The sequence below is a fragment of the Balaenoptera physalus genome, assembly GCF_965194825.1.
Source record: "Balaenoptera physalus genome assembly, chromosome: 4".
NCBI lineage: Eukaryota > Metazoa > Chordata > Mammalia > Artiodactyla > Balaenopteridae > Balaenoptera > Balaenoptera physalus.
In genome coordinates, this window is record NC_138891.1 from 146,179,564 (window position 1) to 146,250,308 (window position 70,745).

The 70,745-nt window shown below is 53.5% G+C and overlaps 1 protein-coding gene and 1 long non-coding RNA gene across 2 annotated transcripts; both read left to right on the plus strand.

The window, feature by feature from the left end:
- Positions 1-11,722: 11,722 nt before the first annotated feature.
- COL6A1 (collagen type VI alpha 1 chain) lies at positions 11,723-32,346 on the plus strand. Its single transcript, XM_082459163.1, is given in 36 exon segments — positions 11,723-11,952; positions 12,467-12,596; positions 14,058-14,258; positions 14,795-14,954; positions 15,115-15,243; positions 15,339-15,359; positions 15,497-15,517; positions 15,594-15,638; positions 16,464-16,517; positions 17,070-17,114; positions 17,216-17,242; positions 17,434-17,460; positions 17,557-17,601; positions 17,901-17,954; positions 18,152-18,214; positions 19,004-19,066; positions 19,164-19,217; positions 19,305-19,340; positions 19,597-19,659; positions 21,183-21,245; positions 25,016-25,078; positions 25,781-25,843; positions 25,962-26,012; positions 26,135-26,170; positions 26,502-26,564; positions 26,761-26,826; positions 27,342-27,377; positions 28,381-28,417; positions 28,606-28,636; positions 28,638-28,736; positions 28,738-29,008; positions 29,300-29,409; positions 29,562-29,745; positions 29,842-30,022; positions 30,804-30,833; positions 30,963-32,346. Coding segments are annotated over 36 exon segments (3,342 nt in total). The 5' UTR covers positions 11,723-11,855; the 3' UTR covers positions 31,586-32,346.
- A 2,070-nt stretch (positions 32,347-34,416) lies between these two features.
- LOC309659554 lies at positions 34,417-36,059 on the plus strand. The gene is made up of 3 exons (XR_014262890.1): positions 34,417-34,720; positions 34,843-35,075; positions 35,580-36,059. It is a non-coding gene; the product is annotated as an uncharacterized lncRNA (long non-coding RNA).
- Positions 36,060-70,745: the final 34,686 nt, after the last annotated feature.

Genomic DNA, 70,745 nt, shown 5'->3' on the forward strand with positions numbered 1-70,745 from the left:
AGAAGGCTTCTTTCCTCCTGGTGCCAGGAGGGTGTCTTTTCCACGGCTTCGCCTCCTGCCTTCAGAAAAAGGGGGGGTCAGCAGGCCCTTCTTGTACCTGCTGCTATTTAAGAGCCTTTGACTCAAAATAATCCTTACGCCAGAGGACTTGTTCCGGGGGCGTGTTCTGCTGCCCTTTGTCACCCAGCAAAGAGCAGAATAATGACCACAGAATTGTTTAAATCCTCTGAAAGATAAATGGGGGAATTATAGCCATGAAACAAGAACAGGAGGTTATGAAGCAAATGTTAGTGGATGAGAAAAAATGACTGTAAATAAAAACAAAACTAATAATGAGAGTAATTCTCATTTGTAAACTGTAAATAATACTTATTTAAAAATTCCACTTGGAGCCAAAATTCTTGACAAAATAATGTGGAAAGTCTGGACACGGGCTCTAGTGTAAGTTAAAACACGCTAGATTCTTCTCTTATTGCAAGGAAGTAAAGACACACAAAATAAGTTCAGAACCTTAGAAAATACAAAGTTAAGTATGCATGTTAAACATTTTAAAAGTCAATACTAAAAGAAAGAAATAGAATGTGTAAATTACAAACTGGTTGAGAAAAAGAAGAAAATAAATTTGCTCAATCTAATAAAAGGTAGGAAAGGCAAAAAAAAGAAAAACAAGGTTGTTTTAAATTATGCTGTACGATGGAAGAAATTCCTTCAAACGTATCACAGTCACTCAGAAGGAAGGCAGGTGAAATGCATTAACTCATGACACTTATGAAATGTATTAATCCATTAATTCTCAAAGATATAGAAACTCTCATATTGGGTAAATATACAGATTGCAGCCATGTGCTGCTTCCAAGTGACATTGAAAATAAAACAGCACAGAAAAGTAAAAAATAAAAGGATAGGAAAACCTATACCAGGTGTTGTGGTTTGAACTGTGTCCCCAGAAGACGCATCCACGTCCTCGTCCCAGAACCTGAGAACTTGGCCTCGTTTGGAAGCAGGGTCTTTGCAGATGCGATCAAGTCAAGATGAACCATGCTGGCCCTGGTGGCCCTCGTAAGAAGAGGGAAATTTAGACACAGAGATACAGAGAAGACAGGCGGGTGGAGACGGAGGGGCGGCTGGTGAGCTGCGGCCACGGCCCCCAGGAGATGGCGAGGCCGGAGGACCCTCCCCCGGAGCCCCAGAGGGCGCTCAGCCTCCAGACTGCGAGAAAATAAATTTCTACGGCTTTGAGCTGCCCCGTCTGTGTAACTCATTACAGCAACCCTAGGAAATGTAATCAAACAGGAAAGAATGGGGCAGAGTTTACAGCAAAAAGCCCTGATGGACTCAAACCAGGCCCCTACCCCCCCAGGGAAGGAGCTGCCGCCCTCGGGCCGAGGTAGAAGGACACCCGGGTGGCATCGCTGGTGACCTGGGGACATGGCTGCTGGCCCTGGTTGGGCGCGGGCACCTGAGCAAGCAGGACACACGTCCGTCCTGGCCTTGGTTTCTAAAAACCATCTCTGCTGTTTCAGAAGGAATCAGGGCTCCTTGGAGACATTGCTGGTCTTGGGTGGAGCAGAGAGGGGGTAAGCGGGAAGCTGGCGCTCGGAGAAGGTCAGCCGTGGGCCCACGTGAGCATGTAAATGAGCAGTCACGACGCTTACAGGTCACAAGCTGCAGAATAAGATGAGAATCCACAAGTTCCCACTGAAATAAACACATGAAAAAATCCAGGGGTAAAGGAGAAAGCTCTTCCTTGGAGCAGAAAGCAAATAACTAGAAGGAAAGAGGAAATTACAAAATCACCGTAACAGAAGTCAGATTAGTAACTGTTTCAGTCAAGGATCATCGAATAATGTTAAAACTCGTGGGTTAAAGTTTAATGAGAAATAGGAAATTTAACACAGTCCCCAAGAATATCCCCAGAAGATGGTAACCTCTCAGTGGAAAACTTGGTAGACATCAAGTTTGCTGGGTGCTGAACAACCGTGACGTTCCCAGTGGTGGGACAAACGAGCCTCAGGAAACTGCTGACTCCACACCCTAAGAAGGGCTCAGAGACAAGGGTGCAGAATTCCTGCCAGGAACGCGTAACTTGAATCTGATCACGGGGAAACATTGGACAAACCCAAACTGAGATGCATTTTACAAACTAAGTGGCCTGTACTCCTCAAAAATGTCAAGTCAGGAAAGGCAAGAAATAGGTTAAAGAGGCATAACAACCAAATATAAGATGTGATCCTGAGCTGAATCCTGGGCCATACGTGCATATATATATGTATTTTTTTTTTTTTTTTTTGCTATGAAGGATGTCATTGGGACAATTGATGACATTTGAATATGTTCTGTAGATTAGACAGTGTTATCCAGTCAGTGTTAATTTCCTGATGTTAATTATGATACTTGGTTAAGTAGAAGCAGGCCCTTGATTACCAGAAATACACAGTGAAGCCTGACCCTGGTCCCACAGAGCTCTGGGGTCTGAATGTACCTTGGAAACGAGAGCATCTGCCTTTGTGACCCCCTACTAGTCCCTCCGTGGTGGTTGCAGCTGCCCCACGGCGTGGGCCTCGCCTCCCAGGCATGCGTGGAGGCCACGCCCATCGGTCAGGGCAGTTCTCAAAGCAGGTGCAAACGTGAGCCTCCAGCGCTGGGGACGCCGTGCTGGCCCATGAAGGGGTCTGAGCCATCAGCCCTGCACCTGTAGCAGGCCAGGCACCGTCAGGCCTGCTACAGCTACCATGTCTACGACGTAGCATGGGCGGATGACCAATGCGATCAATAGGAAAAGCCATAGAGACACAAGACCTGGGGAAGAAGGCACGGCATACAACTGGAACACGCATCTGTAAAACCCAGAAGAATTCAGGATAGTTTCATAAAGTGTCACGTTGTGAAATCAGCATACAGAAACTACTAGGGTGTGTGGAAGGGATAATCCGATTTGCAGTGGTAAAATAACATAAGGCAGAGTAGAATGAAGTAAAATAACAAGACGCGCAGACATAGACTTAACAAGACCTGCCCAGAACACGTGAGGAAAACCATGAAACGCTCCTGAGGGGTCCCTCACCCGGGACGCTCCTGGTTGCTCGGCCCTCTCCTCCTCCCGTGGGGGCGTGAGCCCGGCTCTGGTGTCTGTGGGTCCTTTCGAGGCCTCTGTGTCCAAGTTTCTTGTCTGAAAAGAGAGGTGACGCGGTGGTGCCGAGTCCCGGGGCCTCTGTGCAGACGGGCGAGCTCACAGGCCGGCGTCTGCGCTGTGAGGCGGTGACTGGCCCTGCGGGTGGGCGGCAGGTCCACCCAGCCCTCGCCGCCGCTCTCCCGCCCTCTTCCGCGCCTCCTCTTGGTGGGGTGGGTGGGCTGCCCCGAGAGAAGCCCGGGGTCACTGCCCTTTCAGGCCTCCCGGGGCCAGAGGGGCCGGTCTGGCTCCACCTGCTGACCTGTCCCCCAGGGGCTGGGAGCCCAGGCGAGGAGACGGGGGGTTGGCCCCTGGGGCGCCCACCTCGGCCCGGAGGTGTCTCCGAGCTCCTCGGATCCCAGGTGGGAAGGGGAGAGAAGGGCTCCCCTGGGGCAACCGTGACATGGCTCTGAGGACACGTGCACCCATGTGAGGTCAGTGAAGAGCCCGGGACTGGGTGGCGTCAGAAGGCCCCACTGCCTGAGGCCTGGGTGGGCCTCTGGGGCCACACCGCCCCGGCCGTGCTGCGTCTCTGGCAGGACTGGGACCTGGGGACGGTCAGGGGTCAGCCACACAAGTCCCCTGTCCCCAAAGGAACCCTCGACCTGCTTCCAGATCTCCGGGGCCTGGGTAGACCAGGCAACATGCTCCCTCCGGGCCTGTCCCTCCCGAGCCGGACTGCCCTGCATGAGGCCCCGACGGGCAGCAGAGGGCGCCCCAGGCCCTGCGCACTCACGCGTCCCAAGCGACCACCTACTGTTTCTGCAGTCATTTCCTGTCATTTCCCGTCCTGGGATGTCGGGGGTTTGGTTGGAGGGAGGGGGCTGTGGGGGCCCTGGGACAGGGCCTGGGCCTGGTGGGGTTAGCGGCCCACAGACAGAGCCCCGCTGCTCTGGGCCAGCGGCCCCCCTGGGTGCCTGGTCCTGCGCGTGGGGTGGACACTGGCCCAGCCCAGGGCCCACAGAGACCCCTCGGTCCCAGTGCCGAAGCCCGGGGTCTCCGCCTCCTGGCGGGGGGGTCTGAGGCCGGGGCTGGGGGCCTTACTTCCCATCACCTTTGGGAGGGGCTTCCCTCTGGGGCTCCCCGACGGTGGGGCTCCGGACCCTGAACCCCGCAGCCCAGGAGGGGCTGCACCATGTCCCCCCCACTTGGCCCAGGCCCACGGGCGCATAGTGGGGAGGGGAGGCTTCAACGGTGCTTCTTCAGAATGATTTTAAACCGCAGGCCCCTGGAGGCCCTTTTCCCTGGAACATTCGTGTCTGTTCGCCCACACACTCTGGGGTTTGACTGGGTGGCTCAAGGCCCAGCAGCCTCGGCGTGTTTCCGAGGACTCAGATGTTCTCCCCGAGCACTCCACGCCTCTCATGACGTGAAGCAAACGTGGGGCAAGTGGAAGCAAATGTGGAGTCGTGCTCAGGAGGGCGGGTCCACCTGGACCCGCGTCCATGGCACCCTCGGCCTCACGCCCTCGACGCTGCTGTCATTCCCCTCCTCCAGCTGCCAACGCTGAGCATGTCGGGCTTTCTCTGGACAGTTTTCGGAGCTGGAGTGCCAGGCCCCAGGTCACTCGGCCAGCAGGGGACAGAGCTGGGCCTCTCCCGGTCTGACCACCCCTGCTCTCCTGGGGTCCTGGGTCTCAGGGTACACCGGCCGGATGCCAGCAGCTTCCCAGAGCCTTGGTACAGTCAGGCCGAGGGGCAGAGGGTCTCAGTGGCCCCCGCAGATGCCGGGGTCCTGGGTCTCAGGGGAGGAAGCGAGGGGCGGGGCTTGCCAGGCCGGGCCCTCAGTGACCCGGGACTGAGGTCACCCTGTGCCCGGCCAATTGGGGGGAGCACTCCCTCTTTCTCTGGGGTCCAGCGGTCTGGTGGGCTGTCAGCGGCGGGGCAGGGCCCACCCTCTCCCTCTGCCCTCCGACAGGCCTCACTAACCCGCTGTGTGACTTGGGGTGTAGGGGCACAGGCCCCTGGCCAGGACCCCTAGTCCTGTGCCCACCGGTGTGGGGTTAACTCACGTCATCCAGGACCAGCCCGGCCCCGCAGCCAGACACCAGCGTCCACATCAGGCCCCAGCGCTCCCCCCTCGAGGACGCAGCGGGGAGGGGACGAGGCCCTGCAGGGACTGCCTGGCCCCCAGCCCACTGCCGGGGGCAGCCCTGCGGGTGGGAGCCCCAGCCCCCGCTTAAGAGAGGGAGCCCCACCCTGAGGCTGGGGGAAGTGGGTGCAGGGAGTCTGGCGGGGGGTAGGCAGGGCTGCGGCCCCCAGACCAGGGGTCCCACACAAGATCCTCACCCTTTTGGAGCCTCACTGCACCTCAGAGGGGCCAGAACAGGGCTGGCCGTGCCCATGGGGCCCCTGCCCCTGGGGCCCCTGCCCCTGGGATCCCTGCCCCAAAGTTCAGCGGAGCAGGACTTGACTTTTGTTTGCGGGAATGCTCTGACGGCAGGGGCCCTGCTGGGTGGGCAGTGGTAGGCGCCCGGGGCTGTCATTTCCTGAGAAGTCCCTCCCCCGGGCTCCCCAATTTCATCTAAATCTTCTGTTTCCAAGGAAGGCCAAGCTTCTCCCACAGCCTCAGATGCCATTAAAGACGTTTTACTGCCAGATGTTTTGCTTTTTCCACAGAACCGGAGGCCAGAATGAGGTAGCTGGGAAAACATTAACCCCTCCAGACCCACAGCCGGGTCACCGTGTCTCAGCCTGTCCTCCAGGGGCCCTGTGCCCATCCCTCCCCAGCCCACTCAGGGCAAAGAAATGCCTTCTCTTTACAAAGCTTGGGGGGGGCACCTCCCTAAAGACAAGATGCGTCCCCTGCTGAGGTCCCTGGGAACTTGGTGAAACAAAGAGTTCCCGGGGCCTGGCCAGCCTCGGATGGGGTGTGGGAAGCCCTGCCACCCTCCAGCCCTGCTCCTGCGCTGTCACAGTGGGACCTGCGGGGACGACCCTCGGGCCTCACGTCTCACCAGTTATTAGACGGGCAGTGGCCACAGCTCCACCACCCCGGACACTGGGACGGCCCCCGCACGGCGTCCATCACGGACGGTCTGTCCAGAGGGTCCTTCCCCCACCCCTTCCTCTCTCCCCCTTACCCCCCCCCCCCCCACCGCCGCTTTCCTTCCTTTCTCAGTGTTTCTTTCAAACGACAACCACAGCCTCTAGGTCTGATTCCAACCGACCAGGGAATACAACTCTTGGCTCTTCAGCAACAGGACAGAGTAAATCAGGCCAAAGCGCGTGGCCCCGGGACGCAGGCCAGACAGACGCATCGAGTTCCTCAGGGCAGCTGGGATGCGGAGGGGTGGGACCCACCACACTCCCTGGTGGGTGCGCCGCAGCTACTCCTCAGGCGAGAGCGCGGGTGCCCTCCCGTCCCCTGGAGCGGCCGGCACGCGTGGACGTCTGTGGGCACTGCCTTTCCCATCCCGGCCTCTTTCTCTGTTGGTTCTTTGCCTTCCTGCTGCCAGCTGGTGCAAGCTCCCTGTCGCTTAGGACATGAGTCACCACCTGAGGGGTCCCGCCTGCAGGTCACTGTGACTCAGACGCCCCACATGCCAGCGCTTCCACCTGGGCGGCCAGCCTGGCCGTGACCGGTCCACACCTCTCGGCCCCTGGGGGAGGCACCCCGGCTCCCCCGACCCCAGCACCTTCTCTGACCGCTGGCTGCTTCCCATCCAGCTGACTCATTTTGCAGTCAGAGCTGGGAGACAGGACCTCCCTGTGCTCGGTGCCTGGGGCCAGACCACCGGACCCGACAGTCAAGCTGGCCGGGAGAGGGGAGAGGAGGGAGAGGGGAGAGGAGGGAGAGGGGAGAGGACGGAGAGGGGAGAGGAGGGAGAGGCTGGTCCACGCTGAGGGCAGGAACAGGACCCTGGCCAGTCTGGCACCCCCGTCAACTCCGACGTCCTCACGGTCGCACTGCCATGGAAACCACATGTGTAACCATGGAAAACATTTTCCTTGATGAATCATGCTCTAAGTTGGGAGGAAAATTCACTCAATAGTTGAGGCATTAAAAAGAAATCAAAAGGGTTTTGTTCAACAGATGCTAAGAGGGTTTGGGTCTTTGGTGTTTATAAGTGAAGGCGGCTTTCTGTCACCCACACCCGGAAGAAGCAGGGCATCCCGGAAACACCCGCCGCCATCGCTTGGGAGGCCAGGTTCCTGGGACACTCCCCATGTCGCCCTGTCCTCGGGGCCCCCATGTCACCCCATCCTCTGGGCCCTTCTGGTCTAGGAAGTTCTATCAAGAGGAGTCTGAGTTTTCAGAGTCTGCCGTGGGTCCCAGTGGCCCTGGTGGGTCAGGAGGTGTCCATTCAGCGGCGAGGGCTCAGCCGTGGGCGGCGGCCTGGGTCTGTCTCCATGGGTCTCTCACCCACCGTGTGGCTCTGGGCACGATAACCCACCTTGGTTTCCCCACCTGGACAATGGGGGTAAGCTCTGCCTGCCTACCCCTGAGTCGGAGGAAGCATCGAACCAGGAAACACAGGGAAAAGCCCTTTGTGCCCTGAAAATCCATGTTTGCAATTATAAATGTACAGTTTTTCCCAGAAAGTGCCATCTCAGACCGCAGAATCAGCACTCGGCAAAGTGGACCTTGCTCCGAAGGGCAGCGCCGTCCAACCGGCCCGCCGACCTCGGCCGTGGGGGTACTCGCTACAGGACGGGGACGGCGCGGCCCTCTGGGGTGCCACCCCTGCGGTCACTTCCAACCAGAAGGCCTCCTTGCAGCGTGGCCTCGCCAACAGAGGGGGCCGCGCTTGGGCCCTGGGGCTGCACAGCCGGCAGGTGGACCGTCAGAGGGGGACGAAGCGTGTGGTCAGGCGGGGGCCCTGGAGCTGCCCGGAGCCAGCCAGGGAGGACCAGCTCCCCCGACATTCCCGGGACCATGGGTGCAGCGCCAGGCCTGGAATGGTTGGCTCCGTGTGTTCTTGGCATTGCACCAGGGGGCTGCCTGGGGCGCTGCCACCTGATTGGCTGCGTGGGGTGCAGCGTGGGGTCACCTGCTGGCCACGTTCACTGTGTGGACACAGTGCTGTGAGCAAGTGGAGAGGAGATGACGAGGGATACGCTGCCCACGGCAAGGCACACACTCACCCTCGTCCTCTGCAGGGGTGGACTTGTGCTAAGGGCCGGGGGGCAAAGATCCTGGGGCCTGGCATGTGTCCTCACCGTCCTCAGGGCATGTCCATGTTCCCCACGTGCCCAGACCAGATGGTGCATCACCCATGGGGAGCATGACCACCTGGGGGGCATCACCATCGGGGGGCATCACCATCGGGGGGGCATCACCCATCGGGGGGCATCACCCATCGGGGGCATCACCATCGGGGGGCATCACCCATCGGGGGGCATCACCCATCGGGGGGCATCACCATCGGGGGGCATCACCCATCGAGGGGACTCACCATCGGGGGCATCACCCATCGGGGGGCATCACCATCGGGGGCATCACCATCGGGGGGCATCACCCATCGGGGGGCATCACCCATCGGGGGGCATCACCATCGGGGGGCATCACCCATCGAGGGGACTCACCATCGGGGGCATCACCCATCGGGGGGCATCACCATCGGGGGCATCACCATCGGGGGGCATCACCCATGGGGGGCATCACCATCCAGGCGCCTGGCCTGGAGACCAGAGCGGGAGGGGGGTGAGCTCTGCTCTCACCTCCTCGCCCCTGCGCCTCCTCTCATCCCCCCTCCATAAAGGTCCTGGGCCGCAGCCCTGCTGTCCTTCCTGGAGTGCGCCCTGTGTCTGAGGGGCCCTGACCGCTGGCAGGGGCAGGCTGGCAGCAACCCCTCAAGCCCCTGGAGAGGGTCTCCCAGGCTGGGGGCAGTGGGGGAGACGTGCCCCGGGGGTCCGGGCACAACCAGACACTGGTTGTGGCTGGAGGGGCTGCAGGAGGCCGCTCCCCCCTCCCCCCTCCCCTCTTAGGGCCTCACACTTGCTGCCTGAAAAGGGTGGGCGGAGGCTGGAGGGTGAGGAGGAAAGAGGGCTGTTTAGCAGGAGGAAGGCCCTGCCTGGCGCGGAGGTTCGGGCGTCTGCAGGGCAGAGGGGGCGCTGTTGCTCCACGGGGGGAGGGCGCTGCCCCGCCCCCATCAGCACGCGGGCGGCCAGCCCCTCCTGCCCCTGCGGTGAGGCGAGGCCGAGGCGAGGCGTTTCCGGAGGAGCCGCTTTCCTCCCAGCTTCCACCCACGCCTCGGTTTTTAACCCCAAGGACAATCCTGGTGGATAACTTCCCCTTTCCCTGCACTTACTTTTGGAGGCACCTGGTATCACAGGGGCCTGGGAGGTGCAGCAGTCCGTTCGGGGGGCGCCCCTGGAGGGCTCCTGTCAGGGGCCCAGGGGTCCAGAGCCCCAGCTCCTAGGAGGCCGAAGCCCAGGGAGTGACCTGCAGGGCCTCCGGACACTGTAGGCCGCACCCCGGGGGGCAGGTGACCCGTGCTTCCCTGAAACAGCCTCCTAGCATGGGCGAGAGGCCCAGAGATGGGGGGCTTCTCCCCATCACCACCCAGCCCTTCCCGCGGGGCCTGGGGACAGCCCTGTCCCCCAAGCCTCCTGGACCCCCCAGCCCATGTCCTCCCCCACCTCTCCAGGGCCTTGACTCTTCCCACCTGGAGACCTCAGCTGCCTGGACAGTGTCACCTGGGGGTCTGTTCAAACCTGCAGCAGCCCTGCTACCCACCCTCCCCCCAGACACCCACACCCTCCCAGTCTGGTCCCCGAGGACCTCGGCCCACATCTCACCCCTCACGGATGCTGGATACCATGAGAGGGGCAGGGCGGGGGGGCTTGCAGCCTCGGGCCAAGTACCTCCCTGGGGCCCCTCCCCTCTCATGCCCTCCCCCCAGAGGGCTCCGGGGCTCCAGGCCAGGCAGGCGCCCTCATGGTCCCTGCAGTGCTGTGGGGAAAGGCTCGCTCCCTGAAGGCCGATCTGGGACATCAGGTGAGTGACACCCCCGCCCCCGGGGAGGGGCCAGCAAGGCCCACGGTGGGAGTGAGAGGAAGAGAAAGGGGCCCTTGGCTGCCCATCATGTCTCTTCTCCACAAGCAGAGGGGGTGCTGCAGAGCCCGGCACCCTAACTTGCTCCCTTGCACCCTGGCTGACGGCCCCGTAGGGCAGCTGTGCTGTCTGCCCGGCTCCCGGGAGCCCTGCAGGGAGGGGTCTGAGGCCTGGCCTGGGCCTGGGGGCTGTGGCGACGTTGACCCTGCCAAGGCCGGCTCACCCCTCGGGACCACCTCGCCCGGCGCGGCCGGCTGGGAAGTGTGGGTGTCCCTGTGCCCCCCTCACACCCGCATCCTCACTGCCCAGCGGTGTCCGCAAATGGACCCTCCCGTCCCACAATCGGCCAGAGGCCCGAGCACGACTGTCCCTGTTTCTTCCCATTTCACAGACAAGGTGAGTCCAGAACCACTCGGCAGCTGGGCCCCTGCTGTGGAGAGTCACGGCTCAGGGTTTCACACAACAGATTCCAACTTCATCTCCAAAACCTGCAAGAACATTAATGCTGCCGCCCCTGCAGCTAAAACAGCTCAGACCTGGAGAGACCACGTGAGCAGGTAACAGCCTTGCGCGAGGGGCCGAGCCCCCTTGTCTGACCCGGAAGCTGGGTGCCCTGCGCCCAACCCCGAAGCACAGAGAGAAGTGCCCACAGCACGGCCTGGGTGAGACCAGTGGCAAGTAAAACTACCCCCACGGTTAGCTCACAAAAGATTCAGAATGTACGTACGGGGAAAACACTGGAAGAAATCCCACAGCAATCACTGAGACGTATAATTCCCGAAGGGTTTCTCAAAACTTCTTTACTGTGGTTATACGACTTCGGCATGTCTTTAAACTATAAAACATTTCGGCCGATGTTAGACAAGTGGTAACAGCTCCGGCTCTGGGAAAGATCTTCTAGAATGTTCTCTGGGGCAGGGGTGGGCCTGGCCACATCCGGAGCTCACCCCTGCAGGGCGCCGGGGTCGGGGGTCTTCACACCTGTCCTCAGAAGCAGGGTCTCACCATCCTCTCTCTGTGTCTCCGTCTCTCTGTCTATGTATGTATTTATGTAAAACAAACGCACGTATAGTTATTGTGCTGACTGCGTTTTCCCAGAGTAAAAAACGAAATTATCTTTCGTCAATATGTATTTGACTAAACTGTGAAAAGATATTTCTATGAAGCCTCGGAAGTCAGACCGAACAATGGATTTGAAATGTTTACACAAACAGCACCGTGATTTGTAGGAACTGGTGAGCGAGCGGACAGGCAAACAGGCCGATCAAGCCAACATGAAGATGGGAAACAAAATGCCTCAGGGAAGTTCGTCTCAGGGCTCCTGTCCTTTTCAGACTTCTTCAAGCTGACTTAGCAGGAGAACCGTAGGCAAATAAAAAAGTCCCCACAAACCAGGGAGGTAAATCCTTTCACCGAGTGGCGTCCGGGGCCCATAGCAGCTCGGGCTCCAGCTCCGGGGAGCGTGAGCGACTCGCCCAGAGCTGGGAGAGACCCCCGCCCTCCCCGGCTGCTGGGCCCCCGCCCCGGCCCCTCCTCCCGCTCCTCCCTCCACCCCTCCCTCCCTCCTGGGCTGAAACTCTGGCCGAAGGAGAGCAGAGACAACTCTCTCTCTCTCTCTCTCCCCAGCCACCGTCGCCAGCCCACCCTGCCCGCGACCCCGCTCCATGGTGACCCGCAGGCTGGTGACATGAGTCTGCCCCGTGTTCTGCTCCCCCTGATGCTGCAGGCCTGCTGGGCCACCGCGCAGGACGATGCGGCAGTCTCGAGGGCCATCGCCTTCCAAGGTGAGTGGACTTGCCGCGTCTGGGACTCTGGCGTCGGCTGCCGGGCGAGGCCGGCCTGGACCAGGCGTATCAGCTGTGCTGCCCCAGTGGGACCCCAGCCCCTTCCCTTGCTGCCCGAGCGCTCAGAGGCTGCGCGGCTGGCGCAGGACCCCGGCAGGAGGAGGCTGAGCCCGCAAGCTCCCTGAGCGCCTGGCCTCGGCCGGTGCTGCCCCCTCTCTGCCTCTCAGCTCCCTTGGATTCCTTGCTGGTGGTCAGTCAAGAAACACGGTTACCTGTTCCCACCCACCCTTTTCTGAAGGTCATGCCCCTGGTAGTTTTACATTCAACTTGGAAACGCGGTGAGAAACCGGCCTCAGCTGTGGTGAAGGGCGGACTCCTCGCCCTTCCCGGAGGCTCGGAGTCTGAGCTGGTGCAGGGGTGGCCTGGCCGGGGAGGTGGCTGGCGGAGGACTCACCTGGGGAAGGTGGGCTCGGGGCGTGAGCTGCAGGCCCCGCTCCTCCCGTGCCCGGCCCAGACTGCCCCGTGGACCTGTTCTTCGTGCTGGACACCTCCGAGAGCGTGGCCTTGAGGCTGAAGCCCTACGGGGCCCTGGTGGACAAGGTCAAGGCCTTCACCAAGCGCTTCATCGACAACCTGAAGGACAGGTAGGACCTCCGTCCTCTCAGGGGGCGGCCGGCCCGGGGTCACCCCCGCCGTGGCCCAGCAGGCAGGGCTGAGCCTCAACCTGCTCGGCTGCGTCCCCATCTGAGAAGGGAGGTGTCGGCCGGGCCACTCGAGTCCCCTCCCCAAGTCTGAGTGGTGCAGATGGGCCAGGAGACAGCTGAGTTTGAGACGGAGCAGGCCGGTCAGCCGGGAGGGCGGAGGGGGCACTGCTGCTGCCTGGGCTCCGGGCCCCAAACTCCGAGGAGGAAACAGCTCCCCACCTCTACGGCTGAGCGGGCGTGGGGAGCTGACCGAGGCCCTGTGGGTCCGCCCGGTGTCTGGAGGGGGCGCTCCTCGCCAACCACCTGGACGCTGACCACTGCCCAAGGGGACGGTCAGAGCCCACACCCTGGGCCCGAGGTCCCAGGGTCCCCCGTGTCCAGTGGCCTGGTCGGAGGGGCCACCAGCCCAGCCCTGGGTTTGGGGGCACCACGCTCCATCCATCCATGCATCCGCTCACTCACCGGGGGAGCCCCGGGCAGTGGGTGTGGCCAAGCACAGGACACGCCTGCAGGGGGGCGGGTCAGGGCCACGGGGGTGGGGGAGGGCTCAGCTCAGACCAGGCTCCTCCCCCTCCCTCACCTGCACAGGCCCCTCCCCTCGTCCCGCCCTGTCCCTGCTGACCCACTCACCCACTGACCAGCTGACCCAGGCGCCGAGCCTCCCACCCACCAGAAGGGGCTGCAGGGACAGAGGACAGGTCTGCCCAATGCAGGGACTGTGGGACTGAAGCCCCAGACCTCCTGAAGTGCCCGGGTTTATGAGGCCCAGGGAGGGCGCCGGTGTGGATGTGCCTCGGGGAGGGGGCACCAGGGCAGCCCTGCAGCCCATCGTGCCGCTCCAGGGGGCTCTGGCCCTGCACCTCCGTTCTCCCGCCTGTGAACTGGGGGCTCTTCCTGCTGTCGGTGTTAGTTCTCCGCAGGGGGCCTCCGTCACCCGTCTGCTGATGGACTGGGGGCCTGGCCACCCCCGGAGACCATCGACTGAGGTGCCCGGGGCAGAAAGAGGAGACCACTCAGAGCCAGGGGTCCCCACCAGTGTCCTTCCCCTGCCACTGTCAACGGCCCCACTGCTGTCCATGGAGGGTCTGCCCCCCACCCCGTGGCCCTGGAGCAGGCTCTCGGCACACAGCTCCTCGTCTGAGGCCCTGGAGAGCAGGGGACACGGTGGTCACTAGCTGGCCCCCCCCGCCCCCGCCCCATGTGGCCCCTGGCGCCAGGACCCAGGGTCTTAGGGCCGCTCGGGAAGCCCAGCCCGAGGCCCACAGGCCCATCCCCCTCGGGGCGAGACGGGACCGGCCATCTGTCCACCTGTGACGTGGTGGCCGTCCTGCCCTCGGATGGACACAGCAGGGGAGCGGGCCTGGGTCTGGGGAGGGCCGCTCACCTCCGCGGGGCCCGCAGGTACTACCGCTGTGACCGCAACCTGGTGTGGAACGCGGGCGCACTGCACTACAGCGACGAGGTAGAGATCATCCGCGGGCTCACGCGCATGCCCAGCGGCCGTGACATGCTCAAGAGCAGCGTGGACGCGGTCAAGTACTTCGGCAAAGGCACCTACACGGACTGTGCCATCAAGAAGGGGCTGGAGGAGCTGCTCGTGGGGTGAGTGCCCGCTGCCCACCGGGCTCCCGTCTGCGGCCCCGCGGCCCTCAGAGGCTGCCTCACCTCCCTGGTCACAGCCTGGTCCACCAAACTCCAGGGCTGCCCGCTGGCAAGCCAGGCTCTGGTGCCCAAGGTCCCCAGGACCAGTCCCAGTGGCCGAGGGGGTCGTGCTGCTGACCACCGCCCAGCCTTCACCATGGCTGCCGAGGTCGCTCTCCACCCCTCTGTCCTTCCCTCCAGCGGTCCACCGTCTTCTCAACCACTGAAGGCAGAGGGGACCTGAAATGTGATCCCACAGAACTCTATTTTCTGTTTTAATGTCCTTTCCTATAATCCCACTTACGGCCGGATCAACACACAGAAACAGGAAACACTGCCTTGGGTCTGGGTCTCCCTCCAGGGTTTCTAGCCCCCTGCCCCTTACCTCCAGTCTAGGGGTCTCAGCTCTGCGGTTCCAATGGATCCCTGGGCTGACAGGGTCAGTGCTGGCCTGAGGGGGCCACGCTGGGTGGTCTCACCTCTCCTGCCCCCTGCAGGGGCTCCCACCTGAAGGAGAACAAGTACCTGATCGTGGTGACCGATGGGCACCCCCTGGAGGGCTACAAGGAGCCCTGCGGGGGCCTGGAAGACGCCGTGAATGAGGCCAAGCACCTGGGCATCAAAGTCTTCTCTGTGGCCATCACGCCCGACCACCTGGTAGGACCCCTGCCGGGCCTACGTTGGGCGGTGGGGGCGGGGGGCGCGGGTACAGGCACAGCCTGAGGGACGGGGGGCTCCAGGGGAGCAGAGGTGGGGAGGGGCCCGGCGCGCCCACCGTCCCCAACGTTCGCCCTCGTTCCGGTCGCCTCCACACCAGGAACCACGCCTGAGTATCATCGCCACGGACCACACGTACCGGCGCAACTTCACGGCGGCCGACTGGGGGCAGAGCCGTGACGCGGAGGAAGTCATCAGCCAGACCATCGACACCATCACGGACATGATCGTGAGCGCTGCCCGCCCTCCCCGCCGTGTCCAGGGTGCCGGAGATCCTGTGCCTGGGAATGAAAATTAATTTGACTTTTCTCTTTCACTTTTCAGAAAAACAACGTGGAGCAAGTGGTAAGGCCCCCCTCCCCCCCCCCGCCCCGCGCCATAGCAACACCGGCGCCCGTTTCTCCACCAGCAGGCTGAGCGCGGGCGGCCGGTGTGGCTGGGCCTGGGCTCTCTGACGTGTCCCCCTGTCCCTTCCTCCGCAGTGCTGTTCCTTCGAGTGCCAGGTGAGTGTGCCCCCCCCCCGCCCCGGGCCACCCCCCCTCTGCCGCCTCGCGCTCACCGTTCTCTTGTGTCTTGCAGCCCGCCAGAGGACCTCCCGGGCTGCGGGGCGACCCCGGGTATGAAGTGAGTGGCCGCGTCCTGTCCGTGCTTTCCTCCTTGGGGTGTGGGGGAAAGCCTGGGAGAAATGTCCCTGCAGCCTGGCACCCGGGTGCTAGGGACGCGCTGGACCCCAGGCAGCCGTTCCGAGCGCCCGCTGCCCGCCTGCTGCGCTGAGCATGTGCCCCAGCCGCAGGAGAGAGTCCGGGCACGGTGACCCCGCGCCGATGCGGCGGCCACGGGACTCCGTGGGGTGGGGCCCGCCGCTCCGGCCTCTGCCCCGTGGGGGAGGGAGTGGCCTTTCTGGAGTGACCACCCCTGTGGCTTCGCTCCTGGAGGTGGGCCCCCCGTGGGACGGGCGAACATGGGCCCAAGGCCGGGACTGCTTCGTGCGGAGGTTCTGGAGAACAAAATTAGTTCCCAGTATTCACAACCTGGGAGCTTGCTCGTGGAAGTCCAGATTTCTGGCTTTTCCTAGAAAGTGTCAGGTGCAGGGGCTGTGGAGCCACACGGCTACCTCCCCTGGGGGCCTTCTGTGCCCCATCCACCCCACCCGCCCCTGGGACCCCAGCACAGCAGCGAGAACGGGCGGAGAGAAAAGATTCAGGGGTCAGTCCAGCCGGCGCCAGGCAGCCCCAGGGCCCGGTGGGGTGTGTGGGAGGGGACCGTGGACCTGACCACGCAGATCCCAGGATGGGCCACGAGAAAGGTGCCTGAAAGCCACGTGAACACTAGGGACCGGATGGAATAGCTTTTTAGACCTTTTTTGTTAGCAAGTAGAGAGTCCTTCTCACCAGCTTTTTAGAAATAAACGGAATTTGTCCTCTAACCTTGATCTGCTCTGTATTCCAGGGAGAAAGAGGGAAGCCAGGGCTCCCGGGAGAGAAAGGAGACGCCGGAGACCCCGTGAGTGCCGAGCCCCTGACCAAGGGGGATGGGGGCGCTGAGAAGCCCGAGGCCAGGGAATCAGGCTGCGGAAACTTCCAGAAGGATGGCTGGTTTCTGAGCACCATCGCCATGTGGCCTGACCCTCAGAGGACACGGCCCCCGTGGGTGGCGAGGACCAGGGCGCACACGGCATAGCCATCCTTCCAGCACCCCCTGCCCAGGAAGACTCCCCATGCCCCTCAGGCCCCCCCACAGGCCCACCTGCTCTCAGAAGATGGGGGCAGGGGGCAGCCAGCAAAGTCCCAGGGCCTCTGCTTCAGCCACGGCCAGTCTCCCCCTTCCCCGTGGCCCCGGGAGGGCTCTGGACCTCTGCCTCCCTGGAGCTCCGCTGAGAGCCCCCAGGAGGGGGGGTGAGGCCTTCATAGCAGGGCGCTTCTCAGACGCAGGTCAGTGACCAGCCAGCCAGGTCTCTCCAGCTGACCGGGCCTGAGTAGGGTGGAGAGCAAGCGGGCTGGACGGGGGCTGCCCCTGCCCCCAGGGGTGTCTAACGCACCCCTGTCTCTGTTGCAGGGAAGGCCTGGGGACCTCGGACCTGTCGGCTACCAGGGCATGAAGGTGCGTCTCCCCCTGCTCTACCACAGCCTTTCCTGGGGCCTCAGGGCATCGGGCCTGGGGCGCCCCTCACAGCCCCCTTCCCTCCTCTGTTTGCTGTCTAGGGAGAAAAAGGGAGCCGAGGGGAGAAGGTGAGTGACATGAGACTTTGGGGGGCGTCCCTCGGGGCACAGAGCGGCCCCTACTCTGGGCAAGGACGATGCTGCCTGTCCCCGGCGTGGCTGGGCTGCGATGAGCTGGGTGGCGGGGAGGCGCCCTCCTTGGGGACCTCGCCCCCTGATGGTGAGACCAAGCCCCTCACCCTTCCTTTCTGTCTCCTCAGGGCTCCAGGGGACCCAAGGGCTACAAGGTGAGTGTGGCCGGAGGGGCGCGGCCGGTGAGGACACTTCCCTGTGGGGTGCGGTCTGACCTTGGTCTGACCTTCTTTGGTTTTTGCACTTTGCAGGGCGAGAAGGGGAAGCGTGGCGTGGACGGCGTGGACGGCATGAAGGTCACCCTCAGCTGGGGGAGGGCTGGAAGCGGGGCCCGTGTTTCAGGAAGGGACGGTGGGCAAGGCTGGCCACCCCAGGGAAGGTGGGTGGGTAGGGGTCTCATGTGTGGCCACCCCTGGGCAACTCTGAGGCAGCATGAAAGGCAGGAGACATTTCCTGCCAAGCCCCAGGTCCCAGTGGACCCCAAGCCACCTGGCCAAGCTCAGAGCGTCTTCTGCCGGGTGGGGCTTTCTTGGGAAGGGGGTGGATGAGCCAGAGCTGAAAGGCTTGACCACCAAACCCGCCTTCCTCCTTGCAGGGGGAGACGGGGTACCCTGGCCTGTCAGGCTGCAAGGGCTCGCCCGGATTCGATGTAAGTCGCTTTCTCTCACCGACATTTTAAGACTAAGTCCTCAAGAGTGAAAGTTGCCTCAACCCTCCTGCTGACACACTAAGAAGTCACACGGGCCATACCACGTGCAGACCTGCCCTTCTGGCTTGTCACTCACGTGTGTGCAGCCCAGTGGCTGCGGCTTCAGAGTGTGGTCTGACTCTGCGTCCTCTCCCCAGGGCATCCAAGGACCCTCTGGGCCCAAGGGCGACGCGGGTGCCTTCGGACTGAAAGGAGACAAGGTCAGTACCTCGAGCGCGCGGGGGGCCAGGCTGGGCTTTACGACCCACCAAGCACTGAGCAGAAGTTCCTCCTGGAAGCAGGTTCTCGCCCCTAGTCTGGGGGCCAGGCCCCGCCGCCCATGGGGGCTGAGGCCTCGCCACTGCCCTTCCCGGGGCCGTCAGGGCTGTGGGTGGGACCCTCCGCCCCGGGGAGTGCTGGTCCCTCAGCCTCGGGCACGTCCGGTGCCCATCACGCCACCGCCCCTGCTCGTCCATCTGCGGCCTCTCGGGTCACCTCAGGAACGTCCACGTAGCCCGCAGCCCGCGGGTCAGCCTGGAATCGATCTGCTCGCGGGAAATCTAAACTCAGGAATAAACAGGGTGATGTTGCAGTGGGCGGAGCAGTGAGGCGCGAGGACATCACGTTTTGGGTCTAATTCAAATCTGTTGCGGGTATTTTTTTCAGCAACAGGAAGTGCTGGGAAAGTTGGAGCAGTAACATGATCTCTGCCCCAAACGCGTCCTAGCAACGCACACGTCCTGGAGTGTGGGCCGAGGTCCCCAGCCTGGCAACGGCGGGCCTCCACTCCTGAGGGCCGGGCTGGCCCCTGTGGTGGGCGGCGTTTGAACCCAGGAGGCGGGTTTTGTGCGGAGATGTGGGTGTCTGGGGAGGGTCCTCTGCGTCTGAGGCGCCTGCAGTCAGTGAGGGACGGCGGCCTGAAGCCTGGGTGAACAGGGCCAGCGTGGGGTCACTGGCCCCCAGGACGGCTGGGCATGGCCTCCTGAAGGCTGACCCTTGGGTCTTTCCAGGGTGAGCCTGGAGCAGACGGGGAGCCTGGGAGGCCAGGGAACACGGGGCCCACCGGAGACGAGGTGAGCACGCACACAGCCCCCCGATACAGCGGGGTGGGCCCCGGCCCTGGGAGGGGCCTCAGGGTCAAGGACAGACAGTCTGCACTGTTGTCCCCAGGGTGAGCCCGGAGAGCCTGGTCCCCTGGGAGAGAAGGGAGAAGCCGGCGACGAGGTAGGAACCCTCCCCCTCCTGCTGCCCGAGCCTCAAGCAGAGTTCCCGACGCAAACTAACACTCGTGTTCATTCCTCTTAATCGCAGGGAAACGCGGGACCAGACGGACCCCCCGGAGAGAGGGTGAGTGGAGGTGCCTTGGGCCTCACCACTTAGTGGCAGACGTGGACGGTGTGACCAGCCCTGGGGTCCCAGGTGGACAGACCCCGGAGAGCGTGCTGGAGCCAGTGGGACCCCAGTCTCTGAAGGACGGGGCGTGAGATGGAGGGACTGCAAGTCCTGGTATCTGCTGGGGCGCCAGGCCCTGTGCCCAGGCCTCGAACCCCCAGCCCGCACCATCTGGGCTGCAGCCTCACCGCCCTCTGCTTTCTCCACACAGGGCGGCCCTGGGGAAAGCGGACCACGGGGGACCTCAGGCGCGCGGGGCCCGAGAGGAGACCCGGTGAGTGACTGTTCCTAAAGCTGGGACCCCATCCCCTGGGGGCAGAGACCGGGGCCAGGCCGGGGTCAGGCCATCAGAATTACAGGACACGCCACCGAGGCCCTCTGGCCCCTAGATGTGGGCGACCCACGTGCTCGCCTCCTATCTCCCAAATATACCCCCCGACACACACTCCTTGTATGGGAAATGCAGCAGCTCATGCCCTTGGGCCCCGCCCAGACCTCCAAGCTGCATGGCCCCGGGTCAGCTCCAGGGCCTGGGAGGCAAGGTGAGCTGGTGCGGCTTCTCCACTCACCACGGATGACCAGGGATCAGCCGCCTGAAAAGTCACCCAGACACGCCGTGTAAGCATGTTCTCTGCAGCGTGGGTACCACCTTCACGCCGGCTGGCCCGGTGTCTGGCTCCACAGGGCTTCCCCGAGCTGCGATTATTCTTTAGCTTGGCCTTTATTTAGCTGCCCAACTTCACACTTTCGCAGCTGACTCAGCGAGCCCCTCCCGCCGCACATCTGGGCTCTTCCCCCAGAACTCCGTAAACATTTTGCAGACGGAGCCTGCATTCTTCCGGGGACAGTTTTCCTTTGTTACAACTTCAAGAGCAGGAATGTTGGAAACGGCTCAGTGGCTGCTGTTCCCTCACCTCCAAGGCCCAGCGGCTTCACATCAGGGGCCACGCTGGGCTTTCTCTGCCACGCGGTTAAGCGGGAAAGGCTGGCGGGACCCAGAGCGTGGGCACCGAGTCAGACTCTGCCCAGTTGGAGGGGGGAGCAGGCCTTACCCTATGGCTCCAGGGTTAGGAGGCAAGGGTGCTGAGCCCCAAGCCTCAGAGGCGGCTGGCCCTCTACCTGCTGGCGGCGCAGGCGACGCCGCTCCCCGTCCCCAAGAACGGGACACTTCTCCAGGCTGTGCTCTCCCCCTGGGGTGACACTCGGCCGTAGGGGCAAATGCTTCTCCTCCAGATGCGTGTCCAAGGCGTCCCGATGGGGAGAGTGAGCTTAGCCAAGGCCAAGGTCAGGGGGAGAGAGGTTTGTCTTTCTGACCCCGCCCCACCCGGGCCCCCCCAGAACCCCACGCCCCGCCGGGCAGGGGTGGGGAAGGACAGCAAAGCAGGGACAATGTAGCTTTGACCCCCTTTCCGAGCCCAGTCCTTCAGGTCAGGAAACAGGACTGAAGGCCAGGCTGTGCCTCCAGGAAGTGCCCTGGACAAACGGCGGGGGAGGTACGGCCAGCCCCACACAGCTGCGGGCCCCGAGGCTGGGTGGACGATGAGATGCCTCCCGGCCTCGGGGGGGCTGCTGGCCCCTTGTCGTGGCCCCTTGAAAACACAAGTCACCTGATGGCCAGGCACGTGGCCACGTTGTGGGAAACACGTGGGCAAGTGTGAAAAGGAAGGACGAGGCCGGCCCACAGCAGACAGCGGCCCTCCTGGCTGTGTGGGAGCTGCCGGGCCCCCGGCCTCGCCTGGTGGCCACCCGGGGCGGCTGCCCTCTTCCATCTCCACCTCAGCAGCTTTTCCTCTCCAGGGCGAAGCTGGACCCCAAGGTGACCAGGGACGAGAAGGCCCCGTTGGCGTCCCCGGAGACCCGGTAGGAAGCCCGGCTGCTGGGGGGCAGGGGGGGGAGCTGCTGCCAGTTTGGATCAGCTCACAGATTTAGGGGGAGGTCTCTTTTCTCTTCCGACCTGGGGTGCTTCCTGCAGGGGCATGGCCTGGAGACCTTGGGATGTCTGGGGTCGGGTGGGGGGCCAGGGTGGCTGGTGCAGATTGGTGAGCTGGGCCCAGGGGAGCCCTGTCTCAGGGTGGGCGCCTGCCAGGACGCAGCCCTGAGTGCGCAGAGCCCCATGCTGCCCCCAGCTCTGCCCTCAGAGTGAGGAGGGGTGCCCTGGCTCGGCTGGTGCTGGGGGAGGGCAGTGGGCTTGGAGGCCGGGCTGGGGCATGCAGGGGCAGGGCAGGCAGCAGCAGGGGCATGCTGGAGTCGGGGGACCCTGGGGACCCCCTGGCCTGGCGGAGTGGGGTCACGGGGGACTCAGCCCAGACAGAGGCACCGCACATTGGAGACAGGGTGTGTGAGCCTCTCTCAGTGTTTGGAGCCCAGAGGTGAGATCCTGGCTGGAAATTGATTTGGGAGTGTCGGTGCACAGAAGGTTCTAGAATTCCTGGATGTGACCTTCCAGAGGCCATGCTGGGGATGAGGAGGAGAGTGGAGGCCTGAGGAAGCAGCGGGCTGGGTGGAAGGCGGGGGCGGGGGACAGGCAGGAGGCTGTGAGCGGCTGGGGGTGGGGCACAGGTGAGACCACCCTCCCCAGGGGGCATCATGCCCACCGCTGCTCTCAGCCCATCTTCTCCAGACCCCGGCCCGGGGCCAGCCCGGGGGTCCACGAGTGGAGGGCGGGGACAGGATGCACGCAGAGGCGAGGCAGTTTGGGATGCAGCCGCACTGGGCAGGCCTCGGGCAGAGGGACACCGCTGGTGGCCAGTGCGTCCTGGCAGAGGTCAGCAGGGCCTGCTCGAGCTCCAGCCGGCCCTGGGGGAGCACAGGAAGGGGGGCACACAGCCTGGTGCCACCCTTATTATGGGGGTGCCGGCCATCCAGCGGGGAGACAGAGCACACGTAGTGAACACGTAGCAAGCTGACCTACGTGCGTGCTGAGGACGCCTGGCTGCAGAGGTAGGTCCCGCAAGGCCCTCGACCCCGCCCGCCGCCTCCCGTGGGGTGAGGGCTGCCCCAGGGTCCACGAGCCCCTGGGGCCCTGCAATTCGGGGTGCTGCCGGGCTGGGCATCGGCCGGCTCTGCCGCTGAACTGCGATGCGGCCTCTTCCTTGGCGCCCTCGGAAGGGTCTGCTTCCTGCCCCTTCTCGCCCCGTTGACTGTAAGGAGATTGTCTGCAGTATTTTGCTTTACAGAAAAATACTGTAGAGTTCCCTGGTGGCCTAGCAGTTAGGATGCCGGGCTTTCACTGCCGTGGTCCGGGTTCAATCCCTGGTCGGGGAAATAAGACCCCGCAAGCTGCACGGCAGGACCGAAAAAAAAGAAAAACACTGTAATAAATATCAACATCCATCTGCCGTTCAGTCAGCTTATCTGTCCATCCGTCCATTCATCCATCCATCTCTATGCATCCATCCATCCATCATCTATGTACATATGTGCGCATCTATCCATCTATCCATCCACCCACCTGTCATCTGTCTGTTCCTCTATCACATATCTGTGGATGGATGTATCCATCCGTCCATCCATCCATCTACCCACCCAGCCGTTCATCCATCCATCCATCCTGAAGAACTTCCAAGGCTATGTCCAGAATGTAAGTTCTTAGCAGCAAAATTTCTTAGCCCCAGTGGTGTGTGTGTGAGTTGATATTTGCCAAATAATCCTACCTACTTCTCTATCTGGCCCCCACTCACACTCCCCCAAGAGTGTGAAATAGGACAGCTCCCACACTTTGCCAAGATGAGCTATGATCAGACTCCTGATGTGAGCTTTTTCTCCCCTCTTGCTTTGACTATTCGTGGGTTTACGGGCCAAGCGCGGTCTCTGCCAGGCTGTTGAGGCAGCTGTTCATTTCCCACCGGCATCTGTGTTTCCCACGTTGATGGCATGGGGCTCCATCCACAGGGCAGACATTTTGTCAGTTGTCATCTGCGTCCTGACCTTGTCTGTGGTACCTTGTGGTGAAGGATGTCCTGCTCGTTTACAAAGATTTGCAAATGCCCTCACCCCTTTTAGTGTATTTTTTGCTTACATCTTTGATTTGTCTGGAGTATAGACTGTGGGGCTGGAAGAGAGGTGAACTTGGCCAGCTTGACTTTTTCGGAGAACGGCCAGCCCGTTGTCGCAACACACATGACTGCAGTCTTTCCTGCTGATTAAAATGCACTTCCATCATGTTTAAACCCCCTCACCTACGTGTGCCTCTTTCTGGTCTGGCTGTCGCACACCCCTCCTCTTTCCATTTCCACCCAGTTCCCACGACTGTAGCTCATGTGGCCTCAGTCCAGGCTGGGGCGGCTTCCTGGGCCCCTGCCTGGGCCCCTGACTTTCCTGGACAGGAAGCAAGGAGCAGTAGCTGCTCCTGGCCGGTGCTGCCAGGACAAGCTGCCCGGGTGACCCGCGTCTTCCCTGTGGCACCTTCAGGAAGTCATTCAAGACTCTAAAGGCACGAAACTCTAAAAGCAGGAACCGACCCTGGGGTTCACGGGAGCATCCCAGCAGCATTAGTTTTCAGAACCATGATAGTCACCGCAAAGAAAAGGAAACGACCAAGAGTGTGGGGAGAGAGGGAGGCCCCACCCCAGGCGGTGGGGACCCTGGGCGCTGCCGGGGGCGGCTGCCCCCTTTGGGAGGGGGCCCTGTGTCCCCCCAGCCTGTGAGCGACCGGAGACGGTCCCCTCCTGACCCGTGGCTCCCGGCCAAGGAGGCGCTTGGTCACCTGGACATTCGACTTCCGGGCCTCCAGGCTCTGGCTTCTGTGCCCCGCGCTCCCAACCCCATCACGGACCCACGACCGACTCCAGGCCCAGCAGGAAGCCGGCTCCGACCCCAGGGTCCATGCAGAGAGTTCTGGGAAATATGTTTTCCCAAATCCCAGGAAAAGGCAGTGGAGAAACAGAGGACAGGGTCCCGTCGTCCCGTGGCGGGCCCAGCCGTCAGGCCTCGCCCGTCCCACGTCCCACCGCGGTGGGCGCCCCCTCCCACCCGCGAGGGTGCCAGCTGCCCGCAGGGACTCCGCCCAAGTTTAGTCTTTCTGTGTCTTAGACAGGCCCTTGAGTCCCAGTTTCCCAGGAGGTGCCACCCGGGACCAGGAGGTGCCGCTTTTCTTGCCCCGAGGCAGGTCTCGGGGCCCCAGGCTGACCCCCTGAGCCCCCGTGTCCCCGTGGCCAGCGTGCAGGGAGCGTGACGCTGGCGCTGGCCGAGGCGCACAACCGCGCCAGCCCCCGAGCCGTGGCCACGGCCGGACCCCTGCCCGGTGCGGGGCGGCAGCGCTGTAGCAGCCTCCTGGCCGGATAACGGGCGTCGTGCACATTTGTGATGGAAGGGCAGCCAGGAGAGAACCCACGAGAAGTGCCGCCTCATGACGGGGCCCAGGGGACGGGCCTCTGAGTCCAGGGTCCTGTTGGTGGGGCCCAGAGGGGCAGGCGGGCCAGCAGCCCTGAGTGACACACGCTTGCCCTCCTCGCTGGGGCCTGGCTGGGGGCGTCTGCGCAGTGCTCAGGGGACCGAGAGCCTGGACCCGGGAATGCAGGGGTCACCTCCAGAGAGGGACGGGGATGGAGCAGCCAGCAAGTGCGGGCTCTGGGGCCTGGGGGGCTGCTCTGGGGCAGAGGGAGACCGATGGCCGTGTCCTCTCTCTGCAGGGTGAGGCTGGCCCCGCTGGACCGAAAGGATACCGTGGCGACGAGGGGCCCCCAGGGACCGAGGTGAGGAGCCCTCCCCTCCCCCCATCCTAGGAGGGGCCAGCCCTGGACCCAGACCCCATCCCTACCCAGCGCTTCCTTAGGAGATTCCCCCCAGGCTCCTTACCTGTTAAAAATGTTTCATTTCACCTCACAGTATATGTGACTCTTAGGACATTTAGAAAATGAAGAAAACTGCAAAAAGAAATCTAAAACACCCACCCAGAGATAAACAACATGAACAGTTTGGCCTATTTCTTTCCAAATTTCTTTTTTGTTTCTTTGCATACTGTGCCTTATAAATTTGACTTGGTAAGGTTTTTTTGTTGTTTTTCTCATCATGAGCTCAAACCTTAACAATTTTTCACCACATTGTTGACGTGCTCCCGTTGGCCACGCCTGTAGCTGTATCTGCTGGTTCCTCCACCCCCGCCGGATGGGCTCTCGGGTTTGAATTTCCTGCAGTGACCTCGTGCGTTTCTGTCCCTGTTCTGGTCACCTCGTCCTCGGGTCACTCCCTGGGTGGACCACTGGGCAGTGCCTCTAAGGCCCGAAGGTTACACGGCCCCCCAGGATTATTGGTTTAAAAACCCTTCTTTTAGTCATTTCTGTGCTGCGTGAAGACATGTTATTTTATTTAATTGTCCCTCTTTCCTCCAAGAGGCCTTGTGCCTCTGAGCCTGTGTGGCTCGCTGCCTGGTATCCACTTCACTTTCCCCTCCTTAGGGCCCCGGAGGAGCCTCAGGGCCCCCAGGACCCCCCGGAGACCCCGGGCTGATGGGCGAAAGGGTGAGTGACGCAGCGCACAGGGCACAGCCCTGGTAGGGGGGCTGCCTGGGACCCCGGAGTCCAGAAGCGGCCGGCCTGGGCGAGGCCCACAGTGACCGGACGCGGTCTGCTCTCCCAGGGTGAAGACGGCCCTCCTGGAAACGGCACCGAGGGCTTCCCCGGCTTCCCTGTGAGTGCCCCCCGACACCCCCTTTGGCCAGTCGGGCGCACAGGGGCTCCGTGGCTGGGATTGCCCCTCGTGGCCCCCCCGCCATGCCAGAGCCTGGCGTGACTGTCCTGCCTTCCCTGCAGGGCTATCCGGGCAGCAGGGGTCTTCCCGGGATAAATGTGAGTACACGCCCGTCCGCTCTGTCGGCCCCTGGAGCACACGTGCATGCTCAAGCACATCGCTCCCACACCTGAGCAAACACACACGAGTGCAGAGGCACACACACGTGCAAACACTCACACACGTGCAGACGCACTGCCCCCGCAGCCCAGCTGTCGCCGAGGCCCCCCCGCCTGCGTCTCCGTCTCTGGGAGCCCCGCCCGGGGCCGGGCGGGGTGCCCCTGCTAACTGACACTCCCCCCAGAGCCCTGCCCTCCCCAGGGGCCCAGGGCCGCAGCACCCACCCCAGACCCTGGGCCCGGCTCCCCCTAACCACGTTCTCCCCTGCAGGGCACCAAAGGCTACCCTGGCCTCAAGGGAGACGAGGGAGAAGCCGGGGACCCCGGAGAGGACGTGAGTGCAGAGCCCACCGCATGCTGTGACATCCCGGGTCAGCCTCGGCCTCAAGGGCCCAGACCCGGAGGGCTGTGGTGGCTCCGAGGGCGGCTGGGCGCCCGGGGTCGAGGGTGCGGTGGGCAGACTCGCAGCAGGGGGTCCAGGGGCTCCGGCCACGTGTGACCGTGCCTGCAACACCGCGCTGTCCTTCCAGAACAATGACATTTCTCCCCGAGGCGCCAAAGGAGCAAAGGGCTACCGAGGCCCCGAAGGCCCCCAGGTGCGTCGGCGGGCGTGGGCAGGTGCCCCACCCGGAGGCTGCAGAGGCTGTGGGGGGGGGGCGGGAACCTGGGAGCCAGGCTCTGGGGAAGGGCTCGGGAGGCAGGATGAGGGGGAACGGGCAGTTTCGGGGTGGGGGGCTGAGCAGGCAGGAGTGGGCAGAGAAGGGGAGGGTGGGTCTCCAGGTGAGGCGTGATGGGCACGGCAGGGCCCAGGGCGGTGCCTGGGTGAGGCTGGGCACCCTGCCCCTCGAGGTGGCGCCATTAGACCCACAGGGACACTGTGCCCGGGCAGTGAGCACCCACAGACCACCAGGAAAGGGCACATTAGACCGCTGTCGCCCCCCGGACGGCGGTAGCAGGTCCCCCAGCCCTTAACGTGCAGAAGCCTCAGCTGCCCCTAGTGTTCGGGGGGCCCTAAATGGAGGTGGGGTCAGCCGAGGGCGCCCGTCAGACCTGCAGCCCAGGAATCGGACAGGGCCCCAGCGTCCACCCTCTCCTGTCCTTTCTCTGACAGGGACCCCCAGGACACATGGGACCACCAGGGCCAGACGTAAGTGGGGTGCCTGTGAACATCCTTGGGGGCCAACCGCTCTGGCCCAGGATCCTGTGAGGGCGGGGAGCCGTGAGAGCAGCAGGGAGCCATGATGGCCACGGGGGGGACACGTGATGGCCACAGGGGGACACATGGTGGCCATGGGGGTGGGATGGCCACAGGAGACATGTGATCGCCATAGGGGCACATGATGGCCATGGGAGGGCATGCGATGGCCACGGGGGGGACACGTGATGGCCACAGGGGGGCACATGGTGGCCATGGGGGTGGGATGGCCACAGGAGACATGTGATCGCCATAGGGGCACATGATGGCCATGGGAGGGCATGCGATGGTCACTGGGGGGACACGTGATGGCCACAGGGGGGCACATGGTGGCCATGGGGGTGGGATGGCCACAGGAGACATGTGATCGCCATAGGGGCACATGATGGCCATGGGAGGGCATGTGATGGCCACTGTGGGGACACGTGGTGGCCATAGGGGAACATATGAAGCCAGGGGGGACACGTGATGGCCACAGGGGGGCACATGGTGGCCATGGGGGTGGGATGGCCACAGGAGACATGTGATCGCCATAGGGGCACATGATGGCCATGGGAGGGCATGCGATGGCCACTGGGGGGACACGTGGTGGCCATAGGGGAACATATGAAGCCGGGGGGGGCACATGATGGCCACAGGGTGGACATCTTATGGCCACGGGGAGACATGTCTTTGCCCCCACAGGAACATGTGATGGCCACGGTGGGGGACACGTGGCCACATGTCAGGGACCACATCAGGTGCTCATGCCCTGCAGGCAGGGGCCTCACAGGCAGAGCAGGGCACACCATGGGAAGGGAGACACCCTGCCCAGCCCAGCCCCTCTGTGGTCCCAGCTGTGGTCCTGGGGATGGGGACCTGGACAGCTGGCCTCACCCCCAGAGCCTGGGGCAGCCCTGGAGGGGTCACAGGAGGGCCTGTTCTGTCTCATGGGAGTGTCTCACCCCCTCCCCAGGAATGCGAGATTCTGGACATCATCATGAAAATGTGCTGTGAGTATCTCCACCTTTGAGTAACTGTCCGAATTAGAAGGAACGTCCTGCCATGGTGCTAGCCGGGGTGAGGCAGGCAGGAGGGCAGGCGTGTGCCCACCCACGAGAAGGTCCTGGCGGAGCGGGCAGGGCTGGCTGGAGGGTTTAGGCTAAACTGCCACGTAACTTCCTCTTTCTCCCCTTCCCAGCTTGCTGTGGTGAGTGTCACTCTTCGCCTGGTGTTTTTAGCTTTCGAGGGGACTGACCCTGTGGGTGGTGGAGCCCCTCGCCCACACCCCCACAGCCCTGGGGTGCCGGCCCAACTCGTCCTCTCCCCGGTCACTCACACAACCAGGCACGGGGGGACGGGAGTTCTCCCCAGTGCCCCCGGGTCCTCGGGGCCCTGCCCCTCGGGGCGGCCCTGCTCTGGAAGGGGTCCCGGGAGGGGCCCCGAGGCTGAGCCCGCCGCCGCCCACAGAGTGCAAGTGCGGTCCCATCGACATCCTCTTCGTGCTGGACAGCTCCGAGAGCATCGGCCTGCAGAACTTCGAGATCTCCAAGGACTTCATCGTCAAGGTCATCGACCGGCTGAGCAGGGACGAGCTGGTCAAGGTGAGGTGCCCACCCTGGCCTCGCTCGAGGACGGAGCTTCCCAGGAGGGGTCCGTCCTGACACCAGAGTGGAAGGGCCGGGTGCTGGGGGCCGTGGGACGGACGCTCTGTTTCTCGAAAGCTGAAGCCCCCAGCCCACCAGAGCATGAGAGTCACCCCGGGGGCCCGGAGGCCCGGGGGCTGGTCCGGCCTGGGACAGGTGGTGGGTGGGAGAGTGGCCCAGGAGGGGCGTGGGTGCCTCGGGGGCCCGTGGTGGGGGCCGCTCGTGACCGCGGCTTCTGTCCCCGTGCAGTTTGAGCCTGGGCAGTCGCACGCGGGTGTGGTGCAGTACAGCCACAACCAGATGCAGGAGCACGTGGACCTGAGGGACCCCAACATCAGAAACGCCCAGGACCTCAAGGAGTGAGTGCGGCTGCTCGGAGCCGGCCCACGCATGGTCCCCAGCGGCCCGCCCAGCCCTGCCCTGGCCCCCTGCCCCGTGCCCTGCCCCCAGCCCTGCCCCCATGCCCCTGGCCCCCTGACCCCCCCCTGAGGGCAGCGCCGTGGCCCCACAGAGCCATCAAGAAGCTGCAGTGGATGGGCGGAGGCACCTTCACAGGCGAGGCCCTGCAGTACACCCGCAGGTGGCTGCTGCCACCCACCCAGAACAACCGCATCGCCCTGGTCATCACGGACGGCCGCTCGGACACCCAGAGGGACACCATCCCACTCAGCGTGCTCTGCGGCCCTGACATCCAGGTGGGGCGGCCTCCGTGTCTGCGCTGCCGCCCTTGCGCCCTGGGGCTCGGGGGACGGTCCCCACCAGGGCCACGCCAACACTGTCCCTCCCCCCAGGTGGTCTCCGTGGGCATCAAGGATGTGTTTGGCTTAGCCGCGGGCTCCGACCAACTCAACGTCATCTCCTGCCAAGGCCTGGCTCCCCAGGGACGGCCGGGCATCTCGCTGGTCAAGGAGAACTACGCGGAGCTGCTGGACGACGGCTTCCTGAAGAACATCACCGCCCAGATCTGCATAGGTGGGTGCGGGCAGGGCCCCCCTCCGCCCAGACGTGGTCCTGCTCTCCTCTCACTGCGACCTCCGGCCACGGGAACCACACACCCACGGCCAGCAGCACGCTTGCCGCTCCCCTCAAGCCGCTTCCCACTCTTACCCGAGGAGGCCACGGCCTGGCTCCTTCGGGGCCCAGCGTCCACACAGGCGCTCCCCCAAGTGTGGGCTGCACCGTATCTCCCGCCCTTTGTCCTGGAGCCATGGGCACACGTGTGTGCTGGGGTCTGAGGCTCGGTGCACCCACAGGTGCAGGCCGTGCTTGGCCTTGGTGCCTGAGACCCCTCAGAGGTGCCCACCTAAGAACATACTTGCCATGTCCATCCAGGCCTGGCCCAGGGTCAGAGCTGAGTCCACGGTGCAGACAGCTGGTCGGCAGCCAGAGAGAGCTGCGGGGTCCAACTCGGGGCCCTAGCCCTCCCGGTGGGCACGTACTCAGCCTCGTCCAGGGACAGCGTGGCCCGGGGTCTGAGCTGCGGACCACCCTTCCTCTTCTCTGAGCCTTGCTTTCCCCATTCTGGGAAGGGGGGGTGCCTCACTGGGCTGGTGCCCGGGGGACCGTTCTGTCCCCCAAAGGCCCCCTCTTGAATAAAGGACACCCCTCCTGGCGGGTGGAGGGGGGCCAGCCGTTCAGGAGCATCAGCTGTGCTTCCGTGGAGATGCCAAGTGTCCTCTTGTGGGGGGGTTACAGGTGGAACAGCGGTCTCTGAGATCGCTGCGTCCATGCTGTGCGGTTCTCTCTTTTACAGACAAGAAATGTCCAGATTACACCTGCCCAAGTGAGTGCCGGGGGAGGGGGAGGGGCTCTCGGGGGGGGCACCGGGCGAGGAGGGTCCGGAGGCCACAGGGTGGGTGGGGCCAGGCTCCCCAGGACCTCGGTGTGTGCTCACGGCCGCCCCTGCCCACAGTCACCTTCTCCTCCCCGACCGACATCACCATCCTGCTGGACGGCTCGGCCAGCGTGGGCAGTCACAACTTCGACACCTCCAAGCGCTTCGCCAAGCGGCTGGCCGAGCGCTTCCTGACGGCGGGCCAGACGGACCCGGACCAGGAGGTGCGCGTAGCGGTGGTGCAGTACAGCGGCACCGGGCAGCAGCGGCCGGAGCGTGCGGCACTGCAGTTCCTGCAGAACTACACCGTGCTGGCCGGCGCCCTGGACACCATGGACTTCTTCAATGATGCCACCGACGTCACCGACGCCCTGGGCTACGTGACCCGCTTCTACCGCGAGGCCTCGTCCGGCGCCGCCAAGAAGAGGCTGCTGCTCTTCTCGGACGGCAACTCGCAGGGCGCCACGGCGGCCACCATCGAGAAGGCCGTGCAGGAGGCCCAGCGCGCGGGCATCGAGATCTTCATGGTGGTGGTGGGCCCCCAGGTGAACGAGCCCCACGTGCGCGTCCTGGTCACCGGCAAGGCAGCCGAGTACGACGTGGCCTTTGGTGAGCGCCACCTGTTCCGCGTGCCCAGCTACCAGGCGCTGCTGCGTGGCGTCTTCTACCAGACGGTGTCCAGGAAGGTGGCGCTGGGCTAGCAGCCGGGCCACCGCCACTGAGACGGAAAGTGAGACGGGGACCCGGAGGTTCCTGACCCACCGATCAGCTAGGTTTTTTTAAAGGAAAAGCTTGAAAAGCCGTGATTCAGTGCTCTGTGTTTTGCCAGCCCCTCTGAGCGGGGAGTGGCCGCCCCTGGCCCTGGGCTCTGCCGGCCCCCTCCTGCCGCCCACCTGAACCCGCTCCTGAACCGTCCCGCCTCGTCCTGCCCAGCACGCTCCCCTAATCCCGAGTCAGAACCCCTAAGCCTGGTTTCTCTTTCCTTTCTGGGGTCAGCTGTCACCGCCTCCCCTGCCCCACTCCCTCGTAGCTTGACTTCCCCGCCGCGGGTCCTCCAGCATCCTTCACGAAACACTCACACCTGAAGTCAAGTCTCCCGGGAGCTCGCACGCGACGGTGAGCCTGAGCCCCGGTGAGCCAACACCTCTTCCCGAGGCTCCCGTCACTCACCCCGACCGGCAGAAAGCGCGACTCCTCGGCCCTGTGTCCCGAAAACCCCAGAGCAAAGGTGCTGTCCTGCCCCCATCCCCCCACCCAGGACGCAGAGGCCTCGCCCGCCACCAGGGGCAAAGTGATGCGTTTCATCAAAAACAAGCCAAAGCTCTTTTTCCTCAAGGAAGTGATTGGTTCTACATTTTACTGAAGGCCTTCCTGGTACTTTAGTTTTACTTTTACTCCTTCCTGTGTTTTTTCTCAACGGTGTCCATGTCGGCGACTTTTCCAAATAAAGGCTTTCACTCTCCTTTCCGCGGTCATCTGTCTGGGGAGTTAAACCCACTCGGCGTTTGCACTTTGCACCAACAGGACTCAGAGGTGCTTGGGGCGCCCCACTCAGAGCCAGTAGAGGTGCCTCCCCCGTCTTCCAGGTCTGGGGCAGGAGCCGGGAGGGGCGCTGACACCCTGGGCTGCAGAATCAGAAGCGGATTCGGGGGGGAGGGCAGCTGGAAGAGCCAGTCGGATCCGACAAGATAAACCCCCAAAAGGGCCAGCGTCCCGGCACCAAACACCAGCTCTGGCCTTCTGGAGGGGCTGGCAGATTTGGGCCTGGATTCAGAGCAGTGAGAGGGCCTCCCGCAGGAAGGGTGGGGGGCTGGGGGGGTGTGGGAGGGGCTGCAGCTGAAGAAGGAGGGCAGGAGTCCGATGCCCTTTGGCATCGGGGTCAGGAGAGGCGGGTGGGGCCTCCGCGCGGGGCCTAGTCGGGGGCACCTGGCTAGTGTCCTTGGGTGGGGCCGCCCTTGGGGCGACGGCACCCCACCCCGACCCCTCACGCAACGGGGCCATGAGAGCCGAGCGCCAGGCCGCGGGGGCCGCGTGACTCTGGGGGCAGCAGCACCCATGTAGAGGGAGGGGTCAGGAGTCTCCCTAGGGGCTCAGCCCCTGCCTGATGTCACACTCGTCTCCATGGGAACCCGACAGCTGCTGGCGGTAAGTGTCCACTGCCCCGGGGGCACCAGAAGGAGCCCCGGGCTGAGGGGTGACCGCCTCAGCGGCGTGACCCCCTCAGGGGCGTGACCTTGAGCCAGTCACCTTCACCTCAGTGGCCTCAGCCGCAAATTGGGCTCGTAACAGGGACGCACCCACCCGACTCCTCACCCCCTCACGTCACACGCTTCCCCGTTTGGGGCCAAGGCAGCTCGAGCCCCCGGACGTGGCCGCGGCGGGGAGGCCGAGGGCTGGCAGGGAAGGGCGGCTTTAGGGGAGCAAGCCCGGTCAGGGAGGGGGCGCCGGGGCTCCAGGAGCCTCTGCAGGACCCCCGCAGCCCCCACCAGGCTCAGGCTCCCTCCTGGGGACCCCGGGTCTGCACCCAGGTCAGGGGACAGAGGCATGGGTCTGGGGGCTCCCCCCACTCGCAGGCCTCCCCACCCCGCCTGGAGGCGGTCACCCCAGGGACCTCTTCCTGAAGGACAGTGAGAAATCAGAAACTTCCCCTTTCAGAGGGCCGCGCCTTTAATCCGTGAATCACCTCTCTAGCTGGAGTCCCTGGCTGGGACCCGGGTGGAGCGCCTCTCCTCGCCTCCACGGCCAGATGAGGACAAGCATCCGCCTTCATTCCATTAAAGCTACCGTGAGGGGAGCCTCCGGCCCAGCACGCCCACGTCCCTTCCAGGTCTGTAGAGGAAATGCTCTAGACCACCGCGTGAAGCCCCGCAAACCAGTGCAAAGCCGGTTGCCCCGCTCCTGTCGGTGGGTCAGGGTCCCCCTCCTCCCTGGGCCCTGTGGCTCCGACACCCCCTCGACTCCCTTCTGTGCACAGTGGGGCTACAGGGCACCGGGTCGGCCGGGGGTGCGGAACACCCTCAGGGGGCCGGCCGCCCCCTGTTTGTCCTGACCACACTGCCAGGGCCAGCACCGGCCTCTCTCCTGGCTCCTCCTCCCGGGAAGCCTGGGCCTTGTAGCGGGATCCCAGGGGCGCTCGGAGGCCCCCTGCCAGCTGCCCGGGACCCGTCGGCAGGCACGGAGCCGACAGGGCGCACGCAGTCCATCTCCGGGATCCCTTTATTCTGACCCAGCCCCGCCATCCATCCGAGTGTGGGTTCAGAGGCCCGGATGTGTGTGAAATCGACCTCGGGGCTGCGGCCTCCACGGGGTCCTGCCCGGACGGCAGAAGGGCTTCGGCCTCACCTGCCTCGGTTTGTGTTTTGTGACTCTTTTTTTGTCGTCCTTTCACTTTCAAACTCCAGACACGCTGTCCTGGTGTGCATTCTGAACGTGGCCTTCGTGGCATTTAACCCCATCTGATGGTCTCTGTTTTTCATGGAAGAGTCGATCACCTTCACGTTTCTCGCTACAGCCAGTGTTTGGTCTTTATGATGCGTTTTTGATGCTGAGAATGGTCAGGAAGGAGCACTTTTCCGTCCATGATTTTTGAGGGCCGGCGGGAGGCTGTAGGTCCGAGGGCTGCTGGCCACGCAGCTCACGGATCGAGACCGCGGGCCAGCCCTGCCCTGGGCACCTCCGCTCGCCATCCCGAGTCTAAAGGAAGTGATGCCCTCCCGGGGCAGGATTTTAAGTTCAGCTGCTCCTGCCTTTTGGCTGCGGGGATGGCGACACTTACGGTCCCCGGAGACTGAGAGGCCCTCCTCCAGGGAAGCCTGCACGGCCGCCTGGGGAGCAAGGTGAGCCGGGACGAGCCGCCGCCCGCGGTCAGGAGGAGCCGTGGGGCGAGGGGCGGCGGGAGGTGGCGCGCCCACGTTAGAGCCCCTGCAGGACCCTGGAATCCCTCACTCTTCCCTCACAGCCCGCCACACCACCCTGAGCCCTGTGCCAACCAAAGACTCGGGGAGAATGTTCTCCTGTCCACAGGAGAAAGGACGGCAAGCCAAGGCCCATCCACGCCGCGAACTCCACGCCTGACACCACAGAGCACGTGTGAGCTCCACACACATCGTGCCGAGTGAAAGACGCCAGACTCACACGTGCTGCGTGGTTCCGTCTGCGGACGCTCGAGGGTGGGAAAGCTGATCGGTGGCGGTAAGTCGGTGGCGGTAGGTCAGTGGCGGGAAGGGCACAGGGAACTTTCCGGATAATGGAAGTGTTGTCCATCTTGATGGTGTGTGGGTCACGTGGGTGTGTGTCACAATTCTTAGAATTGTACACATTCAGACGCTTTAGATTAAAAAAGAGAAGCTGGAATTTCTGCCACCGGCGCCCCGTCCGCACCATCTCTGGCAGCTCTGGACTCCTCCTCCCGCTCCGCGTGGCTGTGTGTCCCCAGCACACGTCCACCCCTGGGGCGGGGAGCTATGAGCCTCCTCCCTTTGCAGCCTCGTGGTCCTTCTCACAGGCAGAATGGGGCATTTTTAAATTCATACTGACCCCTCCCCTGAGTGTGAATCGGCTGGGACCCCACTCCTGGGACTCTGCAGGGTAACGAAGGTCCCAAGGCAGTTGACTTCAAGTTAATCAAATGGAAGATTCTCCTGGGTGGGTCAGACCTAAAAGACATCAGAGAGATTTCTCCTGCTGGCCTTCTAGGAACTGCCCATGGAGGGCGCCAGGCACAAGAGGGGACCCCAGCCCCACAACAGCCAGGATCTGAACCCCACCAAGAACCAGTGAGTCTGGAAGAGGGCCCCCAGTGTCGGACTGCACAGGCCGACAGGCTGTTTCCAGCCTGTGAGCCCCGAGCAAGACCAGCTGGGCTGTGCCCAGACCACTAACCACGGGGCCCATGAGATGGTCCATTTGCGTTCTTTTAAAACTACTGAGCTGGTGGCGATTTGTTATGCGGCTGCGTTAGGAAGCCGTACACCCTGTCTCCATCTCTTACCCCCGGTCCTTCTAAACTCTTGTCATAATTTAAGAGACGCCCCCCTCTCCCCACTCCTCTCTCTTGGAATCAGGCCCATTGGCAACAGTGGGTGCAGGAAGAGGGGACGCTTCCTTCCCGCCCATCTTCCTTCTGCAGGTCTCCTGTCAGGGCGCCTGAGACCACCTGCCCCCCTGGGTGCAGCCTGGCTGCCGGTGTTTGCCAAGGGGCAGCCGGCACCAGCACATCTGTCCCATCTTCCGTGCCCTCCTGCCGCTTTCCACCTCCCTCTACATTTTGGACCCTCTCCAACTGGGGGGTCATCCTGGGTCATCTGGGTGGGCCTGGTGTCATCACAAGGGTCACAGAGTTTGTGGTGATTTGTTGCAGTGCCCGCGGGACACACACTTTCTCCCTGAAACTCAGCCTCTCTTTTAGCCTCGACCTCGCGACCCCGTCAAACACTCTGAACTTTCTTCTCCGGTTAAGCCTGAGAGAATCTCCTGGACAGTCCAAAATGGCACCAGGGTCAACGAATGATAAATTGATATGTTTGTAAAAATAAAGTTTATAATTTGATTTTACTTTTCAAATCCTGACTGTGGGTTACAACACTCTGGCTTCTAACTTCTTTGGATTCTTCAGAAAACAGCTCTGCCAAAGAGCTCGAGGGCCCTCAGCCCCAGGGATGGACTGAGAGGGAGCTCCAAGCCCCCACCCGCCCCCAGAGAGACCCCACTTCCCGGGTGAATCACCTCACTGACTCGGGCTTCATGGGGTCCCAGACCCATCTGCGTAGTTTACTTTTCCCTCAGAGAGAAGGAGCTGCCAGTTACATGTTGATCCGCCAGGGATCTTATGATCTGCGTCTGAGAAAGCCTGGAACAGGAGTGACAGAGTGGACGGGCCTGAGGGGGCAGGCCACCTCTGCCCGGCCAGGCTCCGGGCTGACACCGCAGGCTGTCAGGCTGCCCCCCAGCTGTAACCCCACCCCCCTTCCCATGACCCCACCAGTGGGCCTCTCTGGCCCAGAGGAGCAGCTGGGCCGTCCCCGAGGCATCCGTCCTGGTTTCCAGAGAAGCTGTTGGCTGAACACGAGACCATCTGGTTTAATGTAGGAGGTGAGCTCAAGCTTGGCCAGCAAAGAAGAATGGATCCTTGTGAGAACAGGCCCTCTATAGTTTTTTAGTTATTTGAGGAAATGCTTTCTCGGGATAAGCAAAGATGCTAAAAATAAGGGGTCAAGAGACTATCAACCACCCGAGACCCAGGCTCTCGCTCCCAGCACTCACGTCTCACTTCTCAAGGACCAGCTTAAATGCCAGCATCATGCCCCCCTGTGCCTGTGTCTCGTCTAAAGCAGATCCTCCTTGGCCTTTTTTGAACCGATGACAAGTTGAAATTACAGTGGAGGGATCCCAGTTCAGGCAAGCAAAAATGGAGTCAGGTGGCCACTGAGGATCTGGTCTCAGACACGTCCCTGCCCCACCGAGAACTTGAACTTTCTCTGAGCTGCACCAGACCCAAGGCACCCCCAGCCGTACTCAGAACTGCAGCTGCCAGCTGCAACCTTGAGGCCTCAAGGTCTCCCCTCGTGACTACGCAACCATTTCAGACCCCAACCAATCCTCACTTAGCAAGCACCCTCATGTTTTGCCAGCTCCAATTATAATTCTTTATTAAAAACACTCGTGCAACTCACTGTGACCTTGCAGTTTTTGTCTTTACAGGCTTCCTCCGCCATTTTGTCTGTAATTCAATGCAACACAGTTCAAGTGCTTCTTGAACCTGTGTCCCAGGCTGCAGTCCTCACAAACCCCAAATAACTTTCTTTTTATTTCCATCAGGTCTCCCTTTCTGAAATTCTGTTTAACAAAATCATTGTGATTTTCACGGATGAAACATTTCAAGCGTAGAAGATCAGCGAGGACAATGCCACCCTGTACCCACTTTCTATGTTAACCTGTTACCATCTGCCAGACTTGTTTTAATAACCTTACGGTTGAAATATTTTAGAGTAAATTACAGACTTGATGACGTTTCATGCGTAAGTACTTCAATATTCACCTCTAAAAAAGTAAGAATTGCTTTCTGCATGACATAATACCATTACTGAATCAAGTTCAAAGTAGAGCACCAAGCTAAAAATAGCTTCTAAACATCCTCATATGCCCAGGCCGTATTTAAATTTCCACAGTTTTCTGAAATTGTCTTTGACAAGCTGTTTGCTCCCTAAGCTCTGAACAAAGTTTAAGGCTTCTTCCCAGCCCTTTCTGTCCTGTGTCACACTGAGAATGGGTGCTAAAGCTACAGTGTTCTAAAATTACTTGAAATGATTTTTTTCCTTCATGAGATTATATTATTAATAAGATATGCATTTAGGTTTACTTTTTCTCAGCTTGTTCTCAGTATCAGGAAATTTTCCTTTGTAATTTAATTGTTCGAATATATGAAACATTGACCTGGTTCAAAAGTCAAAAGTCAAAGAGTACCCTGGAGAGGCCATGCTCCCAGCCTGTCCCTCCACCCCACTCCCTCTGGGCTCCTATTTTTTAGCTTTTAGTTAGTTCTTTCAGTGTTTCGTCTTGTGACACCATTTCCATACAAAAGAGAGTGCCCTGAATTCACAGATCTCCGCTCTAGTTTTCACTTAACAACACAGGCTGGAGATTATTCCCTGTCATTCTCCATCCCCTGCAGCAGTGGGGTTTTCCGTCTTGTAGGTCTGCCACAGCTCCAAGCAGCGTCTCACAGCTAGACATCTGAGAGCTCTCCAGTCCCACGGCTGCCAAGAAAAGCCCCCCCCGTTTGTCATCTCCTGCTCTTGCATGTGTGTGCATCCCTAGGACAGATCAAGGGAAGCACACCGGTCACTTCGTTAGATCTGGCCAATTGCCTCCATAAGCTGTGTTGTTTTGCATGTTCACTGCCCCTCATCCCACAGCCTCGCCAGTAAAATTAGCTGTCACACCTCTGGGGTTTTGTCAACCTGATGGCTGAGAACCGGTTCTTCAGAAAACAGATTTGCATTTCTCTCACTACAAATGATGCTGAGCATTTATTTCTGTGTTGAGGTCCTTTGACACCCATTTTTTTTTTTAACATCTTTATTGGAGTATAATTGCTTTACAATGGTGTGTTAGTTTCTGCTTTATAACAAAGTGAATCAGTTATACATATACATATGTTCCCATATCTCTTCCCTCTTGCGTCTCCCTCCCTCCCACCCTCCCTATCCCACCCCTCTAGGTGGTCACAAAGCACTGAGCTGATCTCCCTGTGCTATGCGGCTGCTTCCCACTAGCTATCTATTTTACATTTGGTAGTGTATATATGCATGGACACCCATTTTTTTTCCGAGAAAAAGAGTATTCCTGGCTCTTGCCCCCTGGTCCATTGCTCTTGCTTTTTTCCTTCCCCATTTCTGGAAACTCTCTTCATATTAAGTAGATTAGCCCTTAGAGACAACTGGCAAGTGCTTGTTCTCAACTTGTCATTGGTCTTTTGCCTTTGTTTTTTTGTTGTTGTTGTTTTGTGTTGTGTGTGTGTGTGTGTGTGTGTGTGTTTGTTCAGGAATGTTTTGTTTGTAAAATAATTGAATTTATTGATCATTTCCTCTGTTGATACTGAATTTAGAACAATATTTAGAAAGGATTTTTCCATACCCAAGTTATAAAGCAATTCACACGTTTTCTTCTAGAGCTTCTATGGTTTCATGTTTTATATTTATATCTCTGATCCACTTGGAGTTTATTCTATAGTGTATAGGGTGACAAGGATCCAAAGGGCTATCCAAATTACCCAATACCTTTTATTAAAAAGGCTATCTTTTCCCCAACCTGAGGTGCTGCCTTCAGCATACTTAAACTCCACATATGTATGTGGGTCTACTTTTGGATCCTCTAGTCTGTCCCACTGATCAGTCCGTTTATGTACCAGTACCACACTTTTAATTATGGACACTTTACAGTATTTTAAACATCTGTAGGGAAAACCCCATTCCTCCCTCCATTGCTAATCGTTTCCAACATTTTCCTGACTCTTTTTGTTTATTTTTTCATAGGAGCTTTAGAGTCAATTTTTCTAGGCCTGGAGGAGAGGAAGAACCCTTTGGTATTTTTAGTTATAAATTAACTTAAGACAACTTGACTCCTTCATGATAACGAGTGTTCTTGCCCAAAGACATGCCCTGTATTTTCATCTTTGTCTACTTCAGTGCGTTTCAAAGTAAGCCTTACTTCATGTAAGCTTTGCATATTTATTGTTAATTCCTGACTATTTTAACTGTTTTTACTATTGTTTGGTCATTGTTTCTATGAGGACAACTGATTTCTCTATGTTAATGTTATACCCTGCTACGTTAGTGAATTCTCTTATTGTTTTAGTAGTTTCTCAGCCTTGATTTTACTAGAACTACAATCTGCACTGGAGAATGGAGGTCATTTTACTTCTTCTTTTCCAATTCCTATGCGCGTGTGTGTGCGCACGTGCGTGTGTGTGTTTATGTGTGTGTGTGAAACTGCATTTGATGATGCTTCCAATAGGATTAAGTAGTAGGGGTGTGGTAGTGGTTGGTCACATTCCTGACTTTGGTGGGAATGCCTCAGCGCACCCCATTAAGATACTGGCTTTTTTTTTTTTTGACCATAAAAGATTATGAAATAAATCTTCTTCTGCATATATGAAGATGGTCATGTAATCGTCTATCAATACTTAGCTCCCTTTGAAACCTGGTGGTTCAGGGATGGACAGTGGAGAGGAGTAGTTAGTTAATAAAAGATAATTATTCTATGTGAATTTGTCTGCTTAGACATGCTGCAATTACTTACTCAGTGTTGGTAAGTCATAGAAAATTATCTTTTCATCCAGGTTTTCAAGCGCTTTTGCCTAGAGTTATAAGTAATCTCTTAAGATTTAATTTTCTCCATCTTGATGGTCATTCCTCCTCTTTTTAGACCTTTTGTTACGTGTATTTATGGCTTTACATTTTTCTATGGATTAGGTTAGCCAGTGATTTATCTATTTTGTTGGTAATTTTCAGAGAACTGGGTTTTTATTTGTTAATTCTACTGTTTTTCTGTTTTCCAACTCAATTTCTGACTTTGCCTTATTAATGCCTACTTTCAGTTTACTCAGTAGTTCTTAATTTAAATTTTTGAGTTGAACACAATTCATTTATTTTTCTTTCTTTTGTTTTTCTTGTTATAAATATAAAGCTATAAGTTTGTCTCTGAGCACTGCCTGAGCTACACTACCTAGATTCTGATATGTTTCCATTATCACCATTTCCTAGCATTTCTGAAATTGGTTTGCAATTACCCTTTGACACAAGAGTTTTTAAACAAAGTTTTAAAATGTACAGGAAGATGAACATTTAATATTTCTGTTTTGATTTCTAGCTTTATCATGTTGTTTACACTACTTCTATCTGGAATTGAGATTTTTATTATTGCCTATTTTATGGTCCATTTCCATGACTATCCTATGTGCCCTGGAAAAGACAATGTAGTTTCTTCCTGGTCAGAGCACAGATTTCAATAGTTTCCATAAAGCTCGCCATGACATGCAGTCAGGACTTCTACATGCTTCCTCACTTTTGTCCTCTTGATCTGTCTTGAACTACAGAGGAGTATTAAATCTCCTAATAGCAAGATTTCTTTCTGTTTCTCCTATTATCTCCTGCAGTTTCTGCTTTGTGACAATTGTTGCTGTCATTTGCAGCATAAATAGCATGGCTATAAGGCAGTCATCTTGAAGAGTGGACCACACTCTGATGTTCTCTTGTTCTCATTTAATGCTTCTTGGCCCCAAATCTATCCTGTACAAATCAAAATCACGACCCCTGTATTCTTTTACTTAAATCACCTTTATTGAAACATATTTACACACAGTAAAATGAGCCCATTTTAAGTGTAAATTTAGATAAGTTTTAACAAGTGAGTAATCCTGCATGGCACCCACCACAATCAAGAACATTTGAAACACTCCCAATCCCAGGCAGCCGCCGACACCCCAGACAGCCACTGATTTTCTTCTGACACTGTAAATTAGATTTGTCTCTTTACAGGTATATATTGCGGAATCATACAGTATGTACTCTTTTGTGTCTGGCTTCTTTCACTCCACGTCAGAGTGTTTTCGAGGTCCATCCGTGTTGTCACACGTGTCAGGAGTCTGTTCCTTTCCATTGCTGAGCACACTCAGTCTCCACTCTGTGGTGTTCTGATTACCCTTGACACACTGATGCTAATTGTTTCCAGGTTTGGACTCATGAATGGAACTGCTATAAACTCTTCTGTTCAAGTCTTGGTTTAGACCAGTCTTTTCATTTTTCTTGGATAAATACCTAAGAGAAGACTTGCTGGATTGTATGGGAAGTATCTTTTTAACTTTTTAATTAACCGTTCTCCAAAGTGTTTGTACCATTTCACATTTCCATCAGAAATGTATGTCACAGCTGCTGCATCTTTGCCGACACTTAATATTGCCAGCCTATTAACTTTAGCCATTTCTGTGGGAGTGTAGTGGTATCTACACTTTGCGATTGTGATTTTCATTTCCTCTTGCCTGATGACTAATGAAGCTGAATACTTTTCATGTACTTACCGACTAGTCACTGCATTGTGAAGTGCCTGTGGCGATCTTTTGCCCAATTTTATTGGGTTGTACAGGTTTGTAGTTCTGTTTATGTAGTTGTGCATGAGTTCTTTTAGTAGTCTGAACACAAGTCCTTTGTTAGACATACTTTGCAAATATTTTCTTCCACTCCATGACTTGTCTCATCATCATTTTCTCAATACTGTCTTTTTATAAGCAGAAAATTTCAATTTTTATAACATCTAATACCCAATTTTATCTTATAGTTATTGCTTTCTGTATCCTAAAAAAATCTTTGCCTAACCCCAAGTCATGAGGATAATCTCGTCTATCATTTACAGTTTCAGCATTTACACTTAGGCCTCTGATCCACCTCAAATTACTCTTTGTGTGTTTGATGTGTGTGTGTCTGTGTAGAGGGTCTGTGAAAGGAGAGCCACAGATGGGGCAGGGTGTCGATCCACAAATCTGCATATCAGCTCCAGATCTTTTGCTGACGACTGAACTGCATGTGTTTAGGGGAGAGTGCAAAAGACCCAAAGAAAAGCAGAAGCTAAAGAGGGAAAGAAATCAAAGATTTAAGCTGGTGGGGAATGAAAACTCTTTTCAACTCATGGGGCAGGAAAAACCAAACATCCATATATTAAAAAAAAAAAAACCCTAAAACGTATACACATCATGAACTTCCTGTGATGATACAGCAAAAAGGACCCAACATCACTTCTGTGATACTTCTGCCCAAAAAATAATGATATAAATACATAACCGGAATCTAATCAAAGGGAAACATCTAACTACCCCAAGTTGAGGGACGTTCTACAGAATAACTGGCGTATATTATTCAAAGATGTCGCAGTCATAAAACACTGGGGAGTGCTAAGGAACTGCTTCATATTAAAACAGACTAAAGATATGACAACTAAACGCAACATGTGATCTGGGATTGGATCGTGTGCCAGGAAAAAAAAAAAACTATAAAGGATATTATTGGGATAACCATCAAAATTTGAATATGGTCTGTGGATTAGATGATGGCATTGTTATCAATATTAAATGTCCTAATTGTGCTCATTGCACTCTGGGTATGTAAGAGGTTGTTTTGTTCCTAGGAAACACACACTGAAGTATTTAAGGATAAAAATAATATCATCTATACTCAGTAATGAAGTTAACTTTTGTTTAGAAGTTTTAATAAGCAACTTTTGCAAATGTACTAATGGCCACACAATTCAAATGTTTTCAACAAAGTTTCCATTTGGAATAAATTTACTAATACCACTTAATCATGCAAGGAAAAGAGGGCATGTAAAGGAAAACCCCAACAAACAAGTAACTAACATATTTTACTGTGTATTTCTGTAGCAGTTCAATTTCTGTTGTTTTCTGAATATCCAGAGTAACCCAAAATGTTCCAAATGAAAGAGGTGACCACAGAGCCAGCCTCACACAAGCTAAGAAATACATTTCTCTTGGGGAAAAAAAGGTATATGTTGCTAAACTGTCCCCCAAAATGTTTGCAAAACTGGAGTCCTACTGACAAAACACAGCCATGACCATTTCTCCACACATTCATCAGCTATGAACATTTGTATATAAGTCTTTGTGTGGACATACACTTTCATTTCTTTTGGGTAAATTCCTAGGAGTAGAATGACTGGTTCATATAATAGACGTGGTTAACTTTTTAAGAAACAGACACACTGTTTCCAAAGTGGTTGTAACATTTACACTCCCACCAGCAGTGTATGAGCTCCAGTTGCTTCACATCCTCATCAACATTTGTTATGATCAATCTTTTAAATCATAGTCTTTCTAATGTGTAGTCGTATCTCATTCTGGTATTTCCCTAACGACTAATGATGTTGAGGATCTTTCATATGCTTATTTGTTATACATGTATCTTCTTTGGTGAAGTGTCTCTTCAAATCATTTGCCTATTTTTTAAACTGAGTTGTTAGTTTTCTTATTATTGAGTTTTGAGGGTTCTTTATATAAGCTGGATAAAAAAACCTTTAGCAGATGTATGATTTGCAATTATTTTGTCCCAATTTGTATGCGGCTTGTCTTTTCATTCCCATAGCAATGTCTTTCAAAGAGACGACATTTTAATTTTGATGAAGTCCATTTAATCTTTTAAAAAATGGATCATGCTTTTGGTATCATATGTAAAAACTCTGCTCAACCCAATATTTTTAAAATGTTTTATAGTTTTATGTTTTAAATAATCTGTTTTGAGTTAATATTTGTATATGGTGCAAGATATGGATCAAGGCTCATTTTATTTTGCATGTGGATATCCAATTGTTCCAGTACCATTTTTTGAAAAGACTATCCTTTCCTCACTGAATTACATTTGCACTTTTGTAAAAGTTAGTTGTGAATATTTGTATAGGTCTATTTCTGGACTCTATTCTGTTCCATGATCTATTTGTCTATTTCACACCAGTACTACACAGTCCCAATTACTATGGCTTTGTAAGTCTTGAAATCAGAGTTAGTCCTCCAGTCTTCTTTTTCAAAGCCATTTTGGTTATTCTAGATCCTTTGCATTCTCACCTGAATTTTAAAATCAGCTTGTCAGTATCTACAAAATAGCTGTTGAAATTTTGTTTGTATCAATAGATTAATTTGGGGATAATTAACATCTTAACAATACCATGAACATAGTATATCTCTCCATTCATTGTTTTTTTTTTAAATCAAGAAATGTTGAATTTTATCAAATGTTTTTTTCTGCATCTTTTGAGATGATCATTTTTTCCTTTTTTAGTTTGTTTCTGTGATGAATTACATTAATTGATTTTCAAAATCAACCAACCTCATAATGCTTCATGTATTTAAATTTTTAAAAACATTTTAGTTTGAGATAATTGTAGATTCGCATGTAGTTGTAAGAAACAATACAAAAAGATACTGTGTACCATTTACCCAGTTTTCCCCAATGGTTACATCTTGCAAACTATAGTACAATGCCGCAACCAGGATATTGACATTGACAGAGTCATAATACAAAACAGTTCCATAGACACAAGAATTTCCCCCATGTCCCTTTTATAATCATAGCCACCTCCCTCCAACCTCCACCCCATCCTTAACTACTGGCAATAGCTAATATGGTCTTCATTTGTTTAATTTTGTAATTGCAAAAATGTTATACAAATGGAATCATAGAGTATGTGATCTTTTGGGTTTTTGTTTGGTTTGGTTTGGTTTTGGTTTGGGGGATTTTTTTTGTTTTTTTAAATTAATGGGGTTTTTTTTCTCTTTCAGTTTTATTGAGACATGATTCACATACAGCATTGTATAAGTTTAGGGTGTACAGCATAATGATTTGACTTACATACATCATGAAATGATTATCACAAGTCTAGTGAACATCCATCTCATATAGATACCAAATTAAAGAAACAGAATAAAATTTTATGTGTGTAATGAGAACTCTTAGGAGTTACTCTCTCAACAACTTTCATATATAACCTGCAGCAGTATTAATTATATTTATTACATTGTATTTACATTACATCCCTAGTATTTGTTTATCTTATAACTGGAAGTTTGTACCTTTTGACTGCCTTTATCCGATTTCCCCTCCTTCAACCCCCCACCTCTGGTAACCACAAACCTGATCCTTTTTCCTTCAGTTTGTTTGTATGTTTGTTTGTTTTTGAAGTATAATTGACCTACAACACTATGTTAGTTCCTGTTACAAAACATAGTATTTTTTTCCTATACATTTCAAAATGATCACCATAAGTCTAGTTATGATATGTCACTGCACAAAGATATTACCTAGTAATTGACTATAATCCCCACACTGTACATTTCATATCTGCAACTCATCTATTTTGCAACTGGAAGTTTGTACCTCTTAATCTCCCTCACTATTTCTTCCCTCCCTCACCCTCCTCTCCTCTAGCAACCACCTCTTTGTTCTATGTGCCTATAACTCTGTTTCCGTTTATGTTTTTTCATTTGTTTTGTTTTTTAGATTCTACATATAAGTGAAGTCTTACAGTATTTGTCTTTCTCTGTCTGACATATTACTTAGAATAATACCCTCTAGGTCCATCCATGTTGCTGCAAGTGGAAAGATTTCCTTCTTTTTATGGCTGAGTAATATTCCATTATATATACCACATCTTCTTTATCCATTCTTCTACTGGTGGGCACTTGAGTTGCTTCCATATCTTGGCTATTGTGAATAATGCTGCAGTGAACGTAGAGGTACATGTGTGTTTTCTAATTAGTGCTTTTGTTTTCTTTTGATCAATTGCTGGATCTTATGGGAGTTCTATTTGTAATTTTCTGAGGAATCTCCATACTGTTTTCCATAGTGGCTGCACCTATTTACATTCCCACCAACAGTGTAGGAGAGTTCCCTTTTCTCAACACCCTCACCAACATTTCTTATTTGTTGTCTTTTTGATAACAGCCATTCTGAGAGGTGTGAGGTGATATCTCATTGTGATTTTCATTTGCATTCCCCTGATGATGATTACTGATGTTGAGCATCTTTTCATGTGCCTGTTGACCATCTGAATATCTTCTTTGGAAAAAAACTTTTATTCCAATCCTCTGCCCAGTTTTTTATTAGATTGTTTGTGTTTGTTTGTTAGATGTTGTGTTGTATGAGTCCTTTGTATATTTTGGATATTAAGCCCTTATCAGATATATCATTTGCAAATGTCTTCTCCCATTTATTAAGTGGCTTTTTCATTTTGTTGATAGCTTCTTTCACTGTGCAAAGCTTTTTAGCTTGATGTAGTTCCATTCGTTTCTTTTTGCTTTTGTTTCCCTTGCTTGAGGAGACATAGCCAAATATATACATATACATTACTGATACTAATAGCAAAGGGACTACTGCTTATGTTTTCTTCTAGAAGTTTTATGGTTTCAGGTCTTACATTTAAGGCTCTAATCTATTTTGAATTTGTTTTTGTGCATGGTGTGAGAGAGTAGTCCAGTTTGATTCTTTTGCATGTAGTTGTCCAGTTTTCCCAACACCATTTATTGAAGAGGCTGTCTTTTCCCCATTATATACTCTTGCCTCCTTTGTTATAGATTAATTGTTCATATAAGCATGGGTATATTTCTGGGCTCTCTATTCTTTTGCATTGATCTATGTGTCTTTTTTTGTGCCAGTACCATAATGTTGATGACTGTAGCTTTGTAGTACGGTTTGAAACCTGGGAGCAAGATACCTCCAGCTTTGTTCTTCTTTCTCAAGGTGTTTTTGGCTATTCAACGTCTTTTTTGTTTCCATACAAATTTTAGAATTATTTGTTCTAGCTCTGTGAAAAAATGTCATTGTTATTTTGATAGGGATTGCATTGAATCTGTAGATTGCCTTGGGTAATATGGTCATTTTAACAATAGTAATTCTTCTACTCCATGAACACAGTATATCTTTCCATCTGTGTCGTCTTCAATTTCTTTTATTAGTGTCTTATAGTTTTCTGAGTACAGGTGTTTTACCTCCTTAGATTTATTCCTAGATATTTTATTCTATTTGATGAGACTGTAAATGGGATTGTTTTCTTAATTTGTCTTTCTGATAGTCCATTGTTATCATATGGAAATGCAACAGATTTCTGTATATTAATTTTGTATCCTGCAAATTTATCAAATTCGTTGATGAGTTCTAGTAGTTTTTGGTGGCGTCTTGAGGATTTTTCTATGTATAGTTATCATGTCATCTGCAAACAGAGATGGAGTTAATTTTCCCTTTCCAATTTGGATTCCTTTTCTCTCTTTTTCTTATCTGATTGTGGTGGCTAGGACTTCCAGCATGTGATCTTTTGGGACTGGTGTTTTTTTCACTCAGCATAATTCTCTAGAGATTCATCTAGGTGTTGTATGTATCAGTGGTTCATTCTTTTTATTTACTTTTTTTTTTGAATTTTTGAATTTTATTTTTTTATACAGCAGGTTCTTATTAGTTACGCATTTTATACATATTAGTGTATATATGTCAATCCCAATCTCCCAATTCATCACACCACCACCACCACCCTGCCACTTTCCCCCCTTGCTGTCCATACGTTTGTTCTCTACATCTGTGTCTCTATTTCTGCCCTGCAAACTGGTTCATCTGTACCATTTTTCTAGGTTCCACATATATGCATTAATATACATATTCTTTTTAACTACTGAGTAGTATCCCATGGTATACATGTACCACAGTTTAACCATTCACCCACTGAAGGACATCCAGGTTGTTTCCAGTTTTGAGCTATTACAAATAAAGCTGCTATATATATTTGTAAACAGGTTCTTGTGTGAGCATTAGTCTTCATTTCTCTGGGGAAAATGCCCAGGAGTGCTATTACTGGGTAGTAGTTGCATATTTAGTTGTTGTTGTTGTTGTTTTTAATTGCCAAACTGCTTTCCTATACCATTTTACATTCCTTCCAGCATTAGATAAGTAATCCAGTTTCTCCTCATTCAAAAATCATTTGCTGCTGACACCACCCTTCATTTTAGCCATTCTGAGAGATGTGTAATGATATCTCACTGTGGTTTAATTAGTATCTCTCTGATGGATAATGATGTTGAACATATTTTCACATGCTTATTTGCCATCAATAACCTCTTCAGTGAAATTTCTCTTCATGTCTTTTGCCTATTTCCTAATGGGATTGTTTGGTTTTTTTTTTTTTCCTGTTGAGCTTTGGGAGTTCTTCATATATTCTAGCTACCAGTCCTTTGTTAGATATGTGGTTTGCAAACATCTTCTTTAACTCTATAGCTTACCTTTTCATCCTCTTAACAGGAGCTTTCACAAAGCAAAAGCGTTCAATTTTTACAAAGTCCAATTTATAAAGTTTTCCTATTATATATCATGCTTTTGCTGTCAAGTCTAAGAACTCTTTGCCTAGTGCTAGATCCTAAAATTTTTCTACTTTTTTCTAAAAGTTTTGTATGTCTATGTTTTACGTTTTTCAATCCATTTTGAATTATTATTTGTATAAAGTGTGAGACTTAGTTGGAGGTTCATTTTTCAACTTACAAGCATCCAATTGCTCTAGGACTATTTGTTGAAATGGCAAGTTTTCCTCCATTGAACTGCTTTTGCCCTTTTCTGAAAAAAAATATTTGAGTACTTTTTCAGCCCTGCCCTCTTGCTTCTCTCCCTCTGGGATCTTGATGACATAAGTATCAAATCTTTTGTCACAGTCTCACAGGTCCCTGAGGTTCTGTTTTTTGTGATTTTGGGGTTTTGTTTTGGAATATTATCTCTGTTGTTCATATTGGGTAATTTCTATTGTTTTACTTTTCCCCTGTTTCCTCCATTCTACTGTTGAACCCATCACTGAGCTTTTATTTTGATTACTGTAGTTTTCAGTTCTAAAATTTCCATTTGGTTCTTCTTTACATCTTTTATTTATTGGGTGAGACAATGTATTCAATTTCTTTGCTGAGGCTTTCTATTTTTCATTTGTTTCTAGCATTTTCATCATGACTGAATTAAACTTTCTCAGATAATTCTAACAACGTCTCTGTCATCTCAGTATTGGTATATATTGTTTGTCTTTTTCATTCCGTTTGAGATCTTCCTAGTTCTTGGTATAATTAGTGATGTTTGACTGAAATCTGGACATTTTTGTGTTATGTTATGAGACTCTGGATCTCACTTAAATCTTGTTTTAGTTGGCTTTCTTTGACAGTGCTCTCACAAGGGGAAGGGACACTACCTTGTTATTGCCACGTGGAGGTAGAGGTCCAGGTTCCCCACGAAGGCTTCCATTGATACCGAAAGGGAGGGGAGCTCCTTGTTACTTCTCGGTGACGGGGAGTTCCAGCTCTCCTTGTGGTCTCCACTGATACCACACTGGAGGTGGCCTCATTGCTGCTGAGCCATGTGGAAGTCCTAACTCCTCAACAGGCTCCTATGACACCACTACAGTGAGGATGGGGAGACATACCTCATTACTGCTGGTCAATGAAGTATGCCAGCTCCCCCATCCTGTTCTCTCAGGTCTTCTCCCATTTGTCTTCTCCTTTATCTTTGGTCACATTTCTGTCTGTTGTTGGTGATAAGCTACTCTAGGTGTTCTGTCTTTCAGTCTTCCCCTCTGCTGGTCACCCCATTCTACCCCAGGAGGCATTGCCACCACTGGGGTTGGGGCAGGAGGAAAAGGGTGAGAAAAGCTCTATCCTCTTTGAACTCTCACCACCTTTCCCAGGGCTGCTGACTCCCATCTCCTTCAGCCCCTTACTGTTGGCAGGATCAGTGGGCATTTTTCCCAATACTCTGACTTCTGTCCTCTCTCTCCACAGCTTCCAGTCAGGGTGGAAGCAGGTGCTGCTTTGTCACAGGGAGCCGATCTCTCCTTCCCTTTCAATAGTGAAGGCTTTTGCTGTTATTTGCTTCACTTGTTCAAACCCCCTTGTTCTTCATATTCTTTGGGTTTGAGGGTAGCAAGAAAAAGAACTGGCTTCATCAAGCCTCCTAAGCCAGATGTGGCTGACAACTCTTCAAAGGTGTGGAGTAGTTGCTTTGATCCCTAGCTTACGGATGAGGAAACTGGGGACTTCCTCCAGAGCCACAGGCAGTGAGTGACGGGCTATGCACGGAGCCTTCTCACTCACATCTTATACTTTTATTTCTTCAATACAGGAGGGGCAGAACCAACATTTTCTGATCAAAAATGGAGAGTGGTATATTCAGTAGGAGATGTCTTGGCAGAAAGAACACTCACTTTCTTGTAAAGAACTCCTTGACAAGCACTAGGGTAGAAGGGCAAAGGGGTTGGCCCCCTCTCCTCCCCCTGTGACCAAGGAGGGCAACAAGGCTTCAGAGAAGAAAGGAGGTGATGTGGAAGTACACCACAGTAGAGAGGAGTTTAAAGTCACTGGGGGAAATGTGGGAGGGAAGGAAAAATGCAGGGACTGTGTAGGGACTGAGCGTGGGGGAGAGCAGAGTGGACTTCTGAAGGTCAGGCACGTCTGTTTTACATGAACCCCTCCTCCACCACCCATGTAGCACTTGGTATGGTCCACATTGCCCACTGAGAACTTTTGATGGGTACCAAGATGTAAGGAGTCCTGCTCCTGGTGGACCCGGTGGATGTAGAGTAGGACTGGGGACAGTGCACAGACCTGTGTGCTGTGGCACAGAGGTCAGGAAATGAAAGTGCCCATGAATTAGCAGGAATGCCCAGCAGAAAGCTTTGGGTTTTCACCTAGCTAAGGTCAAGCCAATTGTATCTGGATCCTTGCAGAATTCAAACTCAAACTTGCTAGCTTCCAGACTTTAGCCCTTGACTGTTGTGCCAGAAGCACTAAGCTTGACACTTGAGAGCACGGGATCAGGAGCTGACCACTTGGACTCAGAACTCGGCCTTTGGTGCCTCCATTTGCTCATCTCTGAAGTGGGAGCAATAATGGCAGCCATGGTAGACTGCTCTCCTGATGGTTACAGTGACCTCTGTAAAGCAGCTAGGCAGTACCTGGGCATGGTAAGTGTAACGAAAAGCATTTAAATCTGCAAATCCAATTAAAGTGTCTATCCCATGGCTGTGAGATGAAGGGACAAGGGGATGGTAACCGCACATTACCCTCCAGAAGCACTCAGAACATACAAGCCACCACCGTCCACCATCTTGCCTTTTGCAAGGCCATTCCTAGGTCAGATCCCCACTACTTTTGCCTTAGTGTTGCTTTTCTGTGGGTTCTGTCCCTGTGCTGTGCATATTTGTTCATCTTTTGCCAGTTGGCTCTAATGAGGTTTCCTCTCAGGCTTGCGTTTGATCTCCGCTTCTCCCATATGGTCCCCAGATGTGGCAGGAGAGGCCGTGGGAGTGGCTGTGATAGTGTTATTCAGACTTCCCTCCCTGGCAGAGCACATGCGGGATGTCTGCGCTGAGGATGGCAAGGCTTGAACTGCTCCAGGAGACAGAGGGCAAGACATATGACCGACTCTCCATGTGCCGGGCCACACCCCACCGACGGGGTGACCACGTAGACCCAGAGCAAGAAGTTCGCAGAGAACTGGAGCAGCACGTGGACTCCACGGGCTGCCCTGTCTTCCAAGCCCTCGGAGCAGAGGTTTTCCGCTGGCTTCAAGGCAAAGAGTGGCCACGTGGGGAGGGGGGCCCTTAAAATCTGCGATGCCAGGCCCCGCCCCGTCCTTGGGCTGGAGCCTTGGAAGGAGCGCAGGTGACTTTAACGAGCAGCCTCTGACTTGGAAGAGGCCTTAGCATTCCTCACATGCTCTGGAAGCTACGGAAACCAAACAAAACACTTTGTCCAAACGCCACTTGGAGGAAGATGAGAGCCGCTCCCGCTGCCCCGGCATTCCTGCCGTGGGGGACGAGCTCCCCACCGGCTTTCTGGGGAACTCGGGCTGGCAACGCTGCTGCAACGCTCACTGTCTCACAGACCAGCTTCCCAGACGAAAATCCCTCGGACACCGGACACCGTGGAGCCGGAGCGTGTCGAACAGGAGCCGCAGGAGGGAGGCTCCGGCTGCCCCGCAGACGCTGACGGCTCCCGCAGGACCCCGCCCGTGTCACCGAGTCCTGCCGGGACAGCGCACCTCACGCGACCCCACCTCACGGTGTCCCCTCCAGAGACCACTCACGGGACCCCACTCGGGACCACAGCACGCACACGCGTCCGCGCAGCCCGGGAGCCACTCCTCCGCCTCTGTCAGGAGGAGAGCCCGTCCCAGAATCCCCCCGGGGCCTCGTCCTCACATCTCATTGGCCAGAGAGGCATCACGTGTGTGCGTGCGTGCGTGTGCGTGCGCGAGTGCGCGTGTGTGTCTCTAAGCCAATCAGCCCCGGCTCCGCGGGGGAGTCCCCGCCTCAGGGACCCCCCCCCCTCCCCCCCGCCCCAGGGACCCCCCCCTCCCCCCCGCCCCGCGCCTGACGCGCGCCGAAGCTTCTCGCGCGAAGTGGGGGTTGTGCCGGAGTTGAGCGCCCAGCCTGAGGCTGAGTGTCCTGAGCCTGGGCAAGCGGCCGCAGGGGTAGCTAGCTGCCTGGACAAGGTGGGACTCTCAGAAGGAACAGGAAACCCTCGGCCTCGGACCCCGAGCCTGTGGGCTTGAAGCGCTTACATTTCCCGGTGGTTTGTCCAGCACCGATAACCTTTATTTGAGGCCTCACAATGTGCGGGACGGACGCAGCCCTAGCAGTTTACTGCCCATTAGGTGGTGTGACCCTCACAGCACCCCGTGTGACAGGCTTGAACGTGCTCGTTGGACAGATGAGAAAACTGAGGGCAGAGCCCAGATTTGAAGCCCAGGCTGCCTGATTCCAAGCCTGTGGTGTTGATGACTCCACTGATAGCGCCCTGTGGTCAGTCACATGGTCAGCATCTCTCACGTGTCTGCACCTTGCTCCTCGCTGGAGATTCAGTTAGGGATGAAAAGCACAATCATAACTGTGTCAACATTACAGTGGGCTATTGCTGGACACTGTTCTAAGTGCTCTGATACAGCCATCTTATAAAATGACTCCCGTTCCTTTCCATATTTAGCAGATGAGAAAAATGAGTCCTGGACAGGTTAAAGGTACTTACCCAAACTGACATGGCTAAACAATTGGGGACCCAAGATCTGAATCCAGGATGACTGAATTCGGGGCACTTCACCACAGTCTAGGGTGGGTTTCAGAATGGTTTCTGGGCTGGGTGTGTCATTCACGGGTGGTCAAATCAAATCTTTCCTAACCTTCCAGTGTTTGGATGGACTCAAAGCTCTCTCAATATCAGGAACTTAAAGGAAAGAGTCCCTCCAAGTCTAAATGTAGGAGATGTCCCTGACGTGAGCAGAGAAGAGGAATCCCCATGACGGAGGTTTCTAATTTGCATCTTAGCAGCATGAATCACGTGGGGTGGATGGATGACTGGGACTGACTACAGGACCTGAAGTCTACAGGAGGACTTAGCTGCATAGCTTCCTCTGATGGGCTTCTGCTGTTGCTGGTCTGCTTTGCTGCAGTGACAGGCAGCAAAACTGTTCTCTTTAAAATGCCTTGCTTAAAAGAGCACTCAGGAAAATGTATCCTATTCATGCTGATATCAGAGGAAATGGGGACCCCAGGAAAGAGCATTTCAAGGAAGAGAAGACGATATACGTGCAATCTAAAATATGACACAAATGAACTTGTCTAAAAAACAGAAACAGACTCACAGACATGGAGAAGAGACTTGTGGCTGCCAAGGGGTAGGGGGGTGGGAGAGAGATGGATTGGGAGTTTGGGATTAGAAGTTGCAAACTATTGCATATAGAATGGATAAACAACAAGGTCCTACTGTATGGCACAGGGAAATATATTCAATACCCTGTGATAAACTGTAATGGAAAAGAAAATGAAAAAGAATACATATACGTGTATAACTGAATCGCTTTGCTGTACAGTAGAAATTAACACAACATTGTAAATCAACTATACTTGAATAAAAAGAAAAGAAAGGATGAAAACGCAGCTTGAGAAGGCTGGGCTCAACATGGGAAAGGCCTCATGTTTCTATGATGTTTGGGTTCAGGGTGGCTGTGTCCCATGAGACAAGGCAGCATAATTCTGGACAGGTGACTTGTGGACAAGCTGTAAGAGCTTTGCACGACAGGCTTGCTCCCTTGAGCTTTATACTGCAGTGCAAGTGCCCTGAGACCAGAAATACTTGCATGTGGGCTCTAAGGTGTGGGTCAAGGGTGTGTAATGCCACAGTGTTTTCAAAAATTAAAACTTTAAAGATAATGTCCATCAATAAGGAAATGGCTAAATAAGTTCCAGAACATTCATACTGGAGAGTATCATGCAGCCGTTAAAAAGAATGGGACACAATCATGGAAGTACAAGTTAAAAATTAATGAGGCTCTACTGTACACCCAACCGAATGGCAGAAATCTAAAAAGACTGATAATACCAAATGTTGGTCAGGCTTTGAAACAACCGGAACTCTCATACACTGCTGGAGTGTAAAATGGTCCATTACTTGGCAAAACTGGCAGTTTCTGCTAAAGCTATATATGCATCTCCCTATGAATTAACAAGTCTACCCAGGGTAAAATTAGAAAAAAATTGCATATATACCTACCAAAAAAAAAAAACCTACAAGAACGTTCATGTTGGCTTTGTTCATAACAAACCAAAAACTGGAAGCAATAGTCCATCAATTGGATAATGAATAAATAAACTGTGGTATAATTCATTGGTGGAATATTACACAGCAGTAAAAGAAAAAAAAAATGGACACATGACAATATGGATGAATCTCACAGACATTGTTTGAGCAAAAGAGGCCAGACACAACACGGTGCATACTATATGCTTTCAATTGTATTAAACTTAAGAACTGGCAAAACCAATCTATCGTGCTAAAAATCAAAATAATGGTTATCTCTGGGAGGGAGTATTGACTGGGAAGAATCATGATGGAAATGTCCTATATCTTGATCTGAGCAGTGGTCACAAAGTATAAATGTATGTAAAATTCATTGGGTTGTAAACTTAAGATTTGGGCATTTTGCTCTAAGCAAATGATTTCTCAATAAAAGGGAAGACAGTAGAAGTTAACAATGGTTAACTTAGAGATTGTTTTTCTTATGTTATTTATTTTTGGAAAAAAAAGTAAAAGACTTTAAAATTCTAAAATTATGAGGTAAACCTCTTTGTGTTCACAAGGCAAGATATCCATGACATACTGTTGACTGGAAAAAGCATGTAACAAAACACGAAGTACAGGAGATTTCTGATTCAGATCAGAATGGGAAAGACCTTCATTCCCATAGGGACAACAAGAAAAACCAAGACAAGATAAAAATTGTACATTTATATAAGAGTAAGAAGAGGGGAAGACAGAAGGAAGCCTTGAGAACTGGATTCCAGAAAGAAACAATCATGAGTGAGCAGAGAGACATGACAGATCCCTGCTTCCACACTGAGGTCTGGGTGGAGTTGGCCTGCCATTGATGAAAAACCTTCATGGTAGCAGAGGGCTGTGAGCTGGACTTTGGGTGGCAGTATGGACTGATGGCACGAACTGAAGTCTAGAAGAGCCACAAAGGCAAGGATAGAGGACTCAACCTGAACAATTCTCCTCCCCCACTCCAGGTCTTGCCATGAAAGTGGCATTGGAGTAAGGGTTGCTAAGCAGAGAGAAATCAAAAAGTCCCATGCTTTCTTTCAGTTAATAGAGTTGAAACTACAAGCAACCCTTCCCAGCCCAAATACTGACAAGATCCAAAAGACTATAGCTCAGGATTTGAGGTTGGGCTAATTCACAGGTTAACTCAGTCTGAAGAAAGATGCAATTTCTCTGGCTCAGCTAGACGCTAGGAGAAAGCTGAGTGACTAGCTCCTCACCTTTACTGCATTCAGAGGAAATGGACTTCAGTCTCTAAGGAACAAACAGGACAAAACAAAAATACTTCACTCTTTATTATTCTTTTCTACACAGTGTGCAGAATACAATAAAAATTATAAAACATGCAAAAAGCAGAAAAATGTGACCTGTATTTAAGAGAAATTACATTCTTTAGGAGAGACCATTGATGGTTCAGTTACTGGAGGAAGAATAAACTAAAACAATTATTTCAAATCTGAGTGAACAGATGGTATATTTTAGGAAGTGAATGGAAACACTAAAAAAAAAAAAAAATGGATGGGCTTAGGTTGGACAATGCAGAAGTCAGCATCAGTGAACTTGAAAAAAAGGTCAATGGAAATTATCCAAATTGGCAAAGAGAGAGAAAAAAGATTTTAAAAACATGACCAAAACATCTGTGAAATGAAAGATCCATATCAAGTAGTCTAATATCAAGTAGTCTGAGATACAAGCATTTTGGAGTCCAAGAATAAGAGGAGAGAGAGACAATGGAAGAAAAATATTTGAAGAATTATTGGCCAAAACATTCCAATCTTATGAAAAGCCACAAACTGCTGAAAGCCAAATATAAAGAGAAAAATCTGTCAGAGAAAGAATATGCATTACATAGAGCAATGGCTTTTTTTAAATGGCTGGTTTCATTGGAAACATTTGGAGGCAGAAGGCAATGGGGCAACACACTTAAAGTGCTGAGAGAAAAGAAACTTCAATCTAGAATTCTGTAACCAGCAAAATCATCCTTCAAAAAGGAAGGCAAAATAGAAATCTTCAGATAAACGAAAGTTAAAACAAACAAACAAACCTCTGTAGCAATTGAACCTCCACGACAAGAAACACTAAAGGTAGGTTTGGGGACTGAAGGGAAATGATACTGAATATAAACATGGAGCCACAGCAGATGCTCAACTGCAACACTGTTGACATTTGGGGCCAAATAATTCTCTGTTGTGGGAACTGTCCTTTTCACCATCCCTGACCTCTACCCACTAGATGCCAGGAGCACCAGCCCCCGGTTGTGACAACCAAAAATCTCTCCGGTGGGAATGAAGTCTGCAGAAGAAAATGAAGAACATCACAAAGGGCAACGGATGGAGTGAATGTGTCACCCCCCAGATTCATATTTGAAATCCTAACTCCCAGTGTGATGGTATTAAGAGGTGAGGCCTTCGGGTGGAGCCCTCATAAATGGGTTTAGGGCCCTTATGGCAGAGAGCTGTCTGCCCCTTCTGCCACTTGAGGACACAGTGAGAAGTCGGCCACCTGCACCCAGAAGAGGCCCCGCAGCAGTACACCACCCTGCTGGCACCCTGGTCTTGGACTTCCAGCCACCAGAACTGTGAGAAATAAATTTCTGTTGTTTATAAGCCACCTGCTCTATGGTACTTTGTTATGGCAGCCCAAACTGACTGGCAGTAACTTTGTAGGTTAATATAAAAGAATATTTTTCTGGGTTTTTAGTTTTTGAAAGTAAACTGAGTTAAAAACAATGATAACAACAGCGAACTTTGTGGTTTGTAATTTATTTAGAAGTAAAATATAAAAAAAAAAAAATAGAACAAGGGTCAGAAGAGGATAAATAGAAAAATACTGTTGCAAGGTTTTTATATTACAGTGAAATGGTGAATGTTAATTCAAAGTAGACTGATAAAATAAGTATATGTGTAATTTATAAAACAACCACTAAAAATATATAGTTAAAATCCAATAGAAGAGAAAGAGTGGAATAGTTATTTTTTAAAAGGTGAGAAAGGAGGAGGAACAAAAATAAACAAATAATAATAAATAGCCAGGCAGTAATAAGCAAACCTTATTAATAATTTGAGTAAATGAAAATGGCCTAACTCCTCCAATTAGAAGGCTGAGATTGTCAAACCAAATTTTTTTAAAAAGTAAAAGCCAATTATATGTCATTTGTAGGAGATATCATAGAGATACAAATAGGTTCAAATTTAAAGAATGAAAAAGTTTGAAAACATTAATCATAAGAAAGCTGGAGTGGCTATATTCATAAAAACTGAAGTAGATTTTAAGACAGGAAGTGCTAGTTGTGACAGAAGAACACTTCATAATGATAAAAGCATTACTTCATGAAGGAAACAACAAATCTAAATATATTTGCACCTAATAATCCACTATTATTGTTGGAGACTTAGCTCTCGTCTCTTAGAAAATATTAGTAAGGATATATAAAACCTGAACAACTATCAATTAACCTACTTGACAAATATAAAACACTATACCTAATGTTTGAAAAATATACATTATTTTCAAGTTCACATTGAACATACTCCAAGATAGGCTATACTTTGAGCCATAAAATAATGTCAATAAAAGTAATAGCATTGAGATAATATAGAATATGGAATTGGTTAGAAATCAATAACAGAAATATATCTGACTAAGCAGCTTTAACACACTAGAGGCATAATTCACAGCAGAGGCAATGACTCTGTACTGGGAATATTACTTGATGGGTCTTTGGTTGTGGAAGGTGAGCCCCATCCCCACCCTCCTATTCCCAGGGGCCAACTAGAAAGAAAGATGCAACTGAGAAAGAGCTGCATTTCTGCATCAGGAAAAAAGTTAATATACTGGGAAATCCCCAGATATTTGGAAAATAAACAATATACGTCTAAATAACATATCAATCGAAGAAATCACAAGGAAAATCAGAAAATATTTTAATTGATTGATAATTTTTCTTCGAATGACAATTCTTTTAGAGTATGTTTACAGCAAAATTGAGAGCAAGGTACAGAGGGTTCCCATATCACACACACACGCACAGCCTGCCCTGTTACCAACATGCCGCACCAGATGGTGCATTTCTTACCAATGATGGGCCTGCATTGACACATCATTATCACCCAAAGTCTGTGGTTTACATTAGGGTTCACTCTTGGTGTTGTACATTCTATGGGTTTGGACAAATACATAACGACATGTTTCTGCCTTATAGTATCATACTCATTTTCATGAGCATGATATACTCATATAATGTATCATTTTCACTGCCATAAAAATCCTCTGTGCTCTGTCCATTCATCCCTCAATGGTAATTATTTAAAACAGCACACTATGACACCAAAACCACATGTAATGAAAGAAAAAATAGATAAATTGGGCTTCATCAAAATTTAAAACTTTTGTTCTTTAAAGGATACTGTCAGGATAGTTAAAATACAACTCACAGAATGAGAGAAAATATTTGCAAATCATGTATCTGATAAGGGACTAGTATTCAGAATATATGAAGAACTCTTACAACTCAACAATAAAAAGACAAATAACCCAATTTTTAAATAGGGGAAGAATTTGAATACACATTTAACCAAAGAATATGTACAAATGGCCAATAAGCACATGAAAATATTGCTCAAGATCATTAGCCATCAGGGAAATGCAAATCAAAACCACAGTGAGATACCACTCTCACCAACTAGGATGGTTGTAATCAAAAAGACAGACAAAAGCAAGTGTTAACAAGGATGTGGAGAAATTGGAACCCTCATGAACTGTGGTGGAAATGTAAAATGGTGCAGGCACCTTGGAAACAGTTTGGTAGTTCTTCAACATGTGAAACACAGAGTTATTATATGATCCAATAATTCCACACCTAGGCATATACACAAGAGAACTGAAAACATATGTTCACACAAAAGTTGTACATGAGTATTTATAGCAGCATTATTCATAACAGCTAAAATATGGAAACAGTCCAAATGCCCATCAAGTGGTGACTCAGTCAATGACAGATGGAATATTCCTCAGCCATAAAAAAGAATGAAGTACTGATTTATGCTACATATGCTAAGTGTTTGAAGCCAGTCACAAAAGACTGTATGATTCCAACTGCATGAAATGTCCAGAATTTGGAAATCCACATAGACAGAGCGTAGATTAGTGCTTGCCAGGGACTGGGAGGGTGTGGGATGGAGAGGGACTGCTAGTGGGGATGGGTTTCTTTTCAGGGTGATAAAAATGTTGCATTAGATAATGGCGATGGTGCACAAGTTTGTGAATATACTAAAAACCACTGGATTGTATGCTGTAAAATGTGGATTTTATGGTATATGAATTATATCTTCAGAAAGCTGTTACTAAAAAATGGTGGAATATTGTAACAACCTTATTCCAATGATGAAATGGATAAAAACCTTGAAAGACAGACCTCACCAAAACTGACCCAAGAATAAATAGAAGTAGAATTCACACTTAAAACATCCCAATGAAGAAAAGGACAAGTTCAGATGGCTTCACTGGTAGATTATAACAAACATTTAAGGACTAAATATTACCTATTATCCACAAACCCTTTCAGAAAAAAAAGCAAAGGAGCATGGAATGCTTCCCAAATCATTTGATGAGGCCAAAATAACCCCAACACCAAACCCTTACAAAACTAAAGAAAAACAACAGAGCAACATCCTAAGTGAGCATAAATGAAAAACATTAACAAAATGTTAGCAAACCGAACAGCAACACACAAAGAAAGGACAATTCATCATGACCAAGTAAGGCTGACAACACCCAATGTCAGTGAAGCTGTGAGTAGCTGGTCAGGCACGGACCAGTCATGATACGATGCAGTGAACGAAGCTGTGATCAACAAATCCCGTGTCCTTAGGTTCCCTCTAGATAGGGTATTCTTGACACACGCTATTGTATTTTTCCCTCCTGTTGCAAACTTGCAAATTCAGCCTTAAATATGGAGTGTTTGGCACGTGGCCTCCAAGCCAGATGTGACCCCAGTGAGGTTATCGCAGAGCTTAGGGAACATTTTCAAAGCATGAGGCAGGGTCTGGCATCTCTGACAGCTTCATTTCCACGGAATCTGCTGGATGGAGGGCTGTCTGGCCTGCCAGGATTTTCATGAGAAGAGATCTGGTCTCTTCCTCTGCTCTGACCCATGGGCTTTCCTCCTCTCTGTTGGCATCAGCCTCAGGTGGGTTGCAGCACCAGCAGGACAGACTGGGTAAATGGGGCACCTGAAGCACCTGCATCAGTGTAAGTCGTTATGTTTTGTCAGTTAATTTGTCTTTTCAGAGCCCTTCGGTGCACATGCTTTGTTCTGAAGGAAATAAATTCCAAATGCTTTTTAAATCCACGTGTGTATCACCCTGCTTTTAATCAATTGTGAAACAGGCAAGCATATTCATGCAGGGACCTAGATCCAGTTGGAGGCGGCCATTCGCCTCAGTGTTAGAGAAAACGAGCCGACCTCCAACAAAAGCCAGCAAACACTGAAACCTCACACGTGCTCCCCCTTCTTCAGGGCTTGCTCAGGGGCTTCTGACGAACATTACTTGGAGGCTCTGGAATGAACTCACAGAGTAAGCCAGGGACTGGCGAGCCAGCTTTCCTTCTTCCATATATCTCCTTCCCTCTCAGAAAAATAAAGGAGGTGGTAGCCGAAAGCAGCAGCCCCATCCACCTGGTGGTACCAAGAGAAGCTAGAGGCGCCCTCGGGTCTGCAAATGCTCGCGGAGCGAGGGAAGAGAAAGGCTCTCTCCTCCCATTTCTCGTCCTGTCTCTTCCTCCGGACAATCTGGCACCTGGGGGGCTGGTTATAGCCCGAGCCTCAGCCAGCAGTCCAGCTGCTACGTGCCCCGAACACCTCCATATGCCCTTTAAGGGAGATGGTGCTATCTTCCATTTACAGACGAGAACAGTAAGGTTCAGGTAGTAGCAGTTTGCCCAGGACCACAGCTATCAGTGGCAATTTGGATTCCAGCCCAGGTCCGCACAGCTCCAAATTCTGTTCTCTTCCAAATGAGCACAGTACCATGCTCCATGGCACTGCATTGTCGACAGGGTAAGAAAAGAGGAAGCTGGAATCCCTGCTAAGGTACAGAAGAACCTACGTTTCGGTGTGGCTTTTGGCTGAAGCAGTTTATGCGAATTGAACCCCACACTGTTTTTAAGGGAATATATCGGCTTAGTCTAAAGGGAACAGAGTGGTACAAAATTAAAAGAAGTCTTCGGGTTCCTGAACTTCTACAGAAAGGAAGCAGGCCAAGAACACTCATCTGCAAACACTGGTCATTTCTTATGGAAGACGAGGATGACTCAGGGGCCAAAAAGGGATCAGAGAACAGAGCTGAGAGAGGAAAAGTTTCTCACAAGATGTGGGTGGGTCTGCGAACCGGCTGTAGACGGACGCCCAGCCAGACTTGAGACTTCCCGTGAACTAACAACCGCTGTGTGCCTCGCATGTCACTCCCGTTTGGTCAGGGGTGTCCACTGAGATGGGCCCGTCCCTGCCCGCCATGGCGTGTTGAGTGTGCGGGAAAGACAACTTGCCCCTTTTTCCATAAGCCTTCGAAACAAGAGGAGCTTTTCCCCGGGGAACCGAACCTGAGGGGTCTTATTCACATGTGGACTTGACTGGGGAAAAGGTCCTCAACTCTCAGCACGTGCCTGAAAGAAGGATGGAATGAGCCTGTCTGGGGGGGAAAAGAGTCTACTCTGCTCCGGGGAGCAATACAGATAACTTCTGTCCAGAGAGCGATTGTGGCAGTTATAAAACGTGGCCGCAGACTCTGTGACCCTTCTCCCTTCAGAGATGGCCGTTCATGACCCGTTCTGAATCTGCATGAGCTTGTGACTCCTGCCACTAACGGAGCACAGTGGGAGGGACACGATGGGGCCCCTGAGGCTGGACCTTCATAAAGGGCGGTGCCACTCCTGCCCTGGAGCTGAATGCTTGCTCCGGGGGCTCTGAGCCACCACGGGAACTTCCGCCTTGAAGCTGCCGTCTTGTAAGGAGTCTGTGCGTGTTTGTGCTCCCGGCAACATTTCCGGTTGCGCCCATCCTTGGAGTCCCCCCAGCCCAGACACCATGCATGTTGCGTGAAGAAGCTTTAGTTGATTCCTGCCCTCAGCGTTTCTTGTCTTGCCCCAGACATCATGGAGGGAGCAGAATCAAGCCATTCCTGTTGCACTCTGTCTGAATTCCTGACCTACAGAATCTGGGACTGATAATCTTGTATTATCAATAGTGCATTTCATCATGATTTGCTAATCGGCAATAGAAAACCACAACAAAAATTGAAAAACCTTTCTATTTAAAGGTCCTCACTAGCTAGTGGGAATCAGCCACATAGCACAGGAGATCAGCTCAATGCTTTGTGACCACCTAGAGGGGTGGGATAAGGAGGGTGGGAGGGAGACGCAAAAGAGAGGAGATATGGGGATATATGTATATGTATAGCTGATTCACTTTGTTATAAAGCAGAAACTAACACACCATTGTAGAGCAATTATACTCCAATAAAGATGTTAAAAAAGTAAAATAAAATAAAGGTCCTCACTAAAAGAAAGATTAAAGGATATACTTCAACCAAAAATAAAATTAATTTGAAGAAATGGCATGGGTTATAAAAAAAAGTGGTTAACTTGTGGCATGTATAATAAATTACTGTTTGAAAAGTTTAGTCTTTTAAAAAGGTAAAACTAAAATAGACAATAATAACAAGATAGGGCAGAGTTCAATGAATAGTTAAAGCATGCTAAGGTTTCATGTTCTAGAAAAGGATAGAAATACTGAGTAACTTTAGAGTTTCTTAGAAATTTTCTAATGTATAACGTATGATAAAAATTTAAGATAACCGCTAACAATATAGAAATATTAATCTTAGCTTCCAAACTAGCAGAGAAAGAGAGAAATAGATATATATATATATCCATCAGAAGTCAGGAAAGAAAGAAAAAAGCAGAGGAAAAAAATCCTAGTAAATAGAAAATCCAAAATAAAATGGTAGAAAAAAATTGTTACGTATGTCAGTAATTACTGTAACTGTAAATGGATTAAACTCATATTTTAAAGGATAAACATCAATAGATTGTATGAAAATAAAATAAGATAATATTCAATTAATGCTGCTTACATGAGACACACCTAAAATAAACCACACTGACAGACTAAAGATAAAGATAAGGAAAAATATAGACTAGGTAAACACTAAGTAAACAAAAAAGTCTATATTAATATTAGACAAAACAGCATTTTAAACACTGTTTTTAAGGATGAACAGCCTTGCCCTCTCTGGCTCCTAGGTAACCACAGTGCGTAACTTGGGGCTTATCATTTGCAAGCAGGTGGGATGAGAGCGTCTTGTGGCCTCTGGAAAATACACCCTCTGTGGTGGGCAATTTCGTCTTGTTCCTGACTACAATGGAAATGTTCTAGTTTCACTACTACGTTCAGTATTAACTATGAATTTTTGATAAATATCCTCCTCGGGTTAAGAACATTTCCCTCTATTCCTACTTGCTAATAATTTATGTTTTGAATTAGTATCAAATTTTATTAAATGCTGTTATTGCACCTGTTATCATGATTGTGTGGATTTTCTCTTTATTCGTGTTGTGCTATCAGTTAGTATGTTTTCTACCGCTGAACAGGATCATTATCTCTTCTTTAAAGGATCAGTGCCTTTTGGAATCAGGGAAGCGCACACGAAGGCTTGATTTTGTTTACAATGTTTTATTTCTTAAAGAAAGCAAATATGACAAAATGCCAACTTACATTAAACCTAAGTGGTGGCTCCATGGGTGTTGATAACATTGTTTCTGTATTCCTTTTGTTTGACATATTACACCATTTTTAAACTACAAAGAATGAATAGCAGTTTGGACTTTATAGAAAACCAGATCATTTCAAAGAAAAGCTCAAGAAAATTTCCTAGGATACAGAAGACAATATGAATTGAAAAAATATGAGAGAAAACTTAAGATGTATTGAGAACAGATCTGAAACATCGTATGTAAAAATCCTTACCTCACACCATACGTAAAGATAAACACACGTAGATAGTTGGACACTTAGAGACTGGTTTTATCTGATAGAGAAATAAATAAAAAAAATAGAAACTCAAGAACAGGGAAGACACACTATAAAGAAACAGTGGTGAGAAGTAAAAACTTAGTGAGAGATGAGTTGGGTTTAATTAATTGCTGTTTACCTGGTTATAAAATTTAATTCAAGTAATTTTTTAAAAGAAATTATGTATTTAAACTTTAAGTTTATTATAGTTACTAGTTCAAAATTTTATGTATAAAATCTCAAGTCATTTCAACAAAACGAGGAGGTATGGGGTATAAAATTACACTAAATTTCTTTTCTTTCACACCTGAGTTCAAAATCACTTTTGCACACTTGTGCATCACTTTCTGTGCCCTCTCGATATTTGTTAAGCATTTTCCCACCACCTGTTGGAATTTGCTCATGGGGTGGCACCTGGTTCATACTGAGAAAAGCAACAGTTGCTCGTGTTCCCATCCTTGCGTTCTAAGGGCTGAGCACCTTCGTGCTGGTGGCCAGTGCTCTCTCCCCTTCACGTCTCCATCTAGTGAGTCCTACAAATTGCCTGGGCGCCAATTTTCTACAGACTCCAGAGTGGGACCACTGGAGAGATGAGATTCAACTATGGGCAGAGTCCATGGAGAAAGGCGACCCCAGGAAAGGGAGCTTATTCAAGTGGAGGAAGAGAAATCCCGCCTCCTCAGGGGGCACATAGGTGGGGCAGCTCTGTGGGAAAGGAAGGCAGGCTGGACACCCAGGAGGGAAGTGACCGACAGCCCGAGGCCCTCAGTGGCCAGAGCTCCCATCCGAGGTCTGAGGGTCTCCAGAGAAAGGAGGACAAGGGGGAGGGGAGGGGAGAAGATCCATCCTTGTCCCTAAAGGCCTCAATCTAGAAGGAACACGGTCCACTTCCTTTAGCAGTGAGCTTCTGGGCCCTGCACTCTCTCTAGCTCCTGCCTGGAACTATTTCCAAATACCTGACCCGGCAGGCAGACCTGATGGCCAAGGTCTCCTGGCATGTGCCTTCAATGTCCCCTGCCACGCCCCTCCACCGCCTCTCACCTGCCACGTCCCATCCCTCGGCTGTATCGCTGCCCCAGAGAGTAAAGGAGTCTGGGGGATGTAGTCCTGGCAAGGACGGCAGAAACCTTCCTCTCCAGAGCATGGAGGGCTTTGCTCAGCCCAGCAGAACTGTCCCAGAACCTCCCGCCTCTCCCCTCAGAGCTTCTGCCCAAAGAGAAGGGTGGTCCCCCTCCCTTCCACCAGAAAGCGTGGATCCAGCCTCTGCCCAAGGAGATGTGGACGCTTCAGCCTCTGAGCTTTAGCCCCAGTGGGGTCCTGGCCTGGGTGGGGGAGAGGGTGGGACCGGGAGCCTGGAGTCTGGGAAACCTGCGGCTGCATCCATCACCTGGGCAGATAAGAGGGCGGGGGCCCATGTGCACCTGAGGGGCAAGTCCCGGGGCAGAACCCCAGTGTCCTCCTCTGAGTGCTGGTGTGGCCGGCTCTGCTCTCTCCTCGTGGAAAACCTGTGGCGGTGGTCGGTGGTCACCCCCCTGGCCCTGTGAGCCAGTTCACAGGCCCCTGTGAGGACAGGGCCGGGGTCCCACTGGCCAGACACCACTTCCTGGTGAGAAAGGACAGCCACCTGCCCGCTCTCCCTAAGGGCTCCCAAAGGGAGGGGTCTTGCTCTGTGGGGAACTGTCTGTCCAGGGCAGAAGCACCAACCTCAAGGCCAGTTTGGGGTTCCTGATGCAGAAACATGGTTCCTTTCTGGAAGGAGAAGGATCATACCACGTGCAGGAACCAATGGCCAAGAGGAGCAGTGCTGGCCCTGGGCCTGGTCGTCACGGTGGACACAGAGCTCAGAGCCCAAACCCCGGTGCCCACCGCTTACCCCACCCCGTGCTCCACCAAAGCCGGCTGTTAAATGCAAGTGACACTACTGCGGCTTGTCACAGACGAGAGCTGGTGCCTGCACTTCAGAAAAGCCACCCCATGCCTGTGCCAGGACCAGCTGGCCCACTCCCGCAGGCGCCCAACAGGAACGTCAAGTCTCCATTCGACTGAGCCCCACGTGCCCGTTTAGGACGGAGTAGCGGATGGAGGCAGCTTCACAGGAAATCTATAGGGTGACGGACCACGAGGCAGTGAGACTGGGTCTCTCAGATGCCGTGTTCACAGAAGAAGCCAGATTCTATTTACAGAAAGTTCGAGGCCAGACAACACCACAGGTCTGCTAGAAATCAGGACCGCGGCCGCCCTGGGGAGGGGGCAGCTGGAGGCGCCCGATGCTTTGTTCTCCATCGGGATGCAATGCACCAGGCGCCCATCCCAGGAGCTGGCTGCCACGTACAGTCGATGAGTGCACGTTTCCACGCGTGCCACGCTTCAGTAAACCGCGTGTGAGCTGCGGCCGACACCGGGCCAACGCGATGCTCTCCTCGGTGACAGCGGCAGGTGTGCTGACCCCCCCGAGAGCCTCTCGCTGCCAGGTGCCGTGGTTCTCAGGGCCTTCCCAGCTGAGGCAGCCCACGTCCACCTGAGGAGGCCGCCGCTATTCTAATCCCTGTTTCAGAGGGAAGGAAGCAGAGGCTCGTGGAGGTTGAGCTGCACCCGCACGCCCCCTCCAAGCCCCGCTGGCCACTGCTGCGCTGAAGCCGGCGGGGATCACACAGGGGCTGGCAGGGGCTGTGGTGAGAAGACGGCCCGCAGGCCTCAAGCGGAAGCAGCTGCCCCGGCCCAGCGCCACACCACACATTTCAACCCCACGAAACAAAAACAGTCGGGAAGGCGCACAAAACCACAAGCCGAAGTCGCTTCCTTGCTCCTTCTCCTGTAATTGCTTCATCCATACGGAGGCCCTGGTCATCCATTGCACGCTGGGGTATCTGGGGTCTGAGTCAGTCAGAGGGGCTAGGAAACAGATAGCCACAAAATATCAGAAGCTGGAAACAGAGGTTTCCTTTTTAATGTCTTATTTGCTCACTACATATCTGGTGACCCGGCCCGAGGCGGGCTCACTCAGAAGCCCACCAGGGCATCTCATGTTTCCCGTTGCAGAGGGAAAGACCCAGTAACTCCCAAGGTCTTCTGCCAACCTTGCAATGTCGCCCCAGCTCCAGGGGTCAGAGGCCACCTGGTGACAGCACCGAGGTCACCCAGGGGCTGGATGGGGTGGGGGGAGGCTCGCCCACCTGCTGTCAGAGCGGCTGCACCTGCCTCTTGCTGCCGATCGGAGTCTGGAGGTGACCCTGGTCTGGGCACTTGGGCCCACGTAGGGCATCCCATGGCGTGGAAGGAAGGAGGAGGATGCCAGTCGCCGGCCCACACAAGGCACCCGCTGGGACGTGGACCCCACAGGGCTGAGGTCTGGGTCCGTGGGCCTGTCACTCCCCTGTCACCTGCCCACTCCTGCTCACCATCGGGACAAGGTCGGGCTTGGTCTCCACCCCAGAAGCCTGGGCCTCTCGTGTTGCATCAGGAGCCAAGAGGTGCTGTGAATCACCCCTTCCCTGTAACATGTCACTTGACTCTAAACAAACACGCTGAGGAGAACGCATCTGCAGGAGGATTTCTTCTGGATTAGAAGAAAGGAAATGGGGCCTTTGAGTGGGGAGAGTGCCACGCCCCGCCTGGGGTGCACGAGGGGGCATGGAGAAGCAGGGGTGAGGCGGGCAGCACCTCGGCCAGCTGCCTTCTCGGCACACAGCTGCCGTCCGGGGCCCCAGGCCCTCCCTCACCCACCAGAGACCCACGGGGTGGGGGGGTGGCGGGGGACGCACAGCAGGAGCCAGGCCTGGCCCACTCCCACGCCTCCCCTCCCACATTCCTAACCGCCACTCTAACCCTAGCCTCCACCAGATTCCGGCCGGAGCATCTGCTCTGGGCCTCGCAGCCTCGGGTGGGCGGGGACTCGTCCAGATGGAGTGACCTCCTGACTTCCTGGAAGCCGCCCCAGTCAGCCTTGGAGGTGCAGACGAGATCACCCCAACATGGGCTCCTGGCAGGTCACCCCGCAGCTCAGGCCCCAGCTGGTGGGCTCAGATCCAGGGTTTGCTGGGAACCACCGGCCTTTAGCAGAGGGTGGGGACCTCCTTCCTAGACGGCCCAGCATTACTTCCTGGAGTAAAGCATCCTCCCCGCGGGCCCCCGATGCAAGGAGCCTGCACGTATGCTGCGTCCAAGCAGGTAACAGGCTCCCACGCTGTCACAGTGGGGTGAGGACGCCCTTCCAGGGAAAGCTGTGATTTCCCCAAAACCACACAGCTGTTAGGTGCCCTGGGAAGGCCTCGAGTTTGCAGAGTCCAGGGCAACCCAGAGGAGAGGCCAGGAGGCTGGACAGGGTCAGGGGACAGTGAGGGCTGCCCTGGGTGATGCCAGACGGAGAGGAGCAGACGCCCAGGCCCGCTAGCCAGGCGTTCCCAGGACTTGATGACACCGAAAGGGGTCATCTGACTTGGCGGCCATGGCAGAGCAGAGGAGTGAGGGCCTCCGAGTGCCAGTCTGAGCCGTCCACAGCCTGACAGCAGCTCGGGGGTGGGGGATGGTGTCACTGTCCCCTCCAAGGACAGAAACCGAGGCACAGAGTGGCAGGCACACGGCAGGTGAGCTCACCTGGCTGGGTGGTCCTACCCTCACCCCTCACCGAGATGTCCACCAGGGACAGGGGTAGGGGCCCTGGATGACAGACTGGGTGGCCGTGGACATCAGGGGAGCAGACCGGGCAGTTGGACCCAATGCCTTCTGAGTCCAAACCCGGAATTCTTCTGCCACGGCAGCCATGATCTTCAGGCACCTCCAAGGACTTGAGGGTCACCAACGGGCCAACAACATACATATGTTTATTGTACTGTGTGACCACCGGGCAAAGGTTCCATGGCTCATCATGGACCCAGATGACCCACACGGGGACCCACCTGTCCCTGCTCCCACTGGTACCCTGAGTGCAAGCAGGCCCCCCTGCAGGCGCATCACCCTCTTCCCCTCCATGTCTCTGCCTCAGTGGTTCTCTCCGTCCCATCTCTCTGTCTTACTGGCACACACGTGAACACACATGCACACACATGCACACGCACACACGCCACGTGCACGGCCACAAACAGATGAACAACATGCCAAGACCCTCCCGCCCCTACCTCGGACATGCCCCATC